A 72,089-nucleotide genomic window follows, 5' to 3' on the forward strand; every position below is an offset into this window, starting at 1 on the left:
GATTTTACTTAAGTGTGTAGTGAGTGTGCATTTGATATTGTGAACAATGAGGTAGGTTTGTTTATGTTACCATGGTGCCCATGATAAGGATTGTTAGTAACTCAAAAACAAGAACTATTTCAACAGTACAATGAGTAGTGTTCTCTGGGAGCTTCAATAATCAGTCTTTCACATTCATTGTTAGTGTATTGAATTGAGTTCAACTGTGTTACCCATTGGTGGGAAAGCAAAACTTGTAGAACTATGCCAAAGTCGTAGTTCACGCAAGAGTTCCCTCTCCCGCTCTGCTCCATGTTAGGGACACATCCTGAGCTCTGAGATTAGGCTCAGTGGTGAAACTAGCCATGATTGCACCCAGTGGTGTAACAAAGGCCCCTGCAGTCTCCACGGTGTGGGAGGCTCTTAGCTCCTAGCTTCAGGGGGACCCCTCAGCACAGCACCCTGGCCTGAGAGCTTCTGGGTGAGTCCAGAGGGGGGGCCCTTCATATACTTTGCAGGAGGGCCCACTCAAGGTTTTTTACGCCACTGATTGCACTGTCTTCTATATGTGGGGCCCCACAAACGAGTTATGTTTGTGCCAACTTGTAGTACTGAATACCAGGTGAGAGAGGACACAGAGCACTGTTTGAGGGGCCACAGTGACCTCTAGCGCTGCTTGGCTTGGGTTTGTGGAGAACACCCTGAACCATCCAGCACCGAGCACTGTGAAGAGTACGACTTCTCACCTAGCTTCATGCTGTGAGCAAGACACCTTTGGCACAAATAAGTGTGAAGGGCAGGCCCTAACCACCTTATGTAGGGACACGGGCAGTCTGACTCTTTTAGCAATGGGATCTATTGGATGGCCACAACTTGATCCCCACTAGCACAGGGTTCTTTTTTGTCAGAGACATCCTTATTTCCATACCCCACAATATAGGTGAGTGGGTACACCGTGGCACCGACTGTGCGAGGAGGCAGAGTGACCTCTAGCTCTGATGGGGTTGGTGTGAAGGAAACACGCTGGTCTATCCACCACCAAGCTCTGTGAGAGGGGCACTCACTGACCCCTCTAGCATCAAGCTATGTGTGAAAGGCATACGTTGACCCCCTTTAGCACCAACAGGCCCTGACCCCTCCTGCACTGATCTCTTACTGATGGGCACCACGTGTGCCTGTACCCCCGCTCCTACAGCTCCCAAGAAGACAAGACAACATTCTGATTGTTGTTTAGGAAGAATAATGCTGAATGTATTTTATTAAGCATAAACTATAGGTGAAGCGCAAGGAAGGGTGTGAGGAAAAGTCAACTATGTTCAGGGTGGTGTCTTCGGTCCACGGGAGCCATCAGAACAGACTGAAAGTTCTGTCAACCTTCGTCATTTGATCCACAAACCTGCAAAAGAAACAGTGTCAGCATCTACTTCTCTGTGCCCTTCATTACCACCCTCCCCTCACCCTGTACCCCTCCCTTCAGCAGACCAGCCGCTCAATTATCAGCCACACCCACCTGTTGCCGTGCCTTTCTTAGAACTGTACATGTTTAAACGTTTCTATGTGATCTTTTGATAACCAGGAACCTGAGCGCTGACAGTCGAGGCTTTCTGCAGGACGCTGGTCTGTAAAGGCATGAATCTCTTCCCTGTGGCTTCTCGGTTTTCTGTTACAAGACCTTTCCGACAGCCAATGTAGTCGGAAGGCCTTGGACTTAAACTGTCCCTCCTCTAGATTGAGGTGCAACAGTTGCTGACGAGGGCCAGGAGCCCACCATCTCAGGAAGGAGTCTGCGGGTCCGAAAGCTGTTCCAGGGTTAGCTCTGAGCACTTCTGGCACACCAGACTGCCTGTGGGGGGCAGTACTTGAACGCAACTTGTTTTAAACAACATAAACTTAGGTGTTGTGCCCACAAACCAGGGAAATTGTAACCCAGTCACCAAAATGTGTTTTCGGAAGCACAACTCCTCCAGGGTGACCAGCCCCGGCATACAGGTAGAGTGGGTGATGGTAAGGCCCACATGAGTCTTCTAGAGCCAGGTAGTGCCACTTGTGCCCCCCATCATATCTATCCTTCCTAAGCCCCTTCACTTCTGAAGTCATCTAACATGCTAATCATATTCCTACCCAGTGCTTGAAATGGAAAAATTAAAGTGCAGGTACTCTGTGCCAGAGTACCTGCTTGTTTCCGAGAAGTGCCGGTACTCTCCAATTGAAAGTATTACGTTTTTCTTGAGATGTGCCGGTACTCTCCCTCTCAAAATAAAAAAGTGCCGGTACCCAGTACCGGAGAGTACCGGCCCATTTAAAGCACTGTTCCTACCGGAATGTGCTCCATCGCCATTATCCATTACCAACAGCCATCGCTATTGATAGTTTGTCGTGGATTTGGGCTGCAACCCTGTTGCTCTCGGTGGCTTCAGCAGTGCCCACATCCACTGCATACCGAGGACCATCCCTCTCCTGGGTGCAGCATAGAGTCCGCGCCCCAGTCAGCAAGCACTGAAATGGGCGTGGCACTGTTAATAATCCATGGTAAAGGGCTGAATAGACTTGGATGAGTAGGGCATTAGCATTAGGCCATAGCCTCCTCGGTTTGTGACCTGCATGTACGTTAGCTTCTTTCCAGGTTTGGTTTTATGGGTGGGCTTGCATGTCTGGCCGTGAACTCGGGGTCTTGGCTACCATTAACCAGAGGGTTGCTGTGGGTTGGCCCTCCTTCGCTTCGGGGTATCTTTACCGACCATTTAGCATGTTTGTGTGTCTCCTGTGCATACTGTTGGGTTTACTGTTTCCCCGCTCTTGGATGAAACCTTGAGATCTTGGCTGCTGATTCCCACTGGATTCCAGCTGGTTGCCGCCGGTCAGGATCGGCTGTGTAGCTGATGCATCTATCATGGCGTCCTTTTATCTAGTGCATGCTGTGGGTTGCCCCTCTGTCATTCTGGGAAAAACTATAAGGATAATTCAGACATGCTGCCTGAAACCAGTGCATGCCCGTGGGTTGCTCCTCTGCCACTCAGATGGCGGTGCTTCAAATAATTTACCATTATCTGCCTATAACGAGTGCATGCCTCAGACTTGCCCTCTGTCGCTCTTTAGACCTTCTACCAAAGCTCCAGAGGAGTTAGTAGCTGCAGCAGGGGTGGGGATCTTTGTAGGCCTCTCCTGTCTGCAACGCCGCAGACAAAGGCTCATCATTGAAAGTGAAAGGGTGGAAGGGTGAGTAAGTCGATGGATAGATGAATTTGGAATGGTGGATAGACACATGGATGAATGAGTGAAAAGGAGGAAGATGGATGAATAGATGTATGGATGACTGAAAGGGTGTTGAATGAGGAGGTTGTTTGGATCAATGAGTGAAATGGATGATGTGAGGATGGATAAGTGACTGAAAGGGTGGGTGATGGGAGCGTGAGTGGATGGGTAGATAAAGTGAAAGGCTGGGTTGAAAGAGTAGTTGAACTGATGAGTGAAATGCATTATGGATGGATGAGAAAAGGATAGATGTAAGGCTGGATGAGTGAAATGGAGTGTAGAGTCGTGGCTGGGTGAAAGGTTGGATGAATGAAAGGACGAATGAGTGGACAGCAGTGAAAGGGTGGATGAGCGGAAGGCTAGATGGATGGATAGATAAATGGGTGTGTGAGTGAAACGATGGATGGGTGAGTGAAAAGGGGATGGACAGATACATGGATGAATGAGTGGAAGGATAAATGGTTCAATGGATGTGTGAAAGGGTGGATGGATAGAGGATGAGAGAAAGCATGGATGAGCGAAAGGGTAAATGGATGGATCAGTGAGTTGATGGATGGTTGAATGGATGGATGATGGAGTGAAAGACTGGGTGAATTGACAGTGAAGGGGTAACTATGGACGAAGTGAAAGGACAGATGAGTGAAAGGATGAATAGATGAAAGGATGAGTGAGTGAAAGAAAGGATGGACTGATGGATGAGTGAATGGGTGAAGGGATGGATGCATTAAAGGGAGGATGGATGAGTGACTGAAATGATGGATGGGTGAGTGAAGAAGTAGATGGAGGGATCAATGGATAGATGGATGTGTGAGTGAAATGGTGGGTGGATAGGTGAGTGAAAGCGTGGATGGATGGATATATGGGTAAATGAGTGAAAAGATGGGTGTAAGGACGGATGAGTGAAAACGAGGGAGGGTGGATGGTTGAGTTAAAGGATGGATGGAGGATGAGAGAAAAGATGGATGAGTAAGTGAAAGGATGGATGAGTGAAAGGGATGGATCGATGTGTGGATGGATGGACAGAGTAAAAGTATACATGGATGAGTAAAAGGATGTTTGGAAGGATGGACAAGTGAAAAAATGGATGATGGGAGAAAAGGAGGGTAGATAGGTGGCTGGATGAAAAGATGGACAGATGAATGAAAAGGTGAATGGATGGATGGACGGATGAGTAAAAGGATGGGTGGATGGATAAGCGGGTAAATGGATGGATGAGTGAAAGGGTATATGGAAGGATGAGTGGATGTATGTGTCGAAGGATGGATAGGTAAATTAAAGGCTGAGTGAAAGGGTGGATGGAAGGATGAGCGAAAGGGAGGTTGGATGAAAGGATGGAGTGAAAGGGTGGATATATGGACCATAATGCGAGGCTGAAATTGGTCCCATCCATTCTTAATTCAGAAGGGGGATGTTGTAAGTAAAGCTGCAGGTAAGAGATAGAAAAATTGTTTCCTATGTGATAAAAGCGTAATTGTTTTTTCCTTCCTATTTGAGCACTAATTCTTGTACAGATTGGTGGGCATTTTTGTTTCAGTTGAACTCTATTTGTTTATATATTATTTATGTTAAATGTAATTATCGCTGCCTTTTTTCATATCCCTAATTATGTTCAAAATAGAACGATCTTAAAGTAAATTATGATTTGTTTCAATACAATCAATTAACAATTTTAATGTGCAACTTTTCATAACCGTGTAGTATCAACGTGAAAGTAGGTTATTTTCTTGCATTTTCATGGAATTAAGTAAAGTGCCTAGTGATGCCTTATTAATTCAGACCACATTCGTTTTTTTATGATCTTTTAAATGCGCCAGTTATAGTTCTCCTTTCCTCTGTGAAACGTCGTTGGGTTGACTACAAAGAGGGCATGGGGAGAGGAAGGAGCTATCTTATGCTGGTGGAAAGTGGTTGGTAAACCTAGCATTGATTGTGAGCATGGACTGTCATGGAGGGGACAGAAGATGGCTTTAAACACTTATGGCTCATGTCATATTCTATTAAAGAACCTCCATGGGGAAAACTGCTGCACTGTTTTTGGCTAAATTCAAAACTCTGGTTTCCGTATCATATCTGTGTAGCCTCCCTTACTCCTCACCATTTCAGGCACACCTAAGTTTTAGATCTGGTCACAAAAGAGGGTGAAAGATGTAATTTACTATGGAAAGAAGATTTTGCTATCACTGTTGGCCCTACTGGACGGAAGTGTGATGCGCTAGGTGGAGTTCTTCACAAGTCCGAGCTTGGCTTTATAGCCCAAGTCGCCTGCATTCAGGAGCTCCAATGCAGCTGTGCATAAATATTGTGCAACTTTAAGAGCCTTTAAAAACGTTTCGCAGAAAATTCGTATTTTAGAATAATTGTTCCCAAGCGAATCTTTGAAATGTACCTAGTTTTTGTGTAAACCAAATTACTTCAATTTCTGTGCTGCCCTTCATCCTCTCAATCCAATATTCTAATCTTTCAAAATAAACTATTTACCCACAGACCATCCGTCACAAACTACCACATTTCTACCCTTGTGAGAAATACACACGTTCAGAGTTCTGTCATTGGATGAGTGTGGCACTGGGGAGTGTGGGCATTCCACACATTCAGATCCCACCTCCTTCTTGCTCTTCACGTTGTACTCACCTGGTCATAGGGCTGCTTATCATCGGGTGGTGCGGGGTTTTCATCCAGGGGTCAACAGTCTCCGGCCGCACTCTAGGGTCCTGTGGCAGCCACCACCCAAAACCCTGGCCTGCTGTCAAGGGCACTCGATACATTTGGTTTGGTGCTGAAATAGAAACAGCGTATTGTTAGAGCAAGTCCTGATTACTTAACAGTTCCCCTGATTATTCACCCTATCTCCTGATTTGCCTGGATCCCAACATTAAACATGTTCTTTCCACTCACCAAAGGCTCAATGGTCGTCGATTCTGGATGTGTGCCCCATGATTCCTAGGGTTCTGATGTGTAGGGGCTCACCTTGTGCTCTATTCACCTGACACGGACCTCGCCTGAGCTGGCTGTGTAAAGCAACCTGGTTGGAGGCAGAATTACTTAACATTTTGGGGTTCATTGTTGGCTGTGTCCGGTGTTGCTAACTAACTACTGTCAAACTAAAATTCAAGCATACTGCAGCCGTCAGACTTTATTCCACAGCCCAGGTTTACTTCTCATTGCTTGATACCCTTTTTGGGTTACATTTTCATGGGAATTGTCCTGTCCCTAAGCAAGGTGTGACTTTCGGGGCAGATCAGAGAGTCTTAAAAATATTAATTATTGTAAAGCAATGGGTTCTGCCTATCAAATCTGCCCAGATATTTTGCTTTTTGAGCACCTGGTTTTTAACCTTTATATGAACTGTGCATGTTTACCACCAGTGTCCACCTTTCAAGATAAGGCCTCCACAACGCAGCAAAGGTAAGGGGCACTTGGCTGGTTACATGTGACCCCATGTGCACATGAATAGGGGCTGCAAATGTTTGACCCCAACCCGGAAACAATGCACAGGTATCCTGGCACAGAGGGAACTCTGCACAATTGGATATTGACCTGGGGTCATAATTGTAGTGTACACTCGTATGGAAGTTCCAAGAAGATATCTGTACAGCTAACGGGTCATCCAAGGTTTTCATATTTCTTTGGTTCAGTTCAGGATCATGACCCAGGTCTTTTGTCACCCTGCTGTGCCAAGTTTATTACATGTCTCTCCAGCAGCCGGAACAAGGGCCACCCTGCTCAAAGGGAGCAATTAACAGTGCTTTACTGAGCAAGACAGGATTGGGGATTGAAGGATCTGCATCTATCAGTTACTTGTCACACTGTACCGCTACAGGGTGGGGCCAGCAAAACCCACAGAATAAAAGACGAAGCCTAGACAACTTGGGTTAACACAGTATGGGGCTTCCTTTTTGAGATTTTAGTAGGAAAAACCCTGGTAGTGATGTCAGTGAGGGGTGGAGCTAAGGTCCCCAGAGGAGACGTGACTAGTGACTCCTGGGTGATGCCATCTTGAATTGTCCCAGCAGGCTGCCCGGAAGGGTTGGATCGGGGAGGAGAGGTGCTGTTGTCCCCCCCCCCCCCCCCCGGATAGGCTAGAGGTGCCTCGCTTCTGAAACCTTCCACCCCACTTAAAATGTCTTGCTCAAGGGGGAAAGCTCTCCCTTGGCTGTGTTATCTGCTGGACACTTAGACTGGAGGCAGCAGCCATGAACAACAGGAAGAAGGAACCCCCTGATAGCCATCTGGACTAAGGACTCTCACAACAGTTGTCCCCAGGACCATGGGGCTCTCCTCAGGACCAGGGAAGCTGGTCCCCCTAGGCCCCCTAAAAACTAGTTGGGGGGGAAGAACTGGGCTTCTCTGCCAAGGAGTAGAGAAGCCCCATAAGAGACAAAAGCTATAAGACTGGTGCCGAGAGCCAGTGGAACCAACTCCCTGAACAAGTCACCATCTTAAAGGCCAAAAGGCCTAAGGAAAGTTCTCCAAACAGCTAGGTCTTGCCACCAAGAGAACAATGAGCCCAAGATGGAGCAAAACAGCCCAACTGGGTCAGAGATATGAGCAGGATTTGACTTTTGAATGACGCTGGGCCTGCCCTGCTCCCTATGCCCATGTCTGGCCGCAGCGGGTGACCACCCCCGGGAAGGAGATCACTAAATGCAGGAGCAGGCAGGAAAGAAGAACTGCCTGCTCCCATGGCAGCACAGGAAAGAGCTGCTGGCACGGGGAGCCTGTAGGGAAGCCAGGAGTGGGCCCACTGGGATGTCCCTCACCATAGGCAACACACGGGGTCCCCAGGTGGGACTTGGCACCCCCAGAAATAAAAACAACATTAAAAAGGAAAGGCACAAGGCCATGTGGCAAAGCAAACAAGCAGCTGGAGCTGCTTATTAGTATTCACGCTCACTAAGGGAGCACCCCATAATGCCCTCTAGGACTGGTACAAACAATACTTTTCACCTGCTCGTGGTGGCACCAGGGTGGTGGGGTCACCACCACCAACAGTAATGGATCATGGGGGATCGCAAGGAGGCATAATGGCATCTTTAAAAGATAATGTCTGGAAAGTCTTCAAAAGGAGGACTGCCCCAAACCTGACCTATGTTTTCCAAGCTCTTCCCAGGCTGAAGATGGAGCTTTACAGTTGGGTGAGTGCACAACCTTCTAGAGGCTAAAGTTTATGGTTGCAGGTTCTGTGGCATAAAAGGTGTAAAAAAAAAAAAGACACAGATATATGGTACATGTTGACATTGCTTTATTTAAAAATGGTTGTCAAAGGACTTGAAATGCTTTACTGAAAATCAAAGGTGTTCATAGCAGTTTGGCAATGCTTTATTTCAAAGTATTATGTACCTATGAGATTAACCAATGCTTTATTCTAAGACGTCAATGACAAACCTTTATTTAAAGGGATGGTAAAGCCGATAGTAATTCTTATTTCTGATAGGCTGCAAAATGTATTAAAGGTTAGGCAAGCACCTTATTGCAATGCCTGGTTATCCATAAGTGCAAAGTGGGATGTCATGCCTTATTACTGATAATGTGGACACATGATTGCAATGCTGGACTATTCTTAACAAGTGCAGAAGAGATAGTGGTTACTGAAGTCAGTGAGAGAAAGAAGTATTACCATAACATGTGATTTCAATCTTGAGAGCGGACAGCAATGACCTAATACAAACTGACACCCCCATATATGGTTAAATGGTGTACTGTACTTGAATGGGGTGTTCTGTGAATTAAGGGGTCAAATGTAATGTTACCAAAAGTATCTCCACCAGCTTATGTATATTTGTAAATTACTGCTTAGTATTAAGTAGTACGTCTGTAATAAATGTACTTTTACTATTCTAAAGAAAAAGCACAGGCTGGACAATTATTTATTTAGTGTTGTTATTGTGTGCTAGCGAATGATGATTACTACCCCAAACCACCTCCCTTGAGAAGGCCTTGGACTGCTCTGCTTCCCTACTCTGAAAGAGTCAAGCGATACAATGGGATGTTTAATTGCCAGTGGTAAGTGAATGTGGACCCATTACACTGTGCAGGCCACACAATTGATGGCTGTTTCTCACACCTGTACACCACTAAAATTGTCTTCAGGGGTAGGGATGCAAGCCAGCGTGTGGCTGCCACCTTGATATGGCATTTTTGCCAACATGTCAACAGGTAGGCCTTATCATGGAAGAAGACACTTCATATAAAAAGTTGTTTAAATCCCTATGTGAAAGCTCCCGTCACTAAGGCAAGAAATAGTTTTGGACCTTTCCTCCAAGCAATGGTGACACACATAGGAGTGGCATACAAGGGGTCATAGATAAAACTGGTCAACCTAGGACCTGCACCCAGCTATTCTGGACATAATTCACTGTGCATGGATTTTTTGTACATACACAGGATCAGAGGTGTGTTGTCTGACCTTTGGCAAAGCCCTACATCCAGCCTTTGTTACAGCCATGCCACACCGGGTACGCCAGGCCTTCAAACATATGCTGCAGGACTTCAGATAGGTGTAGTAGCCTCTGGGGACCGAGTCTAGTCTGCAGCCAGGCTCTGGTCCAGGCGCTGTCCCACCAAATCCAGTTGCACTCCCCCTTTGTCCATACACAGCAATCTCTAGGCACAGAGATCCCTATGCTGAAACAGATGCTTAAGTCTCCCCCTGAGAATATCAAAGAGCCTGTCAAGGCCAGGGTGGTCACCTCCAGGGTAGAAAAGAAATTCAAACTTTCTCCCAGTGGTCCTGTGTACAGTGTGTAACAGAGACATTAGATACGTATACACACACACAAAAGGCACATTATAGTTGGGATCAGAATTTACACGTGCAAAACCAAAGAAATGTAGGTGTTATCGTTAGTTATTTCAAGTAACTATAACTTGTGCCCCAAGGTAACAATTTTACTGTAAATGTTGCAATGATATTAATAATGATGTCATAGAAGATGCAATTACTGAGATAATATGTTGGATAATGAGCGGGGCATGGTGAGGGCACGAGTTATAGTTACCTTGGGGCACGAGTTAGAGTTACTTTAACTATACAGCAGTTGAATTTCTATAGTTTTGTGCATGTAAATTCTGATACTAACTATAACGTCCCTGTCACCCTTAGGGGTTTTTTGTGTTCATTTCTAAGCTTTTTAAAAAAAAAAAAATTCTAATTCCTACCTATAAGGTCCCTTTAACCTTTGGTTTTTTTTCAGTGAATTTTGTTTTCTTTTATTGCAGCAGGGGGTGAGCCACAGGGCCTGACCTGGCCTTGTGGCCAACTCCATGCCACAAGAGAAAAGCAAGGGGAAGAAGGCACACAAAAAGCCATGTTAAAAAGCAAGGAGAAAGAAGTGAAAACGAGGGAAAAGCAAGGAAAAGGCACACAAAAAGCAAGGAGAAAGCAATAAAAAAAAGAGAAAAGCGAGGAGAAGGCACTCAAGTAGCTGAAAAAGCAAGGATAAACTAGTGAAAACCAGGGGAAAGCAAGGAAAGGGCACACAAAAGAAGTTGTGAAAAAGCAAGGGAACGCAGTGAAAAAGAGGGAAAAGCAAGGAGAGCGAACACAAAAAAAACGGATGAAAAAGCAAGTGAGAACGAGGTAAAAGCAGGACACTCAAAAAAACAGGTGAAAAAACAAGGAGAAAGCAGTGAGAATGAGGGGAAAGCAAGGAGAAGGCACCCAAAAAACGAGGGAAAAGGCAAGGAGGAAGCAGGGAAAAGCAAGGCACATGAAAAACAGGGAAAAGCAAAGAGAAAGTAGTGAAAAAGAGGAATTAGCAAGGAGAAGGCACACAAACTATGGGTGGAAAAGCAAGGAGAAAGTAAAAGCGAAAGAAAAGCAAGGAGCAGGCACACAAAAAAATGGGGAAAAATGAAGAAAGCAGTGAAAACAAGGAAAAAGCAAGGAGAAGGCACACAAAGTATGGGGAAAAAGCAAGGTGAAAGCAGTGAGGAGGGGAAAGCATGGGAAGAAGAAGGTACCCAAAAAACGATGGCAAAAGCAAGGAGAAAGCAGGGAAAAGGCACACAGAATACAGGCATGGACCTCAGTCAGGGGTCGCAAAATTCAGTGCCTGGAAAACAGGGACATTTCATCCTTGAGGACATTAGTTGAGTCTCCATTTTCCTGGCTTTCTGTCAATTGTTTTATTACACAAATAGTGAATCATATTATTAACCATTAGTGTAATAAAATGGAGTACAATTATCTGGAATATGACACTATCTGGTACAAATGTATGTTGTATGCATGCTTGCGTGTGAGAGTGTATGAATGTGAGAGCGTGTGAATGTGTGTGTATGTGTAAGCACGTGAGGGGGTGTGTGTGTGTCAAAGTAAAGGTTAAATATTGTGTGATGTCACTTCCGGTATCCCTGGCATTTTGGTGAATTGATGCCCATAAATACAGGTGAAAAAAGCAAGGAGAAAGCAGTAAAAAACGAGCGAAAAGCAAGGTGTGGGCACAAAAAAAACGAGGGAAAAAGCAAGGAGAATGCAGTGAGAATGAGGGAAAGGCACGTAGAGAGCACACACAAAAAACGGTGGAAAAGCAAGGTGAAAGTGGGAACGAGGGAAAAGCAAGGACAAGGCACACAAAAATGGGGAAAAAGCAAGGAGAAAGCAGTGAGAAAGAGGGACAAGTAAGCAGAGGGCACACAAAAAAAGGTTACAAAAAGCAAGGAGAAAGCAGTGAAAACGAGAGGAAAGCAAGGGGAAGCCACACAAAATACAGGTGGAAAAAGCAAGGTGAAAGCAGCGAGAATGTGGGAAAAGGAAGAAACAGGAACACAAAAATGAGGGAAAGAGCAAGGAGAAATCGGTGGAAATGAGGGAAAAGCAAGGAGCAGGCTCACAAAATACGAGGGAAAAAGCAAGGAGAAAGGAGTGAAAACGCAAAGAGAGGGCACACAAAAGATGGGTGAAAAAGCAAGGTGAAAGCACTGAAAATGAGGAAAAAGCAAGAAGGCATTTAATAACCAGCCGAAAAAGCAAGAAGACAGGCCAAGAGCGACGCAGTGGCACGGGAGAGCTGGGCCTATCTTAAAAAAAAATCAGCATATTTGTGGCAAACATTTTTATTTTTTTTTAAACACATTTTTTAGCCCCAGCCCTGAACCCCGACAACATGCCTAGAGATTCAGAATGTATGTACCATGCTCCCACTCATTTTTATGTTTTTTACTGGGACTCGGCTGAGCCAGAATCCAAAGATGTCTGCCAGCACTTTCTGGTTGAAGTGCTGGCAGCCAATGAGATTTCACCATGAGATCTATGCTTACGCTCCACCCAGATATGCACATTTCTTTTTCGTTTAATAACTAAAAAACTACAGAACGGATTTACACCAAATCACAAAAAGCACACTTTCTGGACCAAGAGCTTGCCTTCTACCAAATTTGTTGTAATTCAGTCCAGCGGTTCAGGCTGTAGTCGTGTCAAAAAATCCCTAAGGAAATTACATGGGGGAAAAAGCATTTTGAGAACCCCCCCCCTTTCTTCGGCTCCTACTTGACAAATCACCCCTAAACTTTCCAGACAGAAGCTCAAGTGAATGGTGTACTAATTTTGAAAAGTTTGTGAAGATTCGTCAAATGGCACCAAGGTTATTGGCAATACAAGAAATGTTTTTCCTATGGAAACTAGGTCCTAACTATAATTACCTACTGGCAACCACCAGTTATATATATATATATATATATATAATAAAAACCAAAGGTTACTAGGACGCTGTATAAAAAACATAGAAATTCACTACAAAAACACAAAGGTTACAGGGATGATATAGTTACGCAACATAATTAAAAAACAGAGAAATTCAATGAAAAAGTCACAGGGGCATTATAATTAGGCTCATATTTCACTCGTACAAAATCATAGAAATTCAGCAGTTCTAGTTACCTAAGCGAACTATAACATACACCCACTGCAATGCACTGCTTATGACCTCTCATATTACATCACTCATGACATGAACCATGCACGGCCTGTGGTTGGCCCTGCAGCCTACCCTACAGCACTCACAAAGTGCTTCCTTGTTTGGTGGAGATGTGATCATATTCCTGTGCATCAAAAACATGTCTTCAAATTTGGCAGGGAACACACTCAGGGGGTCCTTTTAGTAAGCAGTCTATCTTCCTACGAAAATGGGGGGTAGACTTTGCATACCATTAATGTATATGGGATGGGGCCAAAAGGGAGAACAAGATCTCTGGTCTTCAAGATGGAAATGCACACAAAACACTTAGGCCCATATTTATACTTTTTTAGCGCCGCATTTGCGTTATGTTTTGACGCAAAAGCGGAGCAAACTTGCAAAATACAATTGTATTTTGTGAGTTTGCACTGGTTTTGTGTCAAAAAGCGGCACAAATGCGGCACTAAAAAAGTATAAATATGGGCCTTGCTTTACCATGACCATGCACAACAAATTAGGATGATTAGTACTTTACAGAAATGGAACTTCAACTTGGTCACCTGCTTTGGTAATATCTGTGCTTCCGTGAAAGTTAGATTTCTGTGAAATAAGCATCATACCAAAATGAATCCTGTCCTGTGTATTATTCAAGAAGAGACCACTGTTTTGTGCAGAATGTATGACCAACAGGAGTACTTTCTACTGACTAATTAGTAAGTGCTACCTCATTAGTAAAACGTATAGTTTATCTTCCACAATACAGCATATTAGGGACGCCGAGGTAATGTCTCCAGTTTCCTTGTGTGTATTTAGCTTTGACAATATGAATGTTCCTCGACAGTCTCCATCAGATAACTTTACAAGTAGGAACTGGAGAGAAAACACACTTGGAAGATTTGTACTTTCCAGAAGCAAGTGCTTCTGTCCTTGTTGGAGATGTAAGGGACCGCAGGGGAAGCATGAAAGCCCCCACAGTCCCAGCTGGCTCCTCGTCTCCTGCGGGAGCCTGCATTGCTCATGCACACAGGGAGCCATTGAAAATGCAGTTCTCTGCATGTGGGAGCAATCTTTTCATCTCTTGCCCTGCCCACTTGACAGTGGGCAGGGTAAGAGATGCCCCTAGTAAGTTGGTGGTCGCCGGGGCATACACATGCCACCCCTCCCCCCCCCCCAATATTATTAAGAATAGCCCTTGGGAGATGGTGGTCCCCATGACTTCTAAAAGCCCTAGGAGGAGGCCTCCCCCCATGTATTACTAATGCCCAAATGCCTCTGGGACCTGGCCCACCTGGGGTCAAAATGAATTAAGAGAGCGGAAGATCACACTTTTCTTTTCTTCTTTTTTTTTAATTCTCAGAAAAAGCCACGGATCCAGCTGAAGATTTTGCTGAGAATTTTAAAAATATACCTTTTACTCCTTGTCGGGTCCCAGGGGGATTTTTAAATTTTTTACAGATGGTGAGCGACCCCTTAGGCAAGGGTCGCTCCCCTGGTGGGCAAATTTATTTTAGGCCATCGGCCTATTTCTATTAGCCCAATCTGCCCCCAAGAGGGGAGCAGAAACCACTTAGGCACCAGGGATAGGTGTGTGTGTGTTTTGTTTTGGGGGGGGGGGGGGGGGACCCTCGGGCAACGGTCGCTTCCCATTGGGGCACATTACTGTTGGCCATTTCTGCTCCCCTTGGGGGCAGATTGGCCTATTTTTGTAAGGCCCATATACCCCCAAGGGGGGCAGAAACCCACCAGACACTAAGGAAGAAGTTTTTTTTAAAAAAATAGGGTGGGGATATGGCCATACTCCCACCCCAATATAAATGGGGACAAAGTTGTTCTGCCCAGCGGTGAGCAGATGGGGCAACTACCCCCGATCCATTCCCGGGGGGGAGGCAGAAAGCCTACTAGATGCAAGGGAATTAAAAAATATATATATTAGGGTGGTGTCTACCAAACAGTATGGACATGGTTATGCCCCCACCCCAACTGAAGGGGGTACCAGTCTTTCAGCACTCCCCTGCACACTAAAAGATCTTATCCCAATAACAAGCAAGAGGACATTTGATTATTTTGGTTTTACAGCTGGGCCATGAGAGCTTCTCTAACTCTCAAAATCATCCCTCTTGGAATGGTGAGGGCTGAACTTTTTGGTCTTTGGGTTGCTGCCATGTAGAAAAATGTACGAGACCTAGACACATCTGAAAACTAAACATCTGAGTGAATCCAGGGTGGTGTGCTTCACATGCACCCCACACCATTTTCTTACCCAGAATGTCCTGCAAACCTCCAACTTTGCTTAAAATCACACATTCTTCCCACATTTTTGTGATGGAACCTTCCGGAATCTGCAGGAATCCACAAAATTCCTACCAACCAGGATTGTTGCATCTATACCGATAAAAATTCTGCCCCACTTGTCAGCCTAAAAAATTTTTTTTTTCAAACCACCCTTTTGGACCCGCTTTGATTCCCCCTCAATTTCGACATGTTTTTGGCTCTTCCTTGTCACGGGGCACTTGGCCCACCTACACAAGTGAGGTATAATTTTTATCGGGAGATTGAGGGGAACGTTGGGTGGTAGGAAATTTGTGCCGGTGCAGTGATCCCACGCAGAAATGTGGGGAAAATTCGATTTTATAGCCAAATTTGAGGTTTGCTGAGGATTCTGTATGAGAAAACACTGGAGGATCCACGCAAGTCACACCTCCCTGGACTCCCTCAGGTGTCTAGTTTTCACAAATGTCTGGGTTTGGTAGGTTTCCCTAGATGGCTGCTGAGCTCAGGACCAAAAACGCAGGTGCCCCCCGCAAAAACAGGTAGTTTTGTATTTGATCATTTTGATGTGTCCACGTAATGTTTTGGGGGCATTTCCTGCTGCGGGCACTAGGCCTACCCACACAAGTGAGGTACAATTTTTGTCGAGAGACCTGGCGGAACGGTGGGTAGAGGGAAGTTTGTGGCTCCCTTCAGATCCTAGAATTTTGCAGCACCGAAATGTGAGAAAAATTTGTTTTTTTGTTGCCAAATTTTGAGGTTTGCTAAGGATTCTGGGTAAGAGAACCTCGTGACAGCGCCACACGTTACCACATCCTGGGTTCCCCCTAGGTGTCTAGTTTTCAGAAATGTCCAGGTTTGCTAGGTTTTCCCAGGTGCCGGATGAGCTACAGGCCAAAATCCACAGCTAGGCACTTTGCAAAAAACAGGTCAGTTTTCTTTGGGAAAATGTGATGTGTCCATGTTGTGTTTTGGGACATTTCCTGTCACAGGCACTAGGCCTACCCACACAAGTGAGATACCATTTTTATCGGGAGACTTAGGAGAGTGCTGAGTCGAAGGAAATTTGTGGCTCCTCTCAGATTTCAGAAATTTCCATCACCAAAATTTGAGGAAAAAGTGGGTTGTTTTGCCAAATTTTGAGGTTTGCAAAGAATTCTGGGTAACAGAACCTGGTGCGAGACCCCAAGTCACCCTATTCTGGATTCCCATAGGTGTCTAGTTTTAAAAAATGCACAGGTTTGGCAGGTTTCCCTAGGTGCTGGCTGAGCTAGAGGCCAAAATCCACAGCTGACAACTTTCCAAAATACATGTCAGATTTCAATGTAAAAATGTGATGTGTCCATGTTGCGTTTCCTGTCGTGGGCATTAGGCCTACTCACACAAGTGAGGTTCCCTTTTTTATCTGAAGACGTGGGGGAACCAGAATAGAAGAACAAGTGTTATTGCCCCTTGTCTTTCTCTACATTTTTTCCTACCAAATGTAAGACAGTGTTTAAAAAATACGTCTATTTGAGAAATGCCCTGTAATTCACGTTAGTAGACTTTTTTTTTTTACAGGACAAGAAAATTTATGAAGCAACTTGTCCCGTGGACAAGTAGATATTTTATTAAATTCCACACCCCTGATCCTGCCCTGCTATTTTTAATTATAAAAATATGCTGGGCAGGATTCATTGTGGTACAATGCTCATTTCACACAAATAAACCTCCACTGGAAGCCCTTACATGCATAAACAAAGCAGGTGTCCGAATTGAAACTCAACTTCTGTAAAGTAGTAATCATCCTAACTTCATGCGTATGGCCAAGGCAAAACAAGTGTGTTTTTCTCTGAATTCCCATTGTGAAAAGTTATCTGTAAACCTTGAAGGAGGTGTCCGTATCCTGTGACGAGTGGGTTCTTTCTTGTTGTCTGCTGCTGAGACCAGATATCATGTTATCCCTGTTTACAAATACAAGTATGTGAAATGGCCTAGAAGCCCCATCCTTTTGGCACTGTCCCATATACATCAGTGATATGCAATGTGTCCCCGCCCACCTCATTTGCCAAGGAAGATGGACAGCTTACTGAAAGGACCCCCTGAACGCATTTCACACTGATTTTGCAGACGTGTGCTTGATGCAGAGCAATATGATCACATCTGCACCAAACAAAGAATCACTTTGTGGCTGCTGTGGGGTAGGCCACAAGCCAGGCCCTGAGGCCAATTCCTGTAGCACACAGCCAAAAGCCATGTGTGGCATGGGGTTGGGTGATTATAGGTGGTTGGCTGCAGGCCAGGCCCTGAGGCCAACAACCGCTGCGCACCGCCAAAGGTCTGCGTGACCTGGGGTGGGTGGTTATAGGAGGCTGGTCACAGGGCCTCGATTGGCCAGCCCTGCCATGTACAGCCAAAGGCTGTGAGTGGCGTGGGGTGGTTATAGGGGGTTGGCCGCAGGGCCTGCCTGCAGGTTGGGCCATGCAGCCAACCCCCGCAGATGGGTGCTTATAGGAGGTTGGCCGCAGAGCCTAGCCTCAGTCCAGGCCCTGTGACTAACCTCCGCCACGCACAACCGAAGGCCGTGTGTGGCGGTGGTTGGATTAACATATAGTAATAAAAATTACTTTGTGTTAAAAAAACATAAAAAATTCATTGAAGAAAAACAAAGGTTACAGGGATGTTACATTTAGGAAATAGAATTATTTTTTAAACATAGAAATTTGCTTAAAAAATACAGGTTACAGGGACACTCTAGTTGGGCTCACATTTTGAGCCGACCAAACCACAGAAATTCAGCTGTTATAGTTATTTCAAGTAACTATAACTTGTATCCTACAGTAGCTATAACTCGCGCCCTCTCAATGCACTGCTAATTAACCCAGCATTACAGCACTCATTACATCTTTTATAACATCACTGATAAAGTCACTGTAACATTTGCAGTAACATTATAGATGAGAAAACTGTGCATGGCAGGGGCACAAATTATAGTTGCCTTAGGGCACGCGTATAGTTAACTTAAAATAACACTAACTTTAACAGCTGAATTTCTGTGATTTTGTATGTTTAAAATGTGAGCCTAACGATAGCGACCCTTTAACCTTTGTTTTTTTAAGTGAACATATATACACACACACATACACACCCTGCCACCTTTTTCTCTGACAAGGGGGGGAGCGTGCAACCCTGGCATATGACCCTCACGCCATCCCAGCCCGCTACAGAAGCCCTCACACACATTTACCACCTGCTCAGAACAGGTGGTAAATTTGTATGCTTAACTGCTCAGAATAGGGAATACTATGAACATTCTGCATGGTAATTCTATGTCTTCAAGGTCATTCCCCATTCTGAGGGGTTTAACTTGTAATACTTGAATTTCCTTGTGGAGATACTGGTGAGTAATGGTAATTTTGCCTATGTTGTAATCAGGGGCTGAGAGGTTGTATATAGACCGTTTGGCATACTCTCTACCTATGTTGAAAGTATTCGGGATGGATGACTAGCCCTCTTGGTGCAACAAATTAAGCATTAAAATTGAAGAAGCACTTAAGAAAATGTCTGCAAGAACAAGTAACTTTTTTAAAGTAACTTTTCATATGGATTTGAAAAACAGTTAACCTTTTAATTGTTGTATATAGTTTGTTTTCTTAGGTCGAGCCTACCAAACAGCGCATGCTGTCTGCTTGTACAAGACATATTGTAGGCTTACCAACAACTTACAAGGGCGTACAGCTGGCCCATTGCTTACCATTGTCCCAGCCTGTCCATCGTGTGTTTTTGCCTTCCCTGAAGCCGTCTTTTACCATTTCTTTGATTGCCTGGCATTTGTCTTTCCACTGCTCTCTTTTAGGACACTTTTTTATTTTTAGTTAAGCACTCAATGAGAGTGCATGTCTTTCCCTGCCTAATCCTTCGCTCCTCTCCAGTGTGTTCCCCTTAAATGGCCACCTGTGCTCCATGTGTCTCTCTCATGTACCCCTCCCTTCATGCTTTATGTTGTTCAAATTCTTGTGTGCTTCTCCCCGACTCCTAGTATTGATGTTGTGAGCATCTCACTTCTCCCCATCCCTGCGCTGTGTTTTTCTCTTTGTGTGCTTCCCCCACCCCGTGTGCTTTTACCGCCCTCCTCCAGTTTTCCGCTCTCCCTCGTGTGGTGCTTTTTCCCTTCCTCTCCCCCTTCAGCTCCTCCTCCTCAACCCTAACCAACCCTCACGCCCCAAACTCCCCTATATCGAACTGGTACTTTTTTTTTTTTATTTGCGCTTTTGTGCTAAAAACAGAAATCATATTTTTTGTATTTACCGATTCAAATGGAACTTGTCATTTTTGATCGGTAATAAATAAAGGAAATGGTGATATTCCACTAGTACACGCTCGTCGTCATGCACATGTGCTGCAATGAAAAGATGCAGGTCAAGTCAGTACACTTTTTTTTTTATTTGAATGCATTTTTTGATGATGCTGCACAGCTGAGAGAGGAGTAGGTTCCTAATAATCCGTAAGATAAAAGTACATTTTGATACCACTGCATTTATGTGCAGTCTCAATGAGAGATGGTAATCAGCTAAAACTCCCAAACATTTTACAAAGATATTTATTTAATAAAGTCAAATTAAACTCCTTACTGAACAATTACTTTTTTCTCTTTGGTGATACGTTTTAGTGTATCTGGTACCACACAAACCACCTCTGATAAAGCTTTGACCATTTCTGCAACCACTGCCTCCATAGGTAAGCACAGGAAGCCACAAAGTTTTTATCTAGCCTCTGCATCCAGAATATTCCCTATCCAGGCCAGTAAGCAACACGTACAGTTGCTGGTTTTCAGGATCATTGTCGCAAAGTCAATGACTTTTTTTTGCTATGATTAATGCAGGTGCTAATTGCACTAAAGGTACTAGAAACTGGCCGTTCATTTAGAATTCGGTTTCCCTGAGGTGGAACTGCTTCAGAAATACTACCTCGACCAATGGACTTGGCATCGATCTGTCGGATGCATTGTCGTTTGTCGTAATATCTACCTCCTTTAAGTGCACCATGGAACTACCAGGCAAAAAAGAAATGGGAGAGAACTTCCAGTGTAGCAAGGATATTGCTTATTGGTATTTTCAGAAGACACACCCCTGCTCTGGGAGTTTGTCTTCAGAAAATAAACAATAAAAGAACAACCGACGGTTCAACCATTGCCTGGTGGACATTATGTCAATGTTTTTTTTTTTTACTGACACCGCTCCTGTTTACTGCCATACCCCACACGCCATGTGTGAGAAAGTAGCCTCTTTCTAGCCTTGTTACCCCCACTTTTGGCCTGTTTGTGAGTGTATGTCAGGGTGTTTTCACTGTCTCACTGGGATCCTGCCAGCCAGGGCCCAGTGCTCATAGTGAAAACCCTATGTTTTCAGTATGTTTGTTATGTGTCACTGGGACCCTGCTAGTCAGGACCCCAGTGCTCATAAGTTTGTGGCCTATATGTATGTGTTCCCTGTATGGTGCCTAACTGTCTCACTGAGGCTCTGCTAATCAGAACCTCAGTGGTTATGCGCTCTCATTTCTTTCAAATTGTCACTAACAGGCTAGTGACCATTTTTACCAATTTACATTGGCTTACTGGAACACCCTTATAATTCCCTAGTATATGGTACTGAGGTACCCAGGGTATTGGGGTTCCAGGAGATCCATTGGGCTGCAGCATTTCTTTTGCCACCCATAGGGAGCTCTGACAATTCTTACACAGGCCTGCCACTGCAGCCTGAGTGAAATAACGTCCACGTTATTTCACAGCCATTTTACACTGCACTTAAGTAACTTATAAGTCACCTATATGTCTAACCTTTACCTGGTAAAGGTTAGGTGCAAAGTTACTTAGTGTGAGGGCACCCTGGCACTAGCCAAGGTGCCCCCACATTGTTCAGAGCCAATTCCCTGAACTTTGTGAGTGCGGGGACACCATTACACGCGTGCACTACATATAGGTCACTACCTATATGAAGCTTCACAATGGTAACTCCGAATATGGCCATGTAACATGTCTAGGATCATGGAATTGCCCCCTCTATGCCATCCTGGCATAGTTGGCACAATCCCATGATCCCAGTGGTCTGTAGCACAGACCCTGGTACTGCCAAACTGCCCTTCCTGGGGTTTCACTGCAGCTGCTGCTGCCAACCCCTCAGACAGGCATCTGCCCTCCTGGGGTCCAGCCAGGCCTGGCCCAGGATGGCAGAACAAAGAACTTCCTCTGAGAGAGGGTGTGACACCCTCTCCCTTTGGAAAATGGTGTGAAGGCAGGGGAGGAGTAGCCTCCCCCAGCCTCTGGAAATGCTTTGTTGGGCACAGAGGTGCCCAATTCTGCATAAGCCAGTCTACACCGGTTCAGGGGACCCCTTAGCCCCTGCTCTGGCGCGAAACTGGACAAAGGAAAGGGGAGTGACCACTCCCCTGACCTGCACCTCCCCTGGGAGGTGTCCAGAGCTCCTCCAGTGTGCTCCAGACCTCTGCCATCTTGGAAACAGAGGTGCTGCTGGCACACTGGACTGCTCTGAGTGGCCAGTGCCACCAGGTGACGTCAGAGACTCCTGCTGATAGGCTCCTTCAGGTGTTAGTAGCCTATCCTCTCTCCTAGGTAGCCAAACCCTCTTTTCTGGCTATTTAGGGTCTCTGTCTCTGGGGAAACTTCAGATAACGAATGCAAGAGCTCATCCGAGTTCCTCTGCATCTCCCTCTTCACCTTCTGATAAGGAATCGACTGCTGACCGCGCTGGAAGCCTGCAAACCTGCAACATAGTAGCAAAGACGACTACTGCAACTCTGTAACGATGATCCTGCCGCCTTCTCGACTGTTTTCCTGCTTGTGCATGCTGTGGGGGTAGCCTGCCTCCTCTCTGCACCAGAAGCTCCGAAGAAATCTCCCGTGGGTCGACGGAATCTTCCCCCTGCAACCGCAGGCACCAAAAAGCTGCATTACCGGTCCCTTGGGTCTCCTCTCAGCACGACGAGCGAGGTCCCTCGAATCCAGCGACTCTGTCCAAGTGACCCCCACAGTCCAGTGACTCTTCAGTCCAAGTTTGGTGGAGGTAAGTCCTTGCCTCACCTCACTGGGCTGCATTGCTGGGAACCGCGACTTTGCAGCTACTCCGGCCCCTGTGCACTTCCGGCGGAAATCCTTTGTGCACAGCCAAGCCTGGGTCCACGGCACTCTAACCTGCATTGCACGACTTTCTAAGTTGGTCTCCGGCGACGTGGGACTCCTTTGTGCAACTTCGGCGAGCACCGTTTCACGCATCCTCGTAGTGCCTGTTTCTGGCACTTCTCCGGGTGCTACCTGCTTCAGTGAGGGCTCTTTGTCTTGCTCGACGTCCCCTCTCTCTCCTGGTCCAATTTGCGACCTCCTGGTCCCTCCTGGGCCCCGCCAGCGTCCAAAAACGCCAAACGCACGATTTGCAGCTAGCAAGGCTTGTTGGCGTTCTTTCGGCGGGAAAACACTTCTGCACGACTCTCCAAGGCGAGAGGGATCCGTCCACCAAAGGGTAAGTCTCTAGCCCTTTTCGTTCCTGCGGAAACCTCAGCTTCTTCTGTCCAGTAGAAGCTTCTTTGCACCCGCAGCTGGCATTTCCTGGGCATCTGCCCATCTCCGACTTGCTTGTGACTTTTGGACTTGGTCCCCTTGTTCCACAGGTACCCTAGATTGGAAATCCACAGTTGTTGCATTGCTGGTTTGTGTCTTTCCTGCATTATTCCTCTAACACGACTTCTTTGTCCTTAGGGGAACTTTAGTGCACTTTGCACTCACTTTTCAGGGTCTTGGGGAGGGTTATTTTTCTAACTCTCACTATTTTCTAATAGTCCCAGCGACCCTCTACAAGGTCACATAGGTTTGGGGTCCATTCGTGGTTCGCATTACACTTTTGGAGTATATGGTTTGTGTTGCCCCTATCCCTATGTTTCCCCATTGCATCCTATTGTAACTATACATTGTTTGCACTGTTTTCTAAGACTATACTGCATATTTTTGCTATTGTGTATATATATCTTGTGTATATTTCCTATCCTCTCACTGAGGGTACACTCTAAGATACTTTGGCATATTGTCATAAAAATAAAGTACCTTTATTTTTAGTATAACTGTGTATTGTGTTTTCTTATGATATTGTGCATATGACACTAAGTGGTACTGTAGTAGCTTCACACGTCTCCTAGTTCAGCCTAAGCTGCTCTGCTAAGCTACCATTATCTATCAGCCTAAGCTGCTAGACACCCTATACACTAATAAGGGATAACTGGGCCTGGTGCAAGGTGCAAGTACCCCTTGGTACTCACTACAAGCCAGTCCAGCCTCCTACATTGGTTGTGCAGTGGTGGGATAAGTGCTTTGAGACTACTTACCACTCTTGTCATTGTACTTTTCATAAGAGAAAAATATACAAAACAAGGTCAGTGTATATACACATAGCCAAAAAGTTTTGCATTTCCTCTTTTCACTCTTTTCTAAGTGCTGAAAAGTACTTCTAACTTTCTAAAAAGTTTTAAAAGTTTTTTTTCTCTGTCTTTCTGAAAGCTCTGACAAACCTTTTATCTTTTACTATCACTTTAACTCTCTCTAAAAAATGTCTGGCACAGGCCAAAATGTTGATCTGTTCAAACTTGCATATGATCACCTTAGCTGGAAAGGAGCAAGGAGTCTCTGCATAGAGAGAGGTTTGAGTGTAGGGAAGAATCCTTCCTTAGAACTGTTAATTAACATGCTTAGAGTACAGGATAAGGCCATAAGTGCCCAATCTGTAGAAAAAGTAGCTAATGGTTCTCAATCTGATCCAGGGACTCCCCCAGGAAAAGATTCAGGAAAGAAACTTCCTAGCCTGCCCATTACTAGACAGTCTAGCATAGTTGGTAATGATGATGAGCCACACCATAGAAATAGTGTTGTCTCACATCATAGCAAAAGCATTTATTCTCACCATACTGGTAGTGATGTTTCTGTTAGCCAAGCTGTTAGGGTGGCTTCTGTAAGGGACAGGTCTCCTTCTGTCCATTCTCACCATACTTCTGTTTCAAGGCATGTCCCTCCCACCCACCCTGATGACAGATTGTTAGAAAGGGAGCTCAATAGATTGAGAGTGGAACAAACCAGACTGAAGCTCAAGAAGCAACAGCTGGATTTGGATAGACAGACTTTAGAAGTAGAGAAGGAGAGACAGAAACTGGGTTTAGAAACCCATGGTGGCAGCAGCAGTATTCCCCATAGTCATCCTGCAAAAGAGCATGATTCCAGGAATCTGCACAAGATAGTTCCCCCTTACAAGGAGGGGGATGACATTAACAAGTGGTTTGCTGCACTTGAGAGGGCCTGTGTTGTACAGGATGTCCCTCAAAGGCATTGGGCTGCTATCCTATGGCTATCATTTAGTGGAAAGGGTAGGGATAGACTCCTTACTGTGAAAGAAAGTGATGCCAATAATTTTACAGTTCTTAAGAATGCACTCCTGGATGGTTATGGCTTAACCACTGAACAGTACAGGATAAAGTTCAGAGAGACCAAAAAGGAGTCTTCACAAGACTGGGTTGATTTCATTGACCATTCAGTGAAGGCCTTGGAGGGGTGGTTACATGGCAGTAAAGTTACTGATTATGAAAGCCTGTATAACACAATCCTGAGAGAGCATATACTTAATAATTGTGTGTCTGATTTGTTGCACCAGTACCTGGTAGACTCTGATCTGACCTCTCCCCAAGAATTGGGAAAGAAGGCAGACAAATGGGTCAGAACAAGGGTGAACAGAAAAGTTCATACAGGGGGTGACAAAGATGGCAATAAGAAGAAAGATGGTGAAAAATCTCAAGATAAGCATGGGGATAAGGGTAAAACCAAAGATCCCACTTCAAATCTTAAACACTCTTCAGAGGGTGGGGATAAAACTAATTCTTCCTCTTCTTCTCAACCCACACACATTAAAAAGCCTTGGTGCTTTGTGTGTAAAAACAGAGGCCATAGGCCAGGGGATAAGTCCTGTCCAGGTAAACCCCCTGAGCCTACCACCACTAATACATCAAGCTCTAGTGCCCCTAGCAGTAGTGGTACTAGTGGTGGGACTGCTGGCAACAGTCAAGTTAAGGGTGTAGTTGGGTTCACTTTTGGGTCCATAGTAGAAACTGGGGTAGTCACTCCCAAGATCCCAAGACAGTTTCTGTCACACCTAGTGGCATTGGCCTTGCCACACTGGCTGCTTGTCCCCTTACAATGGATAAGTACAGGCAGACAGTTTCAATAAATGGTGTTGGGGCCTTGGCCTACAGGGACACAGGTGCCAGTATCACTTTGGTGACTGAAAACCTAGTGCCTCCTGAACAACACATCATTGGACAACAGTATAAGATTATTGATGTCCATAACTCCACTAAGTTTCTTCCCTTAGCTATAATTCAGTTTAGTTGGGGTGGAGTTACTGGCCCTAAGCAGGTGGTGGTATCACCTAGCTTACCTGTAGACTGTCTCTTAGGTAATGACCTAGAGGCCTCAGGTTGGGCTGATGTAGAGTTTTATGCCCATGCAGCCATGCTGGGCATCCCTGAGGAATTGTTCCCTCTCATTTCTACTGAAATGAAAAAGCAAAGGAGAGAAGGCCTGAAAACTCAGGATCCCTCTCCAACAACAGGTAAAAGGGGTATCACAGTATCCCCTAACCACCCTACCATTCAGGATACCATTCCTGTGGTGGGAGAAACCTCTCCTGGGGTGGCACCTGTTCCAAGGGAAGCATCAGCTGGCAAATCTGTACTCCCTGAGGTAGAAGTACCTCTCTGTGGGATATCTAACATTGGTGACAAAAAGAGCACCATTTTAGTTAACATGGAGCATCCCTCCAACCCTCCCAGAGAAACTTTAGTGCAGAAACTCTGCACTGCCTCACAACACTTAGGACAGCATCCCTGCCCTAGTGTGGAGCTCATAGGACAGCATCCCTGCCCTGCTCCAACTCAAGAGAAACAGCATCCCTGTTCTCTCTTCCAGCCATATGGACAAAGTTTTTGCCCAGCTATGGCTTTACTGAGACAGCATCCCTGTCTGGCATTTCCATCATTACAAATAGGTTCAGTGGATAATTCCCACTGTTCTAAACTAAAACTTACTGATAGAAACTCTGAAAATACATCTTCACATTGTTGCTTAGCTAAAAAACTTCAAACAGGGTGGTTTACATCCCCACAGGGAAGTAACCATATAGTGGATGATAAAGGGAGTAACCAGTCTATTGCAGAGCTACTCTCTACTTATCACCACTTAGACAATAAAGTCTCAACTGGCCAAGGTTAGCCTTATTGTCCTTCGTTTGGGGGGGGGGGTTGTGTGAGAAAGTAGCCTCTTTCTAGCCTTGTTACCCCCACTTTTGGCCTGTTTGTGAGTGTATGTCAGGGTGTTTTCACTGTCTCACTGGGATCCTGCCAGCCAGGGCCCAGTGCTCATAGTGAAAACCCTATGTTTTCAGTATGTTTGTTATGTGTCACTGGGACCCTGCTAGTCAGGACCCCAGTGCTCATAAGTTTGTGGCCTATATGTATGTGTTCCCTGTGTGGTGCCTAACTGTCTCACTGAGGCTCTGCTAATCAGAACCTCAGTGGTTATGCTCTCTCATTTCTTTCAAATTGTCACTAACAGGCTAGTGACCATTTTTACCAATTTACATTGGCTTACTGGAACACCCTTATAATTCCCTAGTATATGGTACTGAGGTACCCAGGGTATTGGGGTTCCAGGAGATCCCTATGGGCTGCAGCATTTCTTTTGCCACCCATAGGGAGCTCTGACAATTCTTACACAGGCCTGCCACTGCAGCCTGAGTGAAATAACGTCCACGTTATTTCACAGCCATTTTACACTGCACTTAAGTAACTTATAAGTCACCTATATGTCTAACCTTTACCTGGTAAAGGTTAGGTGCAAAGTTACTTAGTGTGAGGGCACCCTGGCACTAGCCAAGGTGCCCCCACATTGTTCAGAGCCAATTCCCTGAACTTTGTGAGTGCGGGGACACCATTACACGCGTGCACTACATATAGGTCACTACCTATAGGTCACTACCTATATGTAGCTTCACAATGGTAACTCCGAATATGGCCATGTAACATGTCTAGGATCATGGAATTGCCCCCTCTATGCCATCCTGGCATAGTTGGCACAATCCCATGATCCCAGTGGTCTGTAGCACAGACCCTGGTACTGCCAAACTGCCCTTCCTGGGGTTTCACTGCAGCTGCTGCTGCTGCCAACCCCTCAGACAGGCATCTGCCCTCCTGGGGTCCAGCCAGGCCTGGCCCAGGATGGCAGAACAAAGAACTTCCTCTGAGAGAGGGTGTGACACCCTCTCCCTTTGGAAAATGGTGTGAAGGCAGGGGAGGAGTAGCCTCCCCCAGCCTCTGGAAATGCTTTGTTGGGCACAGAGGTGCCCAATTCTGCATAAGCCAGTCTACACCGGTTCAGGGGACCCCTTAGCCCCTGCTCTGGCGCGAAACTGGACAAAGGAAAGGGGAGTGACCACTCCCCTGACCTGCACCTCCCCTGGGAGGTGTCCAGAGCTCCTCCAGTGTGCTCCAGACCTCTGCCATCTTGGAAACAGAGGTGCTGCTGGCACACTGGACTGCTCTGAGTGGCCAGTGCCACCAGGTGACGTCAGAGACTTCTGCTGATAGGCTCCTTCAGGTGTTAGTAGCCTATCCTCTCTCCTAGGTAGCCAAACCCTCTTTTCTGGCTATTTAGGGTCTCTGTCTCTGGGGAAACTTCAGATAACGAATGCAAGAGCTCATCCGAGTTCCTCTGCATCTCCCTCTTCACCTTCTGATAAGGAATCGACTGCTGACCGCGCTGGAATACTGCAAACCTGCAACATAGTAGCAAAGACGACTTCTGCAACTCTGTAACGCTGATCCTGCCGCCTTCTCGACTGTTTTCCTGCTTGTGCATGCTGTGGGGGTAGCCTGCCTCCTCTCTGCACCAGAAGCTCCGAAGAAATCTCCCGTGGGTCGACGGAATCTTCCCCCTGCAACCGCAGGCACCAAAAAGCTGCATTACCGGTCCCTTGGGTCTCCTCTCAGCACGACGAGCGAGGTCCCTCGAATCCAGCGACTCTGTCCAAGTGACCCCCACAGTCCAGTGACTCTTCAGTCCAAGTTTGGTGGAGGTAAGTCCTTGCCTCACCTCGCTGGGCTGCATTGCTGGGAACCGCGACTTTGCAGCTACTCCGGCCCCTGTGCACTTCCAGCGGAAATCCTTTGTGCACAGCCAAGCCTGGGTCCACGGCACTCTAACCTGCATTGCACGACTTTCTAAGTTGGTCTCCGGCAACGTGGGACTCCTTTGTGCAACTTCGGCGAGCACCGTTTCACGCATCCTCGTAGTGCCTGTTTCTGGCACTTCTCTGGGTGCTACCTGCTTCAGTGAGGGCTCTTTGTCTTGCTCGACGTCCCCTCTCTCTTCAGGTCCAATTTGCGACCTCCTGGTCCCTCCTGGGCCCCGGCAGCGTCCAAAAACGCCAAACGCACGATTTGCAGCTAGCAAGGCTTGTTGGCGTTCTTTCGGCGGGAAAACACTTCTGCACGACTCTCCAAGGCGAGAGGGATCCGTCCACCAAAGGGGAAGTCTCTAGCCCTTTTCGTTCCTGCAGAAACCTCAGCTTCTTCTGTCCAGTAGAAGCTTCTTTGCACCCGCAGCTGGCATTTCCTGGGCATCTGCCCATCTCCGACTTGCTTGTAACTTTTGGACTTGGTCCCCTTGTTCCACAGGTACCCTAGATTGGAAATCCACAGTTGTTGCATTGCTGGTTTGTGTCTTTCCTGCATTATTCCTCTAACACGACTTCTTTGTCCTTAGGGGAACTTTAGTGCACTTTGCACTCACTTTTCAGGGTCTTGGGGAGGGTTATTTTTCTAACTCTCACTATTTTCTAATAGTCCCAGCGACCCTCTACAAGGTCACATAGGTTTGGGGTCCATTCGTGGTTCGCATTCCACTTTTGGAGTATATGGTTTGTGTTGCCCCTATCCCTATGTTTCCCCATTGCATCCTATTGTAACTATACATTGTTTGCACTGTTTTCTAAGACTATACTGCATATTTTTGCTATTGTGTATATATATCTTGTGTATATTTCCTATCCTCTCACTGAGGGTACACTCTAAGATACTTTGGCATATTGTCATAAAAATAAAGTACCTTTATTTTTAGTATAACTGTGTATTGTGTTTTCTTATGATATTGTGCATATGACACTAAGTGGTACTGTAGTAGCTTCACACGTCTCCTAGTTCAGCCTAAGCTGCTCTGCTAAGCTACCATTATCTATCAGCCTAAGCTGCTAGACACCCTATACACTAATAAGGGATAACTGGGCCTGGTGCAAGGTGCAAGTACCCCTTGGTACTCACTACAAGCCAGTCCAGCCTCCTACATTGGTTGTGCAGTGGTGGGATAAGTGCTTTGAGACTACTTACCACTCTTGTCATTGTACTTTTCATAAGAGAAAAATATACAAAACAAGGTCAGTGTATATACACATAGCCAAAAAGTTTTGCATTTCCTCTTTTCACTCTTTTCTAAGTGCTGAAAAGTACTTCTAACTTTCTAAAAAGTTTTAAAAGTTTTTTTTCTCTGTCTTTCTGAAAGCTCTGACAAACCTTTTATCTTTTACTATCACTTTAACTCTCTCTAAAAAATGTCTGGCACAGGCCAAAATGTTGATCTGTTCAAACTTGCATATGATCACCTTAGCTGGAAAGGAGCAAGGAGTCTCTGCATAGAGAGAGGTTTGAGTGTAGGGAAGAATCCTTCCTTAGAACTGTTAATTAACATGCTTAGAGTACAGGATAAGGCCATAAGTGCCCAATCTGTAGAAAAAGTAGCTAATGGTTCTCAATCTGATCCAGGGACTCCCCCAGGAAAAGATTCAGGAAAGAAACTTCCTAGCCTGCCCATTACTAGACAGTCTAGCATAGTTGGTAATGATGATGAGCCACACCATAGAAATAGTGTTGTCTCACATCATAGCAAAAGCATTTATTCTCACCATACTGGTAGTGATGTTTCTGTTAGCCAAGCTGTTAGGGTGGCTTCTGTAAGGGACAGGTCTCCTTCTGTCCATTCTCACCATACTTCTGTTTCAAGGCATGTCCCTCCCACCCACCCTGATGACAGATTGTTAGAAAGGGAGCTCAATAGATTGAGAGTGGAACAAACCAGACTGAAGCTCAAGAAGCAACAGCTGGATTTGGATAGACAGACTTTAGAAGTAGAGAAGGAGAGACAGAAACTGGGTTTAGAAACCCATGGTGGCAGCAGCAGTATTCCCCATAGTCATCCTGCAAAAGAGCATGATTCCAGGAATCTGCACAAGATAGTTCCCCCTTACAAGGAGGGGGATGACATTAACAAGTGGTTTGCTGCACTTGAGAGGGCCTGTGTTGTACAGGATGTCCCTCAAAGGCATTGGGCTGCTATCCTATGGCTATCATTTAGTGGAAAGGGTAGGGATAGACTCCTTACTGTGAAAGAAAGTGATGCCAATAATTTTACAGTTCTTAAGAATGCACTCCTGGATGGTTATGGCTTAACCACTGAACAGTACAGGATAAAGTTCAGAGAGACCAAAAAGGAGTCTTCACAAGACTGGGTTGATTTCATTGACCATTCAGTGAAGGCCTTGGAGGGGTGGTTACATGGCAGTAAAGTTACTGATTATGAAAGCCTGTATAACACAATCCTGAGAGAGCATATACTTAATAATTGTGTGTCTGATTTGTTGCACCAGTACCTGGTAGACTCTGATCTGACCTCTCCCCAAGAATTGGGAAAGAAGGCAGACAAATGGGTCAGAACAAGGGTGAACAGAAAAGTTCATACAGGGGGTGACAAAGATGGCAATAAGAAGAAAGATGGTGAAAAATCTCAAGATAAGCATGGGGATAAGGGTAAAACCAAAGATCCCACTTCAAATCTTAAACACTCTTCAGAGGGTGGGGATAAAACTAATTCTTCCTCTTCTTCTCAACCCACACACATTAAAAAGCCTTGGTGCTTTGTGTGTAAAAACAGAGGCCATAGGCCAGGGGATAAGTCCTGTCCAGGTAAACCCCCTGAGCCTACCACCACTAATACATCAAGCTCTAGTGCCCCTAGCAGTAGTGGTACTAGTGGTGGGACTGCTGGCAACAGTCAAGTTAAGGGTGTAGTTGGGTTCACTTTTGGGTCCATAGTAGAAACTGGGGTAGTCACTCCCAAGATCCCAAGACAGTTTCTGTCACACCTAGTGGCATTGGCCTTGCCACACTGGCTGCTTGTCCCCTTACAATGGATAAGTACAGGCAGACAGTTTCAATAAATGGTGTTGGGGCCTTGGCCTACAGGGACACAGGTGCCAGTATCACTTTGGTGACTGAAAACCTAGTGCCTCCTGAACAACACATCATTGGACAACAGTATAAGATTATTGATGTCCATAACTCCACTAAGTTTCTTCCCTTAGCTATAATTCAGTTTAGTTGGGGTGGAGTTACTGGCCCTAAGCAGGTGGTGGTATCACCTAGCTTACCTGTAGACTGTCTCTTAGGTAATGACCTAGAGGCCTCAGGTTGGGCTGATGTAGAGTTTTATGCCCATGCAGCCATGCTGGGCATCCCTGAGGAATTGTTCCCTCTCATTTCTACTGAAATGAAAAAGCAAAGGAGAGAAGGCCTGAAAACTCAGGATCCCTCTCCAACAACAGGTAAAAGGGGTATCACAGTATCCCCTAACCACCCTACCATTCAGGATACCATTCCTGTGGTGGGAGAAACCTCTCCTGGGGTGGCACCTGTTCCAAGGGAAGCATCAGCTGGCAAATCTGTACTCCCTGAGGTAGAAGTACCTCTCTGTGGGATATCTAACATTGGTGACAAAAAGAGCACCATTTTAGTTAACATGGAGCATCCCTCCAACCCTCCCAGAGAAACTTTAGTGCAGAAACTCTGCACTGCCTCACAACACTTAGGACAGCATCCCTGCCCTAGTGTGGAGCTCATAGGACAGCATCCCTGCCCTGCTCCAACTCAAGAGAAACAGCATCCCTGTTCTCTCTTCCAGCCATATGGACAAAGTTTTTGCCCAGCTATGGCTTTACTGAGACAGCATCCCTGTCTGGCATTTCCATCATTACAAATAGGTTCAGTGGATAATTCCCACTGTTCTAAACTAAAACTTACTGATAGAAACTCTGAAAATACATCTTCACATTGTTGCTTAGCTAAAAAACTTCAAACAGGGTGGTTTACATCCCCACAGGGAAGTAACCATATAGTGGATGATAAAGGGAGTAACCAGTCTATTGCAGAGCTACTCTCTACTTATCACCACTTAGACAATAAAGTCTCAACTGGCCAAGGTTAGCCTTATTGTCCTTCGTTTGGGGGGGGGGGGGTTGTGTGAGAAAGTAGCCTCTTTCTAGCCTTGTTACCCCCACTTTTGGCCTGTTTGTGAGTGTATGTCAGGGTGTTTTCACTGTCTCACTGGGATCCTGCCAGCCAGGGCCCAGTGCTCATAGTGAAAACCCTATGTTTTCAGTATGTTTGTTATGTGTCACTGGGACCCTGCTAGTCAGGACCCCAGTGCTCATAAGTTTGTGGCCTATATGTATGTGTTCCCTGTGTGGTGCCTAACTGTCTCACTGAGGCTCTGCTAATCAGAACCTCAGTGGTTATGCTCTCTCATTTCTTTCAAATTGTCACTAACAGGCTAGTGACCATTTTTACCAATTTACATTGGCTTACTGGAACACCCTTATAATTCCCTAGTATATGGTACTGAGGTACCCAGGGTATTGGGGTTCCAGGAGATCCCTATGGGCTGCAGCATTTCTTTTGCCACCCATAGGGAGCTCTGACAATTCTTACACAGGCCTGCCACTGCAGCCTGAGTGAAATAACGTCCACGTTATTTCACAGCCATTTTACACTGCACTTAAGTAACTTATAAGTCACCTATATGTCTAACCTTTACCTGGTAAAGGTTAGGTGCAAAGTTACTTAGTGTGAGGGCACCCTGGCACTAGCCAAGGTGCCCCCACATTGTTCAGAGCCAATTCCCTGAACTTTGTGAGTGCGGGGACACCATTACACGCGTGCACTACATATAGGTCACTACCTATAGGTCACTACCTATATGTAGCTTCACAATGGTAACTCCGAATATGGCCATGAAACATGTCTAGGATCATGGAATTGCCCCCTCTATGCCATCCTGGCATAGTTGGCACAATCCCATGATCCCAGTGGTCTGTAGCACAGACCCTGGTACTGCCAAACTGCCCTTCCTGGGGTTTCACTGCAGCTGCTGCTGCTGCCAACCCCTCAGACAGGCATCTGCCCTCCTGGGGTCCAGCCAGGCCTGGCCCAGGATGGCAGAACAAAGAACTTCCTCTGAGAGAGGGTGTGACACCCTCTCCCTTTGGAAAATGGTGTGAAGGCAGGGGAGGAGTAGCCTCCCCCAGCCTCTGGAAATGCTTTGTTGGGCACAGAGGTGCCCAATTCTGCATAAGCCAGTCTACACCGGTTCAGGGGACCCCTTAGCCCCTGCTCTGGCGCGAAACTGGACAAAGGAAAGGGGAGTGACCACTCCCCTGACCTGCACCTCCCCTGGGAGGTGTCCAGAGCTCCTCCAGTGTGCTCCAGACCTCTGCCATCTTGGAAACAGAGGTGCTGCTGGCACACTGGACTGCTCTGAGTGGCCAGTGCCACCAGGTGACGTCAGAGACTTCTGCTGATAGGCTCCTTCAGGTGTTAGTAGCCTATCCTCTCTCCTAGGTAGCCAAACCCTCTTTTCTGGCTATTTAGGGTCTCTGTCTCTGGGGAAACTTCAGATAACGAATGCAAGAGCTCATCCGAGTTCCTCTGCATCTCCCTCTTCACCTTCTGATAAGGAATCGACTGCTGACCGCGCTGGAAGCCTGCAAACCTGCAACATAGTAGCAAAGACGACTTCTGCAACTCTGTAACGCTGATCCTGCCGCCTTCTCGACTGTTTTCCTGCTTGTGCATGCTGTGGGGGTAGCCTGCCTCCTCTCTGCACCAGAAGCTCCGAAGAAATCTCCCGTGGGTCGACGGAATCTTCCCCCTGCAACCGCAGGCACCAAAAAGCTGCATTACCGGTCCCTTGGGTCTCCTCTCAGCACGACGAGCGAGGTCCCTCGAATCCAGCGACTCTGTCCAAGTGACCCCCACAGTCCAGTGACTCTTCAGTCCAAGTTTGGTGGAGGTAAGTCCTTGCCTCACCTCGCTGGGCTGCATTGCTGGGAACCGCGACTTTGCAGCTACTCCGGCCCCTGTGCACTTCCGGCGGAAATCCTTTGTGCACAGCCAAGCCTGGGTCCACGGCACTCTAACCTGCATTGCACGACTTTCTAAGTTGGTCTCCGGCAACGTGGGACTCCTTTGTGCAACTTCGGCGAGCACCGTTTCATGCATCCTCGTAGTGCCTGTTTCTGGCACTTCTCTGGGTGCTACCTGCTTCAGTGAGGGCTCTTTGTCTTGCTCGACGTCCCCTCTCTCTTCAGGTCCAATTTGCGACCTCCTGGTCCCTCCTGGGCCCCGGCAGCGTCCAAAAACGCCAAACGCACGATTTGCAGCTAGCAAGGCTTGTTGGCGTTCTTTCGGCGGGAAAACACTTCTGCACGACTCTCCAAGGCGAGAGGGATCCGTCCACCAAAGGGGAAGTCTCTAGCCCTTTTCGTTCCTGCAGAAACCTCAGCTTCTTCTGTCCAGTAGAAGCTTCTTTGCACCCGCAGCTGGCATTTCCTGGGCATCTGCCCATCTCCGACTTGCTTGTGACTTTTGGACTTGGTCCCCTTGTTCCACAGGTACCCTAGATTGGAAATCCACAGTTGTTGCATTGCTGGTTTGTGTCTTTCCTGCATTATTCCTCTAACACGACTTCTTTGTCCTTAGGGGAACTTTAGTGCACTTTGCACTCACTTTTCAGGGTCTTGGGGAGGGTTATTTTTCTAACTCTCACTATTTTCTAATAGTCCCAGCGACCCTCTACAAGGTCACGTAGGTTTGGGGTCCATTCGTGGTTCGCATTCCACTTTTGGAGTATATGGTTTGTGTTGCCCCTATCCCTATGTTTCCCCATTGCATCCTATTGTAACTATACATTGTTTGCACTGTTTTCTAAGACTATACTGCATATTTTTGCTATTGTGTATATATATCTTGTGTATATTTCCTATCCTCTCACTGAGGGTACACTCTAAGATACTTTGGCATATTGTCATAAAAATAAAGTACCTTTATTTTTAGTATAACTGTGTATTGTGTTTTCTTATGATATTGTTCATATGACACTAAGTGGTACTGTAGTAGCTTCACATGTCTCCTAGTTCAGCCTAAGCTGCTCTGCTAAGCTACCATTATCTATCAGCCTAAGCTGCTAGACACCCTATACACTAATAAGGGATAACTGGGCCTGGTGCAAGGTGCAAGTACCCCTTGGTACTCACTACAAGCCAGTCCAGCCTCCTACACCATCCTATATGTGTTTTATTCTGGGCCTATGCGTCCATAAGGTGAGATGCCGCTTGGGGCACCGCCTAGGCCAGGGATACTCAAAGTAAGGCCCGCGGGCCTCATGCCGCCCGTCTGACCTTTACATGCGGCCCCTGAGGCAACAGGAGCACTGGGCAGCTGTTTGCTCGACTCCGCACTAACAAAAATATTAAATACACACACAATCATTTATTTCAAACCTAATTGGTGCTAAAGAAAGAAAGTAACTAGGGACTCCTGCACTTAACTTTAGAAACGCCGTCATTTTAAAAGACATCTTGCAGCATAAGTCTAAAACTAAGACAGTCTCTTCAAAATTAAGTGTATTTAGTTAACATGCAGAACCTTTTTGCCTTAGTACAATTTATTTTATCATGCATTGAGATGTATTCCATTTAAAGTGATAGTTTTCAAACATAAATTTTGAAACATTAATTATTTCCCTTACCCTGAGAACAACACCAATAGTAAATTAAAGAGGCAAGTCACTTGGTATGTGCACTTTATGGGTGGTCTGGGTTCCTATCATACATAAACACCATTATAGTTCATTAAATCAAACACAGAAGCAGGTTTTGTGCAGCGCACACCGTGAATCATGTATTTCGAGGTCATCTTAAATGTGATAATACGGAAAAAGGAGGGAAAGTGACACTAAACAATTGCCTAGGATCACACAATTTGGAAAAGTTGGTAAGCCGGGATTAATTCCAGGTTTTCTGGTTTCCCATTGTTTATTTCAGCCACTAGATGTATAGCCTTTCCTTCCCCTACACGTACCTTGCCACCAATCCCCCTAGTCACCCCACACAACCGCCACCGCCCTGGCATCAATGCGGCACCCAGGCACGTCACAGACCAAACTTTTTGGACCCTGGGAAAATGTCTGTGAGTACCCATGGCCTAGGCGTTCAGGGAAATTACATCAAAATACAAAGAAGGAGGCACTTTATCTCATAAGTGAGGAATGCTACAGCAGGCGAAATGTTATTTTTCCCAGAATTCTGAAAATCTGCCACGTTTTTGACTTTCATACCACCATCAGCACTAGTCAGAGGATCTTATATGAGTAACAGTGATTTTTTTACTCTCTATAGACATCGGCACATAAATTAATGTTTTGGCAAGAAAATATACTTGTGTGTAAAATAAATATTTAAAGTAGGCTACGTCATCATTGCCAAAACTGTGGAGTGCACCTCTCAGTGCTTAATTTGTCAATAAAAACGTGCCGGTGCCCAAAGCTCTCCTCTTAAACACGCGGCTACTGCAATTAAATGTGCGAGTGAATAAGACTGAGGCAGCATTAAACCTGAAGCCATCTCGGGCCTCTTCAATCCGTTTACAGCCAGTCCCTGCCCCATATGGTCACTCCTGCAGCTTCCTGCTTTCTCCCTTTGTGACGCTTTGTCGTTTTTCTCTTTTTCCGTCTTTCCCATATGCGTCTTTTGCTCGCAGTAAATGCTTGAGGCAGAAAAGTAAGTGCTGGTGCTCCGCACAGGAAACAACAAGCACAAATTAAGCACTGGCACCTCTGCATTGTGCCACTAACATTATTTGCATACCGCTTGTACCTACATTTCTTGAGCTGGCTGCGCCTCTTCGCCTCCTGGAGCTGCTGGTAACTGGCGTGGACCGGGGCGCGTACCCAGGGGCCTGCGCTGGGGAGGGTCAGGCACCTTTCACGGCATTCACGATGCTCCGGGGGGTCCAGCACACTCGCCTGCTTACAGATTGGCGGTAGGAGTGGGGGGCACGGTGCCCTTCGTTCGCACGCTTCTGCAGAAAAAGAGAGTAAGCCTGAACGAGACTGGGCACCGAAGGCTTATGGAACTAGAGCGCAAAAATGGTCTTTGAGTAGGCCTTCAATGAGGCGAAAAACTATTTCCTTCTACCAAGTTTTTCTCGCAAACAATAAGGAACGTGGAAGGTGTTTTTCTTAGAGGAAATCTGGTTTGATTTTGCGATCTGTATCGTTGGTTACTTTATTTTTTGGTACATATTGATACTTTATTACACACATTGATAAATCATACAAGATATTGTGTAAAATAGTGCTTTTCATGTACTCATCCTATGCAATGTAGATGATATTCGTTAATCATTTTGAACTAAGTCGCAGCCTTTAGAAAACATTTATTAACATTTCTATTAAAATATTTGGCATTAATTTTCAGATTATAAACACATTCCATTCCTCATCGTTTAAGACTACATTTCATGGAACTTTTCTTGCTAGGTCATGTAACTATTACCAAATCAAGGCCGTGTCTGTTAGCCACAATTAATAACACTTTGGTCGTGTGCTGGCAGTGAAATTATACAAAAAAATAAAAATAGTCATGGGTGCAAGTTGGGGCATTGTCCGTTAGCAAAGGCACCTCTTAGCTTATAACGTTTTCATTGATGAATTATTTAATAACTGTGATGTGATGATATTCAATAACACTTTATTACCCTTTGCTCGCACCAGCCCTGAGAACATACAAACGATAAACCTAACTAGAGGGGACATTAAGTTGAGACATTATCTAACAACTATAGTCTAAGGCCCATATTTATACTTTTTTACCACCGCATTTGCGTCACTTTTTGACGCAAAAGCGGCGCAAACTTACAAAATACAATTGGGGCATATTTATACTCTGTTTGCGCCGGAATTGCGTCGTTTTTTTTTACGCGAATCCGACGCAAAACGAACTCCATATTTATACTTTGGCGTTAGACCCGTCTAGCGCCAAAGATCTTGGAGTTTGCGTCATTTGTTAGCGTGGACACCTACCTTGCGTTAATGATATGCAAGGTAGGCGTTCCCGTCTAAAAAATGACTCCGAGGCATGTGCGCCGTATTTACACTCCCAGGCAAAAATGACGCCCGGGAGTGGGCGGGTCAAAAAAAATGACGTCCAGCCGTTTTAGCGTCATTTTTTAACGCCTGGTTAGGGCAGGCGTTAAGGGACCTGTGGGCTCGGAAGGAGCCCAGAGGTGCCCTCCCATGCCCCCAGGGACACCCCCTGCCACCCTTGCCCACCCCAGGAGGACACCCAAGGATGGAGGGACCCATCCCAGGGAACTTAAGGTAAGTTCAGGTAAGTATTATTTTTTTTATTTTTTTGTGGTATAGGGGGGCCTGATTTGTGCCCCCCTACATGCCACTATGCCCAATGACCGTGCCCAGGGGACAGAAGTCCCCTGGGCATGGCCATTGGGCAAGGGGGCATGACTCCTGTCTTTGCTAAGACAGGAGTCATTTCAATGGGGGTTGGGAGTAAAAAAAAATGGCGCTAATCGGGTTGAGGCGAAAATTTTGCCTCAGCCTGACTTGCCCCATTTTTTGGCGCCCAAGCTCCATTTTCCCCTACGCCGGCGCTGCCTGATGTAAGTCATTTTTTTTTACGCACACCAGGCAGCTCCGCCGGCTAACGTCATTCCATAAATACGGCGCCCGCATGGCGCTTTGGAATGGCGTTAAATTTTTTGACGCACAACTGCGTTGGCGCAGTTGTGCACCAAAAAGTATAAATACGGCCCAATTGTATTTTGTACGTTTACGCAGCTTTTGCGTCAAAAAATGACACAAATGCAGCGCTCAAAAAGTATAAATATGGGCCCAGGTATGCAAGATGCCATGCAGATTCTGAAATTACCATGCAAAGATTACAGCCATTGTAAGGAACTGGAGAATAGAACTCTTTCGGGAGAAAACATAATGCCTTCCATAACAAGACTCCTTTATGGCTCTAATGAACTGCAGTCTCTGATATTTAGCCAGCCGAGATTTCCAGTGATGGAGTGTGAAGGGTGAACATGAGAACCTTCTTCAGGAAATAGAGTTCTCACTAGTGATTCCCCGCAGTGGAATTTGGAAGTCTGCCAAATAAAGCATGTAGGAAAGTGGGATATTAGGCAGTGAGGCTGGTTAGGCTTCACTATGTAATACCTTCACGTAACCCCCAACTAGCTCTTTTGGATCAAACTAATAAATACCTAGCTCAGTCTAGTAGTGTGGCACAGAGCAGTCAGGCTTTACTAGAGGAACAGGTGTTAAGTATTTCATAGTACCATCATAGATGATAAGTAATTGACACAACGCAGAAAAAAATCTGACACCAATTTCTAAAAATGAAGCAGATTTTTATATAATTGTAGACACCAAAACAAATGCAATCTAATGAGTATAACCGTAGTTATAGATTTTTAAAGGAACAATAAAGCAGTGCATTTAAAAGTTGTAAAACGATAATGTTGTGGTCAATGGAAAAATGCACTAGTGACAGTCGGTCACTTGCAGGCTGAGTACAGTGGAAACCATTGGGGGGGTAAGGTGATGCAGGTCCCAGGAACAGTCTCCGACAGTCAGTTGAAATGTGTAATACTTTGGTGCAGAGTTGTCCTGGCTGTCCCAGGTGCTGAACGTGGGAGCCAGTTTTGCTGTTTGGACTGTGACGGTGAGGAACCGGATGCTAAATCTCGACAACAGGGCCACTGAGACTGCACATTGAAGATGCTGTGGGATTCCCCCAAGGCATGGCATCAAACAAAGGTAGTGTGGTAGCATGACTGGCCCCCAACAAGCCTTGGTAGTACCAAGCACAGCTTCCGGTTACTTTGACGTCTGGGGGAAAACAGTAGATGAATGAAACTTCCTGGAGGTCAGGACTACGTTTCCCACAAAGGACTATACCATTTACTTTTGGGTGAGCCCTCGGCGGGCCTGATGTCCAGTGATTTTTTAGTTCAGGGGCTCTGATTTGCCTGTGGACTGCAGGGAACTAGTACCTCTAGTCCAAGGGAGTTCTGGAGTTGTGTTTCAGTTGCAGAGTGGTTCCTCTTTCCTTTGAAGCCGATCTCTAATCCAGATGAGTCATGGTCATGAAGTTGGAGGATGGATGTCACAAGTGCAGAGCGCCTTTACTTTGTGCAGGTCCTGAAGTCGCTGTCACGGGTCTCATCTTTGTCTTTTGTCACAGTTCAAGCAGATCTGAGGTTCTGTTACCATGGGTGCTCCATGAATCCTAGATTTAGGGGTGTTAGGGGTGTGGTTGCTGGAACCAATGGCCTACTAGCCCCAGTGGCTAATTCGCCCCAAGGTGACCATAATCAAAGGGTATGTGCCACCTTTTCTACCCAGAACCCTCTATTCTACCACTTTTAAACACGGCAGAAACCTTCCTCTGCTGTACAGACCAGGTAGCCCACCCTAGGGGTGTGGCTAGCCTTATGGGGTTGTACACCATCCTACTACCTAATTTTCCTGTGCAGGTCCAAATGTGCTTGGGGGCAGGGGGCTGGCTTTGTCCTCCTCACGGAGGTAGCCTGCTTGCATATCAGAGGGAGTGTGGGTCTTAAAGGTCACCACCTTGATATGTCACTTCACTAGCCATCTTATGAGGGAGGGAAGTGACACCTCCTGCCCAGACAGGCCTTTGTTTCTGACTCCTGGAAGTGTTCAAAGCTCCTGGCAGTGGGTCAGATTCCTGACAAGGCTGCAGCAGCTGTAGACTGCTAGCCGCAGCACAAGAAAGGCTGGGGCAACCAGGTGGGTAACCTCTAAGGTAGACAACTGGGTGCATGCCACATCAAAATTGACTTTGGGAAATAGTCAGATTTAATGAGGCAACCTGTTTGATACCACACAACACTTTTCAGCGGAACCATAATGGAGCTGGCAACCTCGAAATGCCCAGCGGCCAGCCTATGTTAGCCTATGGCCCCCTGACCACTTACAGTAGCCCTTAATGGAAAGAGGCTAGGGGCATATAAGCTTGCACTTATATGTCCACACTTTTAATATAATGCACCCTGTCTCCTAGGCTCAGGGGGCCTACCATAGGGGTGACTGGCATATATTAAAAATAGTGTTTTGACCTTGCCACACATTGTGAGGGCAAAGTCAAGCTTTGAACAGTTTGCACTGCTCATGCAGTCAAAAATGGCAGGACTGCAGTCATCAGTTTGGTTGGGTCACTCAGGGTGGCACAATCAGTGCTTCAGGCCCCAGTGACCCGTTTAACTCCAATGCCCTGGGCACCACTAGTACCACATACTAGGGACTTATAAGGGGGTTAAAGTCCTTGCCAATTTGGCTTACCAATTTACATGCATCCTATTTAGGGAGCAAACACTGGGAACTGGTTAGCAGGCTCCAGTACACTTCCTGAGCCATAACATCAGCATTGGAGAAAAAAGTGTGGGGTGACCATTCAAAAAGTGCACTTTCCTACAAAGGACATTTGTGATTACTTAGGGTAAAGTTCAAGCCAAATAGTACCCATGTCACTCATTGTAATTTTCTATAGACTACTTCAGCTCTTGGCTATCCTCTTTCTTCTAAGGGATGTAAAAGAGAACATATTGTAGAACCAATGATGCCATCCATATGTCCAGCTGCATCACATCACAATCTGGGCCAGAGGCATGATATAGAAAGGAAAGACTCCACTTGCAAGAATATCATTTGGCCGTACTGATCCACTACAGGTCAAAAGTCTACGCTTATCTTGAGGGGCAGTGAATCTGGGCGTCAAAACCCGGGATGGTTTTTATTTTCAAGAATCAATTTGATGGTGTCAAGAAAAGAAGTTTCTGGATCACTAACAACACTTCCACTGATGACTTTTTATATTTCACAGTAAGACGTGGTGGATTGGCAGATGATTTAATGTGAAGCCTTCATTTATAATCCTTTAGAGCCACTGATCTCAAGGGAGGCCCTCCACCAACTAGAGTACTCTACAATGAAATGTGGCTACATTTCACACCCTGCATTACAATTGTTACTACTAAGGGTGACACTATATCGAGTGCATTGTGGCCCCTTTGGAGAAAAGAACCAGTTTTGACTAATAAATTCCTAACCACCGTTGATGGAGCGGGACAGGGAGAAGACTCCCCCCAGCACCTAACACCTCAGTAAACTTCCAGCCCTATTCTTGATGGGAACATATCTAATAGGTTTGTGAATACCAACAAACATGTATTTATTATAGGTTAAACTCCCTCAACCTGCCCCATGAGTAGTTTTACTCAAACATGAAATTAAACAATACTGCCAGAAATATAAGTGTACTTAAATTTATTCACAGGGACAGATTCACATTTTTTTAAAATAATGGACATGAATTTGCACAAGTAAATAATGGTATTTGAGCACCTAAGTGCGATGTAGATGAGCAAATGCCTTTATGAACCGAGCTCCCTGTGAGAGGAACAATGAGGGCTGTCACAGTGGTTTAGGTGTCAAGGGATTTCAATTACCACAGTTCATACCCTGAAGTTCTCACTCACCCTCATTGGTTTCCTGAAACCTATGAGCAGGGCCACTAGAATGATATGATTATGTGGTCCTGGCGTTTTTCGCATAGTTATGGATTTGTTGTTTTTGCCTCATAATCTATCAACTGCTGCATAATTTGAAGATTTTACCAAAAAGGACTGTTATTTGCTCAAACGGATCAAAAGTAACTGAAATGTTAGCAACATGTGTTGCAGTGCAGTGGAAGGCCTTTTACAGAAGTAGACAGAACACCTTTGAGTTCCTTATTGCTGTATTTCAGTGTTACTGATGAGGATGAACCTTTGCCCAGACAGTGTTAACATATAAAAAAGACACAATAATGCAGCAGTACTGTTGAAACTTGTAAGGCATTATACAGCATATTTTGCTGTTTCTTGCTGCATAATTTGTTTTTCCCCTGTTGCATAAATCCAGTGCCTCTGTCTAAGAGCTACATCTGCCTTCAATCAACATCCATGAGGGGCATTACTCCCTCTCTGTCAAGGCCACTTGAAGTATGTGATTGTGCAGCCGCGGCAATTTTCTCATAATTATAGATTTGCCACATATGCCACATAATCCATCATCTGCCACATTATCTGCGGATTTTAACAAAAAATGAGCTTCTAGCTCAAACGGTTCAAAAATCACAAAAAATGTAGTGACGTGTTGCCGCTCAGTGAAAGGCTCTTTGCAAAGCAGGACTGGTGAGCTTTCTGTAGTTTATTGCTATATTTGGGCATTAAACTGGTACTAATGAGGTTCAACCAATGCCCAGACAGTGTTACCAACTTTAAAAATGGCAAAATAACGAAGTAATACGGTTACAAAATGTGACGCATTAAGCCTCATGATATGCCTTTTCTTGCTACATAATTTACTCAACCCTGCTGCATAATTTGGTTCTCGCTTGCTGCATAATTCCAGTGGCCTGCTCTCTATATACCACTACACAATGGAACACCACATCTGTTTCCCTCTCTTCTCTGCAGTGCCCACTCATATGGGCAGGCACACCACACCGTGGTGCACGATACCCTTCAGACCCATGAAGCACCCACTGCCCCGGAGAACACTACACGTGACTCCTGAATGCACTTTTAGTGTGCACTCACCTCCATAGAGCGCCACCCCTGCACACGGCTCCACATTAATGTCCCTAGCCAATAGCCACTCCTCACCTGTTGTCGAGGGCAGTCTTCTGGCTTGGAAAGGCTCTTGGTAGCCGAGGGTTGTAATCCCGAAAAAGGCCATTTTGGGCCAGGAGAGTTCGGTGTGATTGCTACTGCACTATCTCGGTGGTTCGGCTCTTCTGATTTAGGTAGGTGTGTGTTGTGTACAGGGTAAGTCTTCCGCTTTGGGTGGCTGTTGAGAAAGGGAGTCAGCGTTCTTTGTACTGTTTCTATGATGGATCCTACTCTGTCTTGGATAAGTATCTTGCTGTGTGGTGGAAGGGGGCAGTGAATGTCAGTTGTTCTATTGATCTCCCCGGGGGTGATTAATAGAAGACGAAGGCTTTTTCTTGTTGCAGGGCGTCCGGGTGTGGCGGTGCCTCTTAGTAAAACACCTCTCTAGTTGTAGGGTGGTTCTGTATATGTGGTGTGTAGTACCTGTGAGTTGGTCTCTTTGTCGGGGGTCACTGCTTGTTGACGTCTTTAAGCGATGGGCGTTATCGGAGTATTGTATCTGTGTTGTGGGTCCGGCAGTAACGGGTCTGCTGCGCATCGGATGTTGCCTGGGAGTGGGGACGTCTGTCGTGGAAGAGCGTATTGCGGCGGGGAGCTCTTTTGCCAGGTGTCGCTAGGAGCCCGGGACGAACTGGTCCTGTATTTCTGAGTAAGAGTCTGAGGTTTACAGCTATTACTATGGCAACCGGGCGACGAGCCGCACGTAAACATAGAAAAGGGACCAGTGCCGTTCACTCGCAGCCATCTATGGTTGGGGCCCTTCGTCCCTCTTCCTAACGCTAAGTGATTGCCAATGTTCTAGGCAACTGTCATGTTTGACAGCGTTTCTACAAAGGATTGCCATACTAGGCGTGACAGTCCTGGCTTGTTAGCCAACAGGTCATTGCATTCTGGGAAATTGTGCTTCCCTTTCAGCATTACTGATACTTGCTCAAACAAAATCATCAAGTAATAGTATTGTGCTGGTAACTAAAAAGCCAGGACTGGCTGAAGGTGACACACCACATGGCCGCTGAGCAGCTATGTTTATAGCTGTGCTTTAGATGCTAAACATCCTTATGTCTAGGGTTGCTTCCTTTGTCAGTAAAGAAAATCGTCCATTTGTTTACATTTTCCCATTCTGGATGGGGCAAGAGCTGGTAGGTGAAAATAAAATATGTAAAATGATTTTGCTAAAATCACAATTTACCCTTTCGATGCTCTAGTAGTCATTTTGAAACTATGTATACAGTTCTCAAATACTTTTCATTGTGACTTCTTCACGAGTGCTGTTTTAGGCTGGATTTCACTACTTTCCTACTTTTTATGTTCATAATTATGAAAATAGATTACCAGCCCAATGACAGCTCTACTCATCTAATTTATGGCACCTTAAATCAGTTTTGTGTGTGTTTATTTTACACCCCTATTGACCCCCCTTCCCCCACACCCTCTTGTCTCCCACACCTTATAAGCCATTCCTATGCTTATAAAGGTAAAAGTAAAACTCACAGGCTGCATCTGACATGGAATATTTGACTGCTAGGCTGCTACAGAGATTAATATTTTAGAAGACTTTATGCATATACCATACACGTTAACATCTGGGAACAGAAAGAGCGAGATTTAAGGGAACTTTCAGAGGTAATTTAATTTCCCAATTAACTTTCACTGAGTTGAAGGACTATGCAAGTGGGAGAAAGCTAAAACAAAGGTACTTTTTGTTTTAAATTGAGAGTCTCAGAATTAAATATGATATGCTGGCATTGGTAACATGATTAGTTTGTCCCAAAAGAACAAGTTACTTACCTTCGTTAATGCATTATCTGGTAGAGACTTTATCTAGCTGCAGATTCCTTGCCTTTGAATTCCCTAGCGTCATCTGTGAATCTGGATTTTTTTGCTGAGCATATACCCTGCGCGCACCATCAGGTGGTGTTGTTTGGATCCGTGTGCGTTGTTTGGCTCTGCGTGGCGTCATCAGCATCATTTGAGCTGTCTGTGACATCACGGTCATCTATAAAGGCACCACCCCAGCACACGTACGTCAGTTCTTTTACCCACGAACTTCCATGCCAGAAGCGCAGAGTCATGGATAGAACCAACAGTTTGTGCAAAACTAGGGCCCTGAAAGGGATAAACCCTAACCCTACTAGACACATCTGCTGAGTGGGGAGGCATGGGTGGGTGTAAGGAATCTGCATCTAGATAGAGTCTCTACCAGATAATGCGTTACCTAAGGTAAGTAACTTGTTAATCTGAAGGAGACTTCTAGCTGCAGATTTCTTACGTTTGAATAGATACCCAGGCCATAACCTCCTGGTGGTGGGCTGCAGATAAATCTCCTTTATACTAAAAAGTCCTGTAGGACTGAATGGGCAAAGTGTCTGTCCCTATAGACCTGATTGTCCAAGCAGTAATGTTTTGCACACATGTACAAGGATGCCCACGTTGCTGCCTGGCAGATATCCAGGACTAGTACGCCCAAGCTAGCGCAGTGGTAGCAGCTTTGCCCCTGGTAGAATGAGCCCTCAAGCCGTCAGGAGGCTGCTTCCTGGCCAATGTGTAGCAGATCTTAATGCAGAGAATGACCCAGTGCGAAATGGTTCATTTCTGCACTGCCCAACCCTTCTTCGCTCCTAGGAACCCCACAAAGACTTGGTCTTCACCTGTGACTCTTTTGTGCGGTCAAGGTAGAACGACAACACTCTTTTTGGGTCCAGCCAGTGGAGTCGATCCTCTGCTTCAGAGGCATGCGGTGGAGCAAAGAAGGTGAGCAGGGTGATGTTCTGACCCAGATGAAATGGAGTCACCACCTTGGGGAGGAAAGAGGCACAAGTTCTGAGAACCACCTTGTCTGAAAATCTGGTGAGATACAGTGGCTTGGATGAAAGAGCCTGGAACTCACTCACCTTCCTGGCAGATGTTATCGCGCTATCAGCTGTCTTGATGGTGAGCAGCCGGAGGGGACAGTTGTGTAAGGGCTCGAAGGGAGCACACATAAGAAATGTGACAATCAGATTTAAGTCCCACTGGGGCATAACAAAGGGTGTAGGGGGAAACATGTACAAGCCCTTTGAGGAATCTATGTCCAATGTGAGATCTGAAAAGTGAAGGCTGATCAGGCATCCGAAGGAATGCCAATAAGGCAGAACGATAGCCCTTCAGAGTACCCAAGGCAGAACCCTGCTGGGCAAAAGATAGTATGAAAAGAAGGATATCAGATAGAGAAGCAGAAAGAGGATCATTAGACCTTTCCGTACAATAATATACAAAGCGTTTCCACCTGCAGGTGTATACCGTTTAAATGGAGGGACACCTGGCTGCCAAAATAACTTTACAGACTTCAGGAGGAAGGTCAAAAGTCATCAACTGCCGCCGCTGAATCTCCACACATGAAGGCGCAGAGTTGACAGGTTCGGGTGGAGAACCCTCCCCTGCTGCTGTGGCAGAAGATCCTCCTGAAGGAGCAGCCTGATCGGAGGATCGATGCTCAATTTCAGAAGCTCGGGTTACCAGAATCTCTGTGCCCAATCCGGAGCCACTAAAATTACTTGGCCCGGTCGTTCTTGATCTTCTTGAGAACTCTGGGCAAAAGTGGTATAGGTGGAAAAGAGTACAGGAGGCCTGAACTCTACTCAGGACAAAAAGCGTTGCCGAGCGATTGCCGCTTTGGAAACTGCAACACACAATACTGCTGACATTGTGCGTTCTCTGCAGAGGCGAATAGGTCTAAACAAGGCTCATCTGTCACTACTGTGAGATCTGGCTGGGGAAAGGAGAGGAGTCTGCTTCTGATCCAATCGCAGTTCACTAACCACCACTGCAGGCCTTTTGCAGTTCCCTCTGAGAAATGAACTGTGTTGGTAAGATTTCCCTGATGCTACGCCCACTGGAAATTCAGGTTCCACTACAGAGCCCTCATATGCCATCTGGCATGCTTGACTAACAGGATGCAGGAGGCCATGAGTCTCAACAGCCTCAGAGTCTGTCTCACCAAAATCTAGGAAAGAGGCCGAAACATCGGTATTATCACCTGAGTATCCTGGACTCACTGCTTGGGAGGATAAGCCCAAAACTACACTGTGTCCAGAACGGCTCAGATGAAAGGGAGCTTCTGAGAGGGCATCAGGTGTGACTTTAGCATGTTTATACTAAACCCCAGTGAATACAGGAAGTCCGCCGTAGTCTGAAGGTGGCTGACGAGAGTCTGGGGAGTCAAAGCCTTCAACAGCCAGTCGTCGAGGTAGGGGAAGACTGAAACCCCCACCCTGTGCAGATGAGCTGCTACCACCGCCATCACCTTAGTGAACACATGAGGGACACTGGTGAGACCGAAGAGGAGCACAGGCGTAGCATCAAAGGGCCTCTGTCGATGAAATCACCCTGCTCAGCGAGTCTGTCGTGTCCAAACCACACCATATCATAAACTTGGCTGTGTCTCTCCCATCTTTGACGGCTTGAGTGAGAGTGTCCTGCACGCCCTCCGGGACCTGGTGCAGCACCTGTGCCACTGTATCCCATAAAGTATGACAAAAACGGCCAAAGAGGCTTGAGGTGTTTATGGACCTCAACCCCAGGCTAGAGGAAGAAAATATCTCATTATCAAGCTGATCCAGCCTTTTGGATTCCATATCCAGGGCAGCAGAAGGGAAGGCACCAATGGGTAGTGAAGGCCTGGACCACCAAGCTCTCCGGGGTGGGGTGTTGGGTGAGAAAACTAGGGTTAGTGGGAGCTAGTCTGTGGCGGCAGCAGATTGTGCTATTTGCAGGAGCCCCTGTGCTGGCTTTGGACCACATCCCCAGCAGGACATCAGCGAGGGATTCATTGAAGGGTAACATTGGTTCTGATGTGGAAATCCCCAGCTGGAGCAGCTCTGCCAGTTAGTTAGTCCTGACTGGCACCATAGGCAACTCTAGGTCCAATACCTTGGCTGCTCTACACACCACCATGGCGTATGAAGCTCCCTCCTCTGTAGCCACAGAAGGAGGTGAGAGCATGCTAGTATCTGAAGAAGTATCCAGTACACTGTCTTCCCCTAGATCCTTATACCAGTCCTGCTCCAATCCATATTCTAAATGGTCCTCAGACCCCTCCCTCACCTGTGCCAGTCTGTTCGAAATAAGCCTCAGGCACTGATCTGGGCCATGTTGGTGCCATCGAAGTTGGAATCGGCATTGTAGAACGTTGTTCTGGCTCCAGACCATCCGGAATGAGGATGGGGCTCGCACCACTGGTGGGTGTCGGTGGTGAGGGGGGGGGAGCGTTGACATTGGGGCCGATGCCGGAGGAGGCCGACTGTGTGGTACCGGCATCGATCCGGATCCGATATTGGATCCTGCGGTCCCCAATGGCGCCAAGGCCGAAGCTGCCAGTGTCGAAACCGATGAGTCCCCTGCTGACTCAGTGGGGTCCAAAGGCTCACCAGCAGGGGCAGCCCGCTCAAATACAAGGTGCATGGCTTTGTAACATTCTTTAAGCTGAGCGGGGGTGGCTCCAGCACCCAGATAGGGGGGGAGGGGACGTGAAGTCGGCCCTTGTAGGAGGCTGGCCTGGCTTGTAGTGGGTACCAGAGGTACTTACACCTTGTGCCAGGTCCAGTTATCCCTTATTAGTGTAGAAGAGGTGTTTCTAGCAGCTTAGGCTGATAGAAGGTAGCTATGGCAAAGCAGCTTAGGCTGAACTAGGAGACATGTAAAGCTCCTACTATACCACTGGTGTCATATGCACAATATCATAAGAAAACACAATACACAGAAGTACTAAAAATAAACGTACTTTATTTTTATGACAATATGCCAAAAGTATCTCAGTGAGTACCCTCAGTATGAGGATAAGTTATATACACAAGATATATGTACACAAACCAAACTTAGGTAATAGCAAGAAAAGTAATGCAAACAGTGTAGAATTAAAGTAGATTGCAATAGGAGCACATAGGTATAGGGGCAACACAAACCATATACTCCAAAAGTGGAATGCGAACTACGAATGGACCCCAAACCTATGTGAGCTTGTAGAGGGTCGCCTGGACTGTAAGAAAACAGTGAGGGTTAGAAAAATAGCCCACCCCAAGACCCTGAAAGGTAGGTGTAAAGTGCACCTATTACCCCCAGAGAGCATAGAAGTCATGATAGGGGGATTCTGCAGGAAGAACAAACACCAGCAATGCAACAACAGTGGATTTCCGGACCTGAGTACCTGTAAGACAAGGGGACTAAGTCCAATAGTCGCGACAGTGTCGAGAGTGGGCAGGAGCCCAGGAAATGCCAGCTGAGGGTGCAAGGAAGCTGCCACTGGATGGAAGAAGCTTGGAGTTCTGCAAGAAAGAAGAGAGCTAGGGACTTCTCCTTTGGAAGACGGATGTCCCACATCGCGATGAAGCTTGCAGAGGTGTTCCCACGCAGAAAGACCGCAAACAGGCCGTGCTAACTGCAAGGGTCGCGGTAGAGGTTTTTGGGTGCTGCTGTGGCCCAGGAGGGACCAGGATGTCGCCACTTGGAGGAGGAGACAGAGGGGGCGCCCAGCAACTCAGGGAGCCCTCATAGAAGCAGGCAGCACCCGCAAAAGTACCTGAACAGGCACTTGGAAGGAAAGTGAACCGGAGTCCACGCGAAGTCACAAAAAGGAGTCCCACGACGCCGGAGGACAACTCAGCAGGTTGTGCACTGCAGGATAAAGTCTCGGGGACCTAGGCTTGGCTGTGCACGAAGGAAATCCTGGAAGAGTGCACAGGGACAGGAGCAGCTGCAAATCACGCGGTACCCAGCAATGCAGTCTAGCGTGGGGAGGCAAGGACTTACCTCCACCAAACTTAGACTGAAGAGTCACTGGACTGAGGGAGTCACTTGGACAGAGTTGCTGAGTTCCAGGGACCACGCTCGTCAGGATGAGAGGGGACCCAGAGGACCAGTGATGCAGTCTTTTGGTGCCTGCGTTAGCAGGGGGAAGATTCCGTCGACCCACGGGAGATTTCTTCAGAGCTCCTAGTGCAGGGAGGAGGCAGGCTACCCCCAGAGCATGCACCACCTGGAAACAGTCGAGAAAGCCGGCAGGATGAGGCGATACAAGGTTGCTATTAGTCGTCTTGCTACTTTGTTGCGATTTTGCAGGCGTCCTGAGCAGTCAGCGGTCGATCCTTTGGTAGAAGGTGAAGAGGGAGATGCAGAGGAATTCTGATGAGCTCTTGCATTCATTATCCGAAGAATTCCCCAAAGCAGAGATCCTAAATAGCCAGAAAAGGAGGTTTGGCTACCAAGAAAGGAGGATTGGCTACCAAGAGAGGTAAGAGCCTATCAGAAGGAGCCTCTGACGTCACCTGCTGGCACTGGCCACTCAGAGCAGTCCAGTGTGCCCCCAACACCTCTGTTTCCAAGATGGCAGAGGTCTGGGACACACTGGAGGAGCTCTGGGCACCTCCACTGGGAGGTGCAGGTCAGGGGAGTGGTCACTCCACTTTCCTTTGTCCAGTTTTGCGCCAGAGCAGGGCTGGGGGATCCCTAAACCGGTGTAGACTGGCCTATGCAGAGATGGGCACCATCTGTGCCCATCAAAGAATTTCCAGAGGCTGGGGGAGGCTACTCCTCCCCACCCTTCGCACCTATTTCCAAAGGGAGAGGGTGTCACACCCTCTCTCAGAGGAAATCCTTTGTTCTGCCATCCTGGGCCAGGGCTGCCTGGACCCCCGGAGGGCAGAAACCTGTCTGAGGGGTTGGCAACAGCAGCAGCAGCAAGCTGCAGTAGAGACCCCGGAAAGGCAGTTTGGCAGTATCCGGGTACTATGCTAGAGACCCGGGGGATCATGGAACTGTCCCCCCAATGCCAGAATGGCATTAGGGTGACAATTCCATGATCTTAGAAATGTTACATGGCCATGTTCGGAGTTACCATTGTGACGCTATACATAGGTAGTGACCTATGTATAGTGCACGCGTGTAATGGTGTCCCCGCACTCACAAAGTCCGGGGAATTTGCCCTGAACGATGTGGGGGCACCTTGGCTAGTGCCAGGGTGCCCACACGCTAAGTAACTTTGCACCCAACCTTCACCAGGTGAATGTTAGACATATAGGTGACTTATAAGTTACTTAAGTGCAGTGGTAAATGGCTGTGAAATAACGTGGACGTTATTTCACTCAGGCTGCACTGGCAGGCCTGTGTAAGAATTGTCAGAGCTCCCTATGGGTGGCAAAAGAAATGCTGAAGCCCTTAGGGATCTCCTGGAACCCCAATACCCTTGGTACCTCAGTACCATATACTAGGGAATTATATGGGTGGACCAGTATGCCAATGTGAATTGGTAAATTTAGTCACTAGCCTGTAAGTGACAAATTTGGAAAGCAGAGAGAGCATAACCACTGGGGTTCTGGTTAGCAGAGCCTCAGTGAGACAGTTAGGCATCACACAGGGAACACATACAGGGCACATACTTATGAGCACTGGGGCCCTGCCTGGCAGGGTCCCAGTGACACAAAGACTAAAACAACATATATACAGTGAAATATGGGGGTAACATGCCAGGCAAGATGGTACTTTCCTACAGCCCTGGCATTGGCTTTACGGAACCATGTGTGGAACGTCAACGTTTCCGAGTTCGCTTGTCAGCAGACAGGCATGTCGAAGTCAAAGTCCTCTTGGACTTTTTCTTTTTGTGCCTCTTCCCTGAGTGCCCTCAGGACCTTGAATGTGAAGAAGAGGACTTGGGGCTTCTGGAGTTGTCCCGTGACCTTCTTGAGCAGGACCGTGACCTCCTAGGAGTTGCGCCAACCGACACTGTCTGCCGTGCCGCCATGAGCTTCAGAGACCGCTCTCTCAAAGCTTTTGGGGCCGTGGAAAGCTACTTTGAGTTGTGGTCTCTGTCGAGGCACCAGAGACATACCTGGTGGGGGTCCGTCACCGACATGGCGCAATGACATGCACCACACGGCTTGAACCCCGTCTTCTTCAAGGACATCTTGCAGACTAAAAAAATCTTCAACAAAAAAGTAGACAAAGACCTGCCAAAAAAGGCAGAGGGTAGCTTGATCCTGGCCCAGCGCTTAACTGGCACGGAAGGAAAAGAATTGCCATACGTGCACTAGGGTGGTGACTTTATAGACGACCGTGACGTGACAGACAGCTCCAATGACACCACCCGATGGCACGCGCAGGGTATTGCTCTGCAAAAAATTCAGGATTCAAAGCTGACTCCAGGGAATTCAAAGGTAAGAAATCTGCAGCTAGAAGTCTCTATCAGATGCATTGTACGAAAATAAAACTGCAGGGAAAAGAAAGAGAAAGCTAAAATATTATGAATAAAAATATCAAGGTCAAAACTGGAATGTATGGTGGTTGGGTTTAAATAGGAAAGAGACAAATATATATTATATTTCTCACAAAAAGATTCCAGTGTATGAAACAGAAGGGGCTTCACTCCATCCAATACGACAAATACATGATTATTTTTTATTTCACATGACAAAACACAAAGGTCTATTTTGGCTCACGCCTTCCTCACAACAGTACTAAGAGTTTTGTGTTCTTCCTGATTATTTATATATATATATATATACACAGTTAGGACATAGTTTCCATAGGGGAAGCGTCTTTTGTTTTACTAATAACGTTGGCGCCATTTGAGAAATGTTCACAAAATGTTTAAAACAAGTGTAGCATACACTTCAGCTACTGCCTGGAATGTTTTGGGGTGAGTCGTCAAGCGAAGGCAGAGAAAAAGTGGGTGGGGGATATCCCAAAACACATTCTCTCTATGCAATAACCCATAGGGATTTTAGATAAAACTACAGCCCAAACCGCTGAACGGAAGTACACCAAATTTGGCAGAAAGCTAGATCTTGGTCCAGAAAGATTTAGTGAAATTCGGTTTATTAGTTGTGGAGTTATAAAAGAAAAAAGATTTATGTATATCTATAGAAGTGGATCCACGTGCCAACAACAATGCCATGATTGGCTGGCCTCAACCTGAGACAGAAGTTGTGGCCGTCATTTTGTGTATCGCCACACAGACCCGGGGCAGGAGAAGGTGAACTAGGATATAAGGGATCAGGATAGAGGTATCCTGACCCCCTGCTCCCCTTGGACTGATGGAGGGGTCTCCGAAGGGCCCCTTCTGGACAAAAAATTGCCCAAAAATGTTTTCTGGGGCCACATGAGCATCTGCAGATCCACTGTGACGCTCAGCGTGGCCCCCCTTGTGAATCTGCAACAGATCTACAGATCCAGACCCCAATTACAAAACAAAGACTGACTCACACACCCACTCACAGACCCATTGACATACTCACACACCCACAGAGCTACTACCACACCCACTCACATGCCCACATAGCCACTCACACAACCATTCACACACAAACACAATCACACACTCAGACATCCCTTCACAGACCCAGAAAATCAATACAGCACCTATTCACAGACCAATACAGTCACTCACAACCCCCGTCACTGATACATCCACTCAGGGACCCAAGGAACCACTCACACACCCATACAGCCACTAACACACCTACGACACACCCATATAGTCACTGATACATCCACCCAGAGAACCACCACACCCATTCACAGACCCACACAACCACTCACTCACCCACTCACATACCCACTGATAACCTGATACACCCATTCACAGACCCACTACCACATCCCCTCACAGACCCATACAGCCACTCACACACTCACTGATACATCCAATGAGACCTAGAGAACCACTCACACACCAGCTCACAGACCCACACAGACACTCAAACACCCGCTCACATACCCCCATGCAGTCACCAATACATCCCCTCTGAGAACCAATCACCCACTCATAGACCCACACAGGCACTCACACACCCACGTACAGTAGCTCACACACCCATACACCTACTCTCACACCCATTCAGACACCCAGAAAACCACTCGAATACCCAACCTACAAACCCATACATCCACTCACACACCCACTTACAGACCCAGAGAACCACTTGCCCTTTAACAGACCTACAGAATCACTCACACACCTATACAGCCACTCGTACACCCAGTTACAGACCCACATGGCCAGTGACACACCCACTCACATAATCACAGAACGTACACACCCACACAACTTACACACCTACTCAGACACCTATACAGCCACTTACAAACCTACTCAAAGATCCAGAAAACCACCTGCACACTCATACAGACACTAGACTGCTACTCACACACACCCACATAGGCAGTCATACAGTTAGATCAATTACAATAGGATATGTTTGTATTAAACATGATGTTGTTTTGTATTGAATGTGTGCTTTTGGTTATGAATTGATCCACCTCCAACATAGCTGGCAGAACCCTTACTTGGCTTGCTATCCGCAGTGGATCTGAGTTAGAGATTAAAAAGAAGGATTTGAAAACAAAGAACCAGTGTTCGGGAGAAGGGTTGGCTCTGAAAAGAGCCTTTGTAATTATGGAGTGTAGATGATAATTACACATAGAACAGGGTGCAGTCTTTTAAGTTATTGAGTAGCACCCTGTTGCCTCTGTCTGTGAAATGGACTCCTTCTTTTCGATATATTCCGTCCATGTTGAAGTGTAAGTTGGTATGGTATATAGAGCCCATGTTGTGGCCACAGCGAAATGCAGAAACAGTTTTATTGATGTTTCCTTGATTTCTCTATCTGCTGACAAAATTGTGTAGACCACTGCCACTTCTGTCTTTGGCAAATGTTAGACAACACCAAAACAGTATGTGGGAAAAGTGACATTATTCTACCAAAGGCATCCTCCCTCAGGATTTCCAGTCCTAGCCAGGTAATTGTGCATAGGTCATTGCCACTACACTGCACAATCATGAAGTCCGAATGTTGGCAATCTGAAATGCTTTCAAACCAAAGATAGCAACTGATGCCATTTTAACCTTCTCTGGCCAACACTAGGTAAAGCTAGGTCCCTGTCAATGCTACTCGTTCTAGCACTCTTTCTCTCTGGCACAATCCATACACTGACCATTTTGGAGAAAAGCAGAAGTAGCGCGCAGGAAAAGGCTGCAGCAGAATGAAACAGTTTTGAAGATGAAAGGCAGTTACAATGGAGGACGGCAAGTAAAATATAAAAGAACACATTTAATTGGATGGTGGAGATGTGCAGGGAACTAAATTTAGGTAATGACTAAGAGAAAAGTAACTAACACTGTGATTGGCTTTGGAAAAAAACTTTGTGTTTGTTTAGGATCTGCTTGGAATTGCAACCAGTCAACCACACCTGCTACAGTTAATGTGAAGCTAGTATGCTATTGAGAGAAAGTCTTGTGAAAATTTGACCTACTGGTAGGCAGAGACCATTGGAAACATGGTTACTGAGGAAACAGAGCTAAGAGAGTGTGGGGGAAGGGAACAAAAGAGACTGCTGTGTGAATATGAAAAGCAGACTGGTGTACAAAAATTGTTCAGTAGGGAGTATATATGTTGTAGCTGACAATATTTTACAAAATAAAATATAAATGAGAAGAACTGACAACAGGTTGCTGAATGCTTTTAAGGGCTTCCGTTTGGATCCATGGGTACACTTCGGACCAGATGGGGAGAGGGCGTGCTGAGACCCGCAGTGGATCCGCAAATCCACTAACAACCTACCAAATTGGGCTTCAAATGAAACACGAAAAGGGCTAAAAACAAATAGTGACCATTTAGAAGTGGTATAACAAAAATAAAAGATGAAAAGAGGTCTGTGATTTGCTAAGTACAGGAGTTTGAGTCGGAGCACAGTGTGAAGGATAGCCATTATTGGTACTTTTCTACTGAGATCTGAGGAAGATTGCCATATTTCTGACCTGAGATTTCAGTGGAAAACAGATGTTAAATCAAAAAAATAGATTTTAGAGGTATGTTAATTAGGTTGTACTACAAAAAGTATATTAAAAAACCTAAGTGTCTATAAGCTAAAAGAAAATGTGCAGCTTCTAGACACTATAGTAAAAGGCAAAATAGAAGCACGGTTAGATGAGAACATTAAGTAAAAAATATAGTGAGCAGCAAAGGAGGAAGAGGAATTGTTATACTGAAAATTGTTTTCATTTAACCAGTATGAATTAATGTGTTTGAAATTAGATGCGGATGCTTGTTTATAGTATGTAATTTAATAGTATGCAATTTGCAACCACTCACACAGACAGGCACTTACACACCCAGCTACACTCTTACAAACACACTTACGTACCCACCAGTCATAGACAATGACTCACCTACACACAGACACACACATATATTTTTATATATATATATATATATATATATATATATATATATATATATATATATATATATATATATAAATATATATATATATATATATATATACATAACCATTCACACACCCACTCACTCAACTGCACATTCACTTACATAGGCATTCACACATCCATGCTGGCACTGTCACACCCACTCACACACCTATACAGCCATACATGTACCCAGCACTCAGTCAGTTACACACACACACCCATATGCACCCAGTCAGCCACTCATACAGCCTCTCACATACCGATTTACAAAACCATACAGCCACTCACACACCCAGTCACACAACACTTATATATCCACCACTAACACGGCCACTTGCACACAATTACAAACCCAAACACCCACTATCACAGCCAGTTACTAATCAATGCAACCATTTACATACCCATACCGTCACTAGCACACTCAGTCACACACCCACACAGGTATTTACACATCCAATGACACACCCCTAGAGGCACGGGTACACCCACTTGCATATCTACTCAACCACTCTCACCCCCAGTCACCCAGCAGTACAGCCACTTATATACCCATTTATACACTCCAAAAGCATGTAACATAAATGTAAATGTATTCTATACTTGTTTTTCAGATATCTATTTATGATTAAAGATGAATGGAAGATAGAACGGTCAAGTGAAAAAAATGACCACTTATGCTTGTTGACAGAATCCATACAATAGGCAACAGATGGTACTTTTAGTGCAACTGACATATGACATTTGCTATAATAATTGACCATGTTTTGCAGTTCTGGTGAAAAAGTGGGGACGGTAACCATCTAGTCAGATGGTAAGGGTCCCACAGATGGTCCAGCTTCTGATGATGATGATGCACCAATTTCCCTCTCTCTTATCAACTTATGAAACATCCTTCTATATATGGTTTTCAGGTGTTTCCAAATACAGGACGTGCCATGTGAATGCTTCTTCACTGTACCTCTTGACAGTTTTTGTTGCATATATTGCATTGGAGAAATTTTGGAAGAACTTTCTTTTCTCCTAAAGGAATGAAATAATATTTTTCAACTTCAAGGGAATTCTTTGGCAGTGGTAAGTCTTCTTCTCCTTTGCCGTGTTCTTCTCCTTCAGTCTTCAGCAGAAGGCTTCCTAACTTTCAAACTCTCTTCTTTTGAAGCAAAGCCAGAAAAAAACGATGCAACTGCAGTTGTCTGTCTGTCTCCAGAGAGATGTGAAACACAAATAACTGATTTAGGGTGCATTTCTAATGTGGATGGGTGGAGACTTAGGGCCTGATTACCAGTGTGGCAGTCCGACTGACAGGGAACCGCCACCTACGCCAGGATCTTGGATCCTACCGGTCTGGCAGTCGAGATCCTAATCTACCAGGGCAGCGCTGCAAGCAGCACTGCTCTGGGGATTATGACCTCATTCTTCGCCAGCCTTTTCATAGCGGTAACACCGCCATGAAAAGGCTGGCAGAGAACAGGTGCATGGGGCCACAGGGGGGACCCTGTGCTGCTCATGCACTTAACATGGGCAGTGCAGGCCCCCCCGCCCAGCACCATCATAATGTTCACTGTCTGCTTTGCACACATTGAACATTGCGAGGGTTCTAGTGCACCCTGCTGGCTAAAACATTGCCAATTACAAGCCAGAGATAATGCTGTACCCCGTTTCCCGCTAGGCCAGCGGGGGGAACTTAAGTTTCCACCGCCAACCTAGCAGGAAACCTTCAATAACTCAGGTGGGGAGGTCGCCAAGTATGCTGCGGCCACCCTGTCGGAATTTACGTCCGCCAAACTGAAAATGACCGCCGTGTATTCAATGAAAAGTTGAGGTTTGAGTGTGTTCCTGGAATTGCACCACATTTGTGGTGGCATTGCGGTTGATCTGTGGATCCAAAAAATGAATATAAAAAAGAGAAAGACTTGCTGTATTGTATTTATAGAAAGTTTGCATTGGCTACCTTAAGTTGATTTGTTATTTGTTACTTTTAAAATCTATATCGGAATATAGAATATAGAATCTATAGACCTGATTGTCCAAGCAGTAATGTTTTGCACACGTGTACAAGGATGCCCACGTTGCTGCCTGGCAGATATCCAGGGCTAGTACGCCCAAGCTAGCGCAGTGGTAGCAGCTTTGCCCCTGGTAGAATGAGCCCTCAAGCCGTCAGGAGGCTGCTTCCTGGCCAATGTGTAGCAGATCTTAATGCAGAGAATGACCCAGTGCGAAATGGTTCATTTCTGCACTGCCCAACCCTTCTTCGCTCCTAGGAACCCCACAAAGACTTGGTCTTCACCTGTGACTCTTTTGTGCGGTCAAGGTAGAACGACAACACTCTTTTTGGGTCCAGCCAGTGGAGTCGATCCTCTGCTTTAGAGGCATGCGGTGGAGCAAAGAAGGTGAGCAGGGTGATGTTCTGACCCAGGTGAAATGGAGTCACCACCTTGGGGAGGAAAGAGGCACAAGTTCTGAGAACCACCTTGTCTGAAAATCTGGTGAGATACAGTGGCTTGGATGAAAGAGCCTGGAACTCACTCACCTTCCTGGCAGATGTTATCGCGCTATCAGCTGTCTTGATGGTGAGCAGCCGGAGGGGACAGTTGTGTAAGGGCTCGAAGGGAGCACACATAAGAAATGTGACAATCAGATTTAAGTCCCACTGGGGCATAACAAAGGGTGTAGGGGGAAACATGTACAAGCCCTTTGAGGAATCTATGTCCAATGTGAGATCTGAAAAGTGAAGGCTGATCAGGCATCCGAAGGAATGCCAATAAGGCAGAACGATAGCCCTTCAGAGTACCCAAGGCAGAACCCTGCTGGGCAAAAGATAGTATGAAAAGAAGGATATCAGATAGAGAAGCAGAAAGAGGATCATTAGACCTTTCCGTACAATAATATACAAAGCGTTTCCACCTGCAGGTGTATACCGTTTAAATGGAGGGACACCTGGCTGCCAAAATAACTTTACAGACTTCAGGAGGAAGGTCAAAAGTCATCAACTGCCGCCGCTGAATCTCCACACATGAAGGCGCAGAGTTGACAGGTTCGGGTGGAGAACCCTCCCCTGCTGCTGTGGCAGAAGATCCTCCTGAAGGAGCAGCCTGATCGGAGGATCGATGCTCAATTTCAGAAGCTCGGGATACCAGAATCTCTGTGCCCAATCCGGAGCCACTAAAATTACTTGGCCCGGTCGTTCTTGATCTTCTTGAGAACTCTGGGCAAAAGTGGTATAGGTGGAAAAGAGTACAGGAGGCCTGAACTCTACTCAGGACAAAAAGCGTTGCCGAGCGATTGCCGCTTTGGAAACTGCAACACACAATACTGCTGACATTGTGCGTTCTCTGCAGAGGCGAATAGGTCTAAACAAGGCTCATCTGTCACTACTGTGAGATCTGGCTGGGGAAAGGAGAGGAGTCTGCTTCTGATCCAATCGCAGTTCACTAACCACCACTGCAGGCCTTTTGCAGTTCCCTCTGAGAAATGAACTGTGTTGGTAAGATTTCCCTGATGCTACGCCCACTGGAAATTCAGGTTCCACTACAGAGCCCTCATATGCCATCTGGCATGCTTGACTAACAGGATGCAGGAGGCCATGAGTCTCAACAGCCTCAGAGTCTGTCTCACCAAAATCTAGGAAAGAGGCCGAAACATCGGTATTATCACCTGAGTATCCTGGACTCACTGCTTGGGAGGATAAGCCCAAAACTACACTGTGTCCAGAACGGCTCAGATGAAAGGGAGCTTCTGAGAGGGCATCAGGTGTGACTTTAGCATGTTTATACTAAACCCCAGTGAATACAGGAAGTCCGCCGTAGTCTGAAGGTGGCTGACGAGAGTCTGGGGAGTCAAAGCCTTCAACAGCCAGTCGTCGAGGTAGGGGAAGACTGAAACCCCCACCCTGTGCAGATGAGCTGCTACCACCGCCATCACCTTAGTGAACACATGAGGGACACTGGTGAGACCGAAGAGGAGCACAGGCGTAGCATCAAAGGGCCTCTGTCGATGAAATCACCCTGCTCAGCGAGTCTGTCGTGTCCAAACCACACCATATCATAAACTTGGCTGTGTCTCTCCCATCTTTGACGGCTTGAGTGAGAGTGTCCTGCACGCCCTCCGGGACCTGGTGCAGCACCTGTGCCACTGTATCCCATAAAGTATGACAAAAACGGCCAAAGAGGCTTGAGGTGTTTATGGACCTCAACCCCAGGCTAGAGGAAGAAAATATCTCATTATCAAGCTGATCCAGCCTTTTGGATTCCATATCCAGGGCAGCAGAAGGGAAGGCACCAATGGGTAGTGAAGGCCTGGACCACCAAGCTCTCCGAGGTGGGGTGTTGGGTGAGAGAACTAGGGTTAGTGGGAGCTAGTCTGTGGCGGCAGCAGATTGTGCTATTTGCAGGAGCCCCTGTGCTGGCTTTGGACCACATCCCCAGCAGGACATCAGCGAGGGATTCATTGAAGGGTAACATTGGTTCTGATGTGGAAATCCCCAGCTGGAGCAGCTCTGCCAGTTAGTTAGTCCTGACTGGCACCATAGGCAACTCTAGGTCCAATACCTTGGCTGCTCTACACACCACCATGGCGTATGAAGCTCCCTCCTCTGTAGCCACAGAAGGAGGTGAGAGCATGCTAGTATCTGAAGAAGTATCCAGTACACTGTCTTCCCCTAGATCCTTATACCAGTCCTGCTCCAATCCATATTCTAAATGGTCCTCAGACCCCTCCCCTTCCTCACCTGTGCCAGTCTGTTCAAAATAAGCCTCAGGCACTGATCTGGGCCATGTTGGTGTCATCGAAGTTGGAATCGGCATCGTAGAACGTTGTTCTGGCTCCAGACCATCCGGAATGAGGATGGGGCTCGCACCACTGGTGGGTGTCGGTGGTGAGGGGGGGGGAGCGTTGACATTGGGGCCGATGCCGGAGGAGGCCGACTGTGTGGTACCGGCATCGATCCGGATCCGATATTGGATCCTGCGGTCCCCAATGGCGCCAAGGCCGAAGCTGCCAGTGTCGAAACCGATGAGGCCCCTGCTGACTCAGTGGGGTCCAAAGGCTCACCAGCAGGGGCAGCCCGCTCAAATACAAGGTGCATGGCTTTGTAACATTCTTTAAGCTGAGCGGGGGTGGCTCCAGCACCCAGATAGGGGGGGAGGGGGACGTGAAGTCGGCCCTTGTAGGAGGCTGGCCTGGCTTGTAGTGGGTACCAGAGGTACTTACACCTTGTGCCAGGTCCAGTTATCCCTTATTAGTGTAGAAGAGGTGTTTCTAGCAGCTTAGGCTGATAGAAGGTAGCTATGGCAAAGCAGCTTAGGCTGAACTAGGAGACATGTAAAGCTCCTACTATACCACTGGTGTCATATGCACAATATCATAAGAAAACACAATACACAGAAGTACTAAAAATAAAGGTACTTTATTTTTATGACAATATGCCAAAAGTATCTCAGTGAGTACCCTCAGTATGAGGATAAGTTATATACACAAGATATATGTACACAAACCAAACTTAGGTAATAGCAAGAAAAGTAATGCAAACAGTGTAGAATTACAGTAGATTGCAATAGGAGCACATAGGTATAGGGGCAACACAAACCATATTCTCCAAAAGTGGAATGCGAACTACGAATGGACCCCAAACCTATGTGAGCTTGTAGAGGGTCGCCTGGACTGTAAGAAAACAGTGAGGGTTAGAAAAATAGCCCACCCCAAGACCCTGAAAGGTAGGTGTAAAGTGCACCTATTACCCCCAGAGAGCACAGAAGTCATGATAGGGGGATTCTGCAGGAAGAACAAACACCAGCAATGCAACAACAGTGGATTTCCGGACCTGAGTACCTGTAAGACAAGGGGACTAAGTCCAATAGTCGCGACAGTGTCGAGAGTGGGCAGGAGCCCAGGAAATGCCAGCTGAGGGTGCAAGGAAGCTGCCACTGGATGGAAGAAGCTTGGAGTTCTGCAAGAAAGAAGAGAGCTAGGGACTTCTCCTTTGGAAGACGGATGTCCCACATCGCGATGAAGCTTGCAGAGGTGTTCCCACGCAGAAAGACCGCAAACAAGCCGTGCTAACTGCAAGGGTCGCGGTAGAGGTTTTTGGGTGCTGCTGTGGCCCAGGAGGGACCAGGATGTCGCCACTTGGAGGAAGAGACAGAGGGGGCGCCCAGCAACTCAGGGAGCCCTCATAGAAGCAGGCAGCACCTGCAAAAGTACCTGAACAGGCACTTGGAAGGAAAGTGAACCGGAGTCCACGCGAAGTCACAAAAAGGAGTCCCACGACGCCGGAGGACAACTCAGCAGGTTGTGCACTGCAGGATAAAGTCTCGGGGCCCTAGGCTTGGCTGTGCACAAAGGAAATCCTGGAAGAGTGCACAGGGACAGGAGCAGCTGCAAATCACGCGGTACCCAGCAATGCAGTCTAGCGTGGGGAGGCAAGGACTTACCTCCACCAAACTTAGACTGAAGAGTCACTGGACTGAGGGAGTCACTTGGACAGAGTTGCTGAGTTCCAGGGACCATGCTCGTCAGGATGAGAGGGGACCCAGAGGACCAGTGATGCAGTCTTTTGGTGCCTGCGTTAGCAGGGGGAAGATTCCGTCGACCCACGGGAGATTTCTTCAGAGCTCCTAGTGCAGGGAGGAGGCAGGCTACCCCCAGAGCATGCACCACCTGGAAACAGTCGAGAAAGCCGGCAGGATGAGGCGATACAAGGTTGCTAGTAGTCGTCTTGCTACTTTGTTGCGATTTTGCAGGCGTCCTGAGCAGTCAGCGGTCGATCCTTTGGTAGAAGGTGAAGAGGGAGATGCAGAGGAATTCTGATGAGCTCTTGCATTCATTATCCGAAGAATTCCCCAAAGCAGAGATCCTAAATAGCCAGAAAAGGAGGTTTGGCTACCAAGAAAGGAGGATTGGCTACCAAGAGAGGTAAGAGCCTATCAGAAGGAGCCTCTGACGTCACCTGCTGGCACTGGCCACTCAGAGCAGTCCAGTGTGCCCCCAACACCTCTGTTTCCAAGATGGCAGAGGTCTGGGACACACTGGAGGAGCTCTGGGCACCTCCACTGGGAGGTGCAGGTCAGGGGAGTGGTCACTCCACTTTCCTTTGTCCAGTTTTGCGCCAGAGCAGGGCTGGGGGATCCCTAAACCGGTGTAGACTGGCCTATGCAGAGATGGGCACCATCTGTGCCCATCAAAGAATTTCCAGAGGCTGGGGGAGGCTACTCCTCCCCACCCTTCGCACCTATTTCCAAAGGGAGAGGGTGTCACACCCTCTCTCAGAGGAAATCCTTTGTTCTGCCATCCTGGGCCAGGGCTGCCTGGACCCCCGGAGGGCAGAAACCTGTCTGAGGGGTTGGCAGCAGCAGCAGCAGCAGCAAGCTGCAGTAGAGACCCCGGAAAGGCAGTTTGGCAGTATCCGGGTACTATGCTAGAGACCCGGGGGATCATGGAACTGTCCCCCCAATGCCAGAATGGCATTGGGGTGACAATTCCATGATCTTAGAAATGTTACATGGCCATGTTCGGAGTTACCATTGTGACGCTATACATAGGTAGTGACCTATGTATAGTGCACGCGTGTAATGGTGTCCCCGCACTCACAAAGTCCGGGGAATTTGCCCTGAACGATGTGGGGGCACCTTGGCTAGTGCCAGGGTGCCCACACGCTAAGTAACTTTGCACCCAACCTTCACCAGGTGAATGTTAGACATATAGGTGACTTATAAGTTACTTAAGTGCAGTGGTAAATGGCTGTGAAATAACGTGGACGTTATTTCACTCAGGCTGCACTGGCAGGCCTGTGTAAGAATTGTCAGAGCTCCCTATGGGTGGCAAAAGAAATGCTGAAGCCCTTAGGGATCTCCTGGAACCCCAATACCCTTGGTACCTCAGTACCATATACTAGGGAATTATATGGGTGGACCAGTATGCCAATGTGAATTGGTAAATTTAGTCACTAGCCTGTAAGTGACAAATTTGGAAAGCAGAGAGAGCATAACCACTGGGGTTCTGGTTAGCAGAGCCTCAGTGAGACAGTTAGGCATCACACAGGGAACACATACAGGGCACATACTTATGAGCACTGGGGCCCTGCCTGGCAGGGTCCCAGTGACACAAAGACTAAAACAACATATATACAGTGAAATATGGGGGTAACATGCCAGGCAAGATGGTACTTTCCTACAGCCCTGGCATTGGCTTTACGGAACCATGTGTGGAACGTCAACGTTTCCGAGTTCGCTTGTCAGCAGACAGGCATGTCGAAGTCAAAGTCCTCTTGGACTTTTTCTTTTTGTGCCTCTTCCCTGAGTGCCCTCAGGACCTTGAATGTGAAGAAGAGGACTTGGGGCTTCTGGAGTTGTCCCGTGACCTTCTTGAGCAGGACCGTGACCTCCTAGGAGTTGCGCCAACCGACACTGTCTGCCGTGCCGCCATGAGCTTCAGAGACCGCTTTCTCAAAGCTTTTGGGGCCGTGGAAAGCTACTTTGAGTTGTGGTCTCTGTCGAGGCACCAGAGACATACCTGGTGGGGGTCCGTCACCGACATGGCGCAATGACATGCACCACACGGCTTGAACCCCGTCTTCTTCAAGGACATCTTGCAGACTAAAAAAATCTTCAACAAAAAAGTAGACAAAGACCTGCCAAAAAAGGCAGAGGGTAGCTTGATCCTGGCCCAGCGCTTAACTGGCACGGAAGGAAAAGAATTGCCATACGTGCACTAGGGTGGTGACTTTATAGACGACTGTGACGTGACAGACAGCTCCAATGACACCACCCGATGGCACGCGCAGGGTATTGCTCTGCAAAAAATTCAGGATTCAAAGCTGACTCCAGGGAATTCAAAGGTAAGAAATCTGCAGCTAGAAGTCTCTATCAGATGCATTGTACGAAAATAAAACTGCAGGGAAAAGAAAGAGAAAGCTAAAATATTATGAATAAAAATATCAAGGTCAAAACTGGAATGTATGGTGGTTGGGTTTAAATAGGAAAGAGACAAATATATATTATATTTCTCACAAAAAGATCCCAGTGTATGAAACAGAAGGGGCTTCACTCCATCCAATACGACAAATACATGATTATTTTTTATTTCACATGACAAAACACAAAGGTCTATTTTGGCTCACGCCTTCCTCACAACAGTACTAAGAGTTTTGTGTTCTTCCTGATTATTTATATATATATATATACACAGTTAGGACCTAGTTTCCATAGGGGAAGCGTCTTTTGTTTTACTAATAACGTTGGCGCCATTTGAGAAATGTTCACAAAATGTTTAAAACAAGTGTAGCATACACTTCAGCTACTGCCTGGAATGTTTTGGGGTGAGTCGTCAAGCGAAGGCAGAGAAAAAGTGGGTGGGGGATATCCCAAAACACATTCTCTCTATGCAATAACTCATAGGGATTTTAGATAAAACTACAGCCCAAACTGCTGAACGGAATTACACCAAATTTGGCAGAAAGCTAGATCTTGGTCCAGAAAGATTTGGTGAAATTCGGTTTATTAGTTGTGGAGTTATAAAAGAAAAAAGATTTATGTATATCTATAGAAGTGGATCCACGTGCCAACAACAATGCCATTATTGGCTGGCCTCAACCTGAGACAGAAGTTGTGGCCGTCATTTTGTGTATCGCCACACAGTCCCGGGGCAGGAGAAGGTGAACTAGGATATAAGGGATCAGGATAGAGGTATCCTGACCCCCTGCTCCCCTTGGACTGATGGAGGGGTCTCCGAAGGGCCCCTTCTGGGCAAAAAATTGCCCAAAAATGTTTTCTGGGGCCACATGAGCATCTGCAGATCCACTGTGACGCTCAGCGTGGCCCCCCTTGTGAATCTGCAACAGATCTACAGATCCAGACCCCAATTACAAAACAAAGACTGACTCACACACCCACTCACAGACCCATTGACATACTCACACACCCACAGAGCTACTACCACACCCACTCACATGCCCACATAGCCACTCACACAACCATTCACACACAAACACAATCACACACTCAGACATCCCTTCACAGACCCAGAAAACCAATACAGCACCTATTCACAGACCAATACAGTCACTCACAACCCCCGTCACTGATACATCCACTCAGAGACCCAAGGAACCACTCACACACCCATACAGCCACTAACACACCTACGACACACCCATATAGTCACTGATACATCCACCCAGAGAACCACCACACCCATTCACAGACCCACACAACCACTCACTCACCCACTCACATACCCACTGATAACCTGATACACCCATTCACAGACCCACTACCACATCCCCTCACAGACCCATACAGCCACTCACACACTCACTGATACATCCAATGAGACCTAGAGAACCACTCACACACCAGCTCACAGACCCACACAGGCACTCAAACACCCGCTCACATACCCCCATGCAGTCACCAATACATCCCCTCTGAGAACCAATCACCCACTCATAGACCCACACAGGCACTCACACACCCACGTACAGTAGCTCACACACCCATACACCTACTCTCACACCCCTTCAGACACCCAGAAAACCACTCGAACACCCAACCTACAAACCCATACATCCACTCACACACCCACTTACAGACCCAGAGAACCACTTGCCCTTTAACAGACCTACAGAATCACTCACACACCTATACAGCCACTCGTACACCCAGTTACAGACCCACATGGCCAGTGACACACCCACTCACATAATCACAGAACGTACACACCCACACAACTTACACACCTACTCAGACACCTATACAGCCACTTACAAACCTACTCAAAGATCCAGAAAACCACCTGCACACTCATACAGACACTAGACTGCTACTCACACACACCCACATAGGCAGTCATACAGTTAGATCAATTACAATAGGATATGTTTGTATTAAACATGATGTTGTTTTGTATTGAATGTGTGCTTTTGGTTATGAATTGATCCACCTCCAACATAGCTGGCAGAACCCTTACTTGGCTTGCTATCCGCAGTGGATCTGAGTTAGAGATTAAAAAGAAGGATTTGAAAACAAAAAGAACCAGTGTTCGGGAGAAGGGTTGGCTCTGAAAAGAGCCTTTGTAATTATGGAGTGTAGATGATAATTACACATAGAACAGGGTGCAGTCTTTTAAGTTATTGAGTAGCACCCTGTTGCCTCTGTCTGTGAAATGGACTCCTTCTTTTCGATATATTCCGTCCATGTTGAAGTGTAAGTTGGTATGGTATATAGAGCCCATGTTGTGGCCACAGCGAAATGCAGAAACAGTTTTATTGATGTTTCCTTGATTTCTCTATCTGCTGACAAAATTGTGTAGACCACTGCCACTTCTGTCTTTGGCAAATGTTAGACAACACCAAAACAGTATGTGGGAAAAGTGACATTATTCTACCAAAGGCATCCTCCCTCAGGATTTCCAGTCCTAGCCAGGTAATTGTGCATAGGTCATTGCCACTACACTGCACAATCATGAAGTCCGAATGTTGGCAATCTGAAATGCTTTCAAACCAAAGATAGCAACTGATGCCATTTTAACCTTCTCTGGCCAACACTAGGTAAAGCTAGGTCCCTGTCAATGCTACTCGTTCTAGCACTCTTTCTCTCTGGCACAATCCATACACTGACCATTTTGGAGACAAGCAGAAGTAGCGCGCAGGAAAAGGCTGCAGCAGAATGAAACAGTTTTGAAGATGAAAGGCAGTTACAATGGAGGACAGCAAGTAAAATATAAAAGAACACATTTAATTGGATGGTGGAGATGTGCAGGGAACTAAATTTAGGTAATGACTAAGAGAAAAGTAACTAACACTGTGATTGGCTTTGGAAAAAAACTTTGTGTTTGTTTAGGATCTGCTTGGAATTGCAACCAGTCAACCACACCTGCTACAGTTAATGTGAAGCTAGTATGCTATTGAGAGAAAGTCTTGTGAAAATTTGACCTACTGGTAGGCAGAGACCATTGGAAACATGGTTACTGAGGAAACAGAGCTAAGAGAGTGTGGGGGAAGGGAACAAAAGAGACTGCTGTGTGAATATGAAAAGCAGACTGGTGTACAAAAATTGTTCAGTAGGGAGTATATATGTTGTAGCTGACAATATTTTACAAAATAAAATATAAATGAGAAGTACTGACAACAGGTTGCTGAATGCTTTTAAGGGCTTCCGTTTGGATCCATGGGTACACTTCGGACCAGATGGGGAGGGGGCGTGCTAAGACCCGCAGTGGATCCGCAAATCCACTAACAACCTACCAAATTGGGCTTCAAATGAAACACGAAAAGGGCTAAAAACAAATAGTGACCATTTAGAAGTGGTATAACAAAAATAAAAGATGAAAAGAGGTCTGTGATTTGCTAAGTACAGGAGTTTGAGTCGGAGCACAGTGTGAAGGATAGCCATTATTGGTACTTTTCTACTGAGATCTGAGGAAGATTGCCATATTTCTGACCTGAGATTTCAGTGGAAAACAGATGTTAAATCAAAAAAATAGATTTTAGAGGTATGTTAATTAGGTTGTACTACAAAAAGTATATTAAAAAACCTAAGTGTCTATAAGCTAAAAGAAAATGTGCAGCTTCTAGACACTATAGTAAAAGGCAAAATAGAAGCACGGTTAGATGAGAACATTAAGTAAAAAATATAGTGAGCAGCAAAGGAGGAAGAGGAATTGTTATACTGAAAATTGTTTTCATTTAACCAGTATGAATTAATGTGTTTGAAATTAGATGCGGATGCTTGTTTATAGTATGTAATTTAATAGTATGCAATTTGCAACCACTCACACAGACAGGCACTTACACACCCAGCTACACTCTTACAAACACACTTACGTACCCACCAGTCATAGACAATGACTCACCTACACACAGACACACATATATATATATATATATATATATATATATATATATATATATATATATATATATATATATATATATACATAACCATTCACACACCCACTCACTCAACTGCACATTCACTTACATAGGCATTCACACATCCATGCTGGCACTGTCACACCCACTCACACACCTATACAGCCATACATGTACCCAGCACTCAGTCAGTTACACACACACACCCATATGCACCCAGTCAGCCACTCATACAGCCTCTCACATACCGATTTACAAAACCATACAGCCACTCACACACCCAGTCACACAACACTTATATATCCACCACTAACACGGCCACTTGCACACAATTACAAACCCAAACACCCATTATCACAGCCAGTTACTAATCAATGCAACCATTTACATACCCATACCGTCACTAGCACACTCAGTCACACACCCACACAGGTATTTACACATCCAATGACACACCCCTAGAGGCACGGGTACACCCACTTGCATATCTACTCAACCACTCTCACCCCCAGTCACCCAGCAGTACAGCCACTTATATACCCATTTATACACTCATACTCAAACACTTACACAGCCTGTTACATACCAACATAATCACTTGTGTAGTTACTCACTAGCTTATAGTATGTAATCCAAAAGCATGTAACATAAATGTAAATGTATTCTATACTTGTTTTTCAGATATCTATTTATGATTAAAGATGAATGGAAGATAGAACGGTCAAGTGAAAAAAATGACCACTTATGCTTGTTGACAGAATCCATACAATAGGCAACAGATGGTAGTTTTAGTGCAACTGACATATGACATTTGCTATAATAATTGACCATGTTTTGCAGTTCTGGTGAAAAAGTGGGGACGGTAACCATCTAGTCAGATGGTAAGGGTCCCACAGATGGTCCAGCTTCTGATGATGATGATGCACCAATTTCCCTCTCTCTTATCAACTTATGAAACATCCTTCTATATATGGTTTTCAGGTGTTTCCAAATACAGGACGTGCCATGTGAATGCTTCTTCACTGCACCTCTTGACAGTTTTTGTTGCATATATTGCATTGGAGAAATTTTGGAAGAACTTTCTTTTCTCCTAAAGGAATGAAATAATATTTTTCAACTTCAAGGGAATTCTTTGGCAGTGGTAAGTCTTCTTCTCCTTTGCCGTGTTCTTCTCCTTCAGTCTTCAGCAGAAGGCTTCCTAACTTTCAAACTCTCTTCTTTTGAAGCAAAGCCAGAAAAAAACGATGCAACTGCAGTTGTCTGTCTGTCTCCAGAGAGATGTGAAACACAAATAACTGATTTAGGGTGCATTTCTAATGTGGATGGGTGGAGACTTAGGGCCTGATTACCAGTGTGGCAGTCCGACTGACAGGGAACCGCCACCTACGCCAGGATCTTGGATCCTACCGGTCTGGCAGTCGAGATCCTAATCTACCAGGGCAGCGCTGCAAGCAGCACTGCTCTGGGGATTATGACCTCATTCTTCGCCAGCCTTTTCATAGCGGTAACACCGCCATGAAAAGGCTGGCAGAGAACAGGTGCATGGGGCCACAGGGGGGACCCTGTGCTGCTCATGCACTTAACATGGGCAGTG

The 72,089-nt window shown here is 46.2% G+C and overlaps 1 protein-coding gene across 2 annotated transcripts; it reads right to left on the reverse strand.

The window, feature by feature from the left end:
- Nucleotides 1–1,202: 1,202 nt before the first annotated feature.
- Nucleotides 1,203–45,068, reverse strand: SPMIP11 (sperm microtubule inner protein 11). Of its 2 annotated transcripts, none has more exons than XM_069230506.1 (4): nt 44,823–45,068; nt 37,515–37,715; nt 5,863–6,007; nt 1,203–1,375 (listed from the first exon to the last, which is right to left on the reverse strand). In XM_069230506.1, exons 1-4 carry the CDS (start codon nt 44,935–44,937, stop codon nt 1,327–1,329), a joined length of 510 nt encoding a protein of 169 aa, XP_069086607.1. In that variant the 5' UTR covers nt 44,938–45,068; the 3' UTR covers nt 1,203–1,326. The 2 variants fall into 2 exon arrangements, with proteins under 2 accessions (XP_069086607.1, XP_069086608.1); XM_069230507.1 differs by having other exon boundaries at nt 44,394–45,068.
- Nucleotides 45,069–72,089: the final 27,021 nt, after the last annotated feature.

The sequence above is a fragment of the Pleurodeles waltl genome, chromosome 4_2 (genome assembly GCF_031143425.1).
Source record: "Pleurodeles waltl isolate 20211129_DDA chromosome 4_2, aPleWal1.hap1.20221129, whole genome shotgun sequence".
Lineage (NCBI taxonomy): Eukaryota > Metazoa > Chordata > Amphibia > Caudata > Salamandridae > Pleurodeles > Pleurodeles waltl.

Bases quoted from the DNA above. Each gene is read 5' to 3' on its own strand.
- SPMIP11 (XM_069230506.1), bottom strand. From the start codon at position 44,937: ATGCGCAGCAGACCCGTTACTGCCGGACCCACAACACAGATACAATAC. The intron at 37,716-44,822 runs GTACTACACACC...CTTTTTCTGCAG, and splicing joins ACAAAGAGACCAACTCACAG to AAGCGTGCGAACGAAGGGCA. The intron at 6,008-37,514 runs GTAGGTACAAGC...TTTCTATTTCAG, and splicing joins GCGCAGCCAGCTCAAGAAAT to CACCAAACCAAATGTATCGA.